Source organism: Quercus lobata, chromosome 6, assembly GCF_001633185.2.
Source record: "Quercus lobata isolate SW786 chromosome 6, ValleyOak3.0 Primary Assembly, whole genome shotgun sequence".
In the NCBI taxonomy this organism is placed as follows: Eukaryota; Viridiplantae; Streptophyta; class Magnoliopsida; order Fagales; family Fagaceae; genus Quercus; species Quercus lobata.
The window spans coordinates 50,539,817-50,610,389 of NC_044909.1; the positions used below are offsets into that span (position 1 = coordinate 50,539,817).

Below are 70,573 nucleotides of genomic sequence, written 5' to 3' on the forward strand. Positions count from 1 at the left end.
ACTAAGTTTAGGCCCAAAAAAAAAAAAAAAAAAAAAAGACCCTCAAAATGAAGCTTCCCCATGCCTAGGTAAATTACAGATGCACTGTTTACTAAAATGCTACAGATATGGCATATATATTTTTACAAACCCTTGAAAACACCTTTCCTTTTTACCCTTTTTTTTTCTTTTCTAGATGGAAGATGCACACTGTGTCTTGCAAGAGAAGGTAAGCAACAAAAGAGGAGAAAAGGAAAGGGGGTGGGGGGTATAAATTACACTGACCCACTTTTGACAGTAATTGCATTGTTTGGAAACTTTTGTTTTTTTTTTTTTTTTGATAGGTAATAAGACTTTTATTGAAAGAACTGAACATTGTGTTCACGATGGTGAACACTCTAAACTATAAATAAAATACAAATAGTTCAAGGACTAAAGCTAACAGATTGTAAGATATATAACAATTAGAATCAAAGTTAGTAATTGTTATCAAGATATATGTAGTACCTCTGGTCCATCCTGAGTAGATACAGGTGCAGTATGAATTTCATTCGGTGTCTTCCTAGTATCTTCCTCTGTGCTTTTTATGTCAGGACTCTCTTTTGATGAAATACCAGATTCTGTACTTTGATAACTTGATTCTGCACGAAGTTGAGCATGTTCCGACACTTCTTTTTCTTGAACAGGGCCAATACCTTCTACAGGTGTTATGTCGGGCTTATCTTGCACCTGAGACTGATCCACACCTTGTATTTCACTTAATGGTTCAAAATGAGGAATATCTGAAAGACCTTCAGACTTTTGATCAGCATCAGGACTCAGCTTGCTAGACTCTTGACTTTCAAGTGAACCTAATTGCTCTCCCGGATGTTGGTTACCGAACTTGTTAAGCTCTTCACTTCCATGAGTATCTGAATTCCCAGCCGAATTTTGTATATCCTTCACATCTCTATTCTCAAAACCAACCTTATCTTCCTTCAACGGAGCATGCGGCTGTTTACCAAGTATTTGGTCTAAATAGCCATTTTGATAAGCTGCAAAGAAAACAGCACCAACCGCAACGCTGCCAAAGATAACTTTTGGCAACGAACTCCCAGACTCAGGCGGCTTACCTGTAGAACCAGGCTTTGATGACACCTTTTGCTGAGACGCGCTTGAGAATTCCTTTCTCGAAGAAAGCAATGCAGGTATCTGTCGCCGCGATTTTGTCAACAATCGTCGGCATTGTCAAAAGGATTTACCAAATCAACATTATAACAAACAAATAGAGCTTATACACATAGTCACATTAACAAAACACGGTTAATTTAGAGAAATTCAGGTCACAAGTGCATTCGTAAACACAATTCATGTATTCAGAGAAATAGCATTCGTGTTATATTGCTATAGTCAGTGATATTGAAGCAGCAAAGTAACACAAAAAAAAAAAAAAAAAAAAAGTGTTGATTTATTTACATGCCTGAGTTGAAATCTGCCTAGGGATTCTTCTAAGAGCTCGGCGAGATGAAATTTGAAGAACCGACCTGCAAATCCACGAAAGAAATTGATCGTTCTCGAATTATTAAAAAAAGAAGAAGAGGTAATTCGGATATTATAAATTGCTAAGCGAATTAGATTTAAGTCGAAGATGTGGTTAAAACTGTGTACCTCTGCAACATGGTTTTTGGCTGCGTCTATGAGGAAAATGAATTTTTCAGTGAGGGTACTTGGTTGAGGAAATTAGTGAGTGAAGAAGTGAGAGGTAGGGTTAGAGATTTAAGTTTAGGTTCTTCGCATCAAAAAAACGATTCGTTTGGCGAAGAGGAGTTTCCGGTGGCTGCCGCGGCCAAACGACGCTGTCAGTGGCGTAGTCGAGGCAATATTTAGGGGGAAAAATACGCTTTGCTGTGGTATCATGCCATGGGTACTTCATTAGTATTACTTCATTTTACTTACCTCAACAAAAAAATAAATAAATAAATACTTTCCACTCCAAAAAAAAAAAAAAAGGGAAAAGAAAAGAAAAGTGAGGTAACTAGATTAATGTCAAAGCGGTCAATTTCATGTTACTGTCAATTTTTTTTTTATCTCAAACAACTTTATTTTTTTTAAATGAACATGTTACTTCTCTCTCTCTCTCTCTCTCTTTCTTTTTTTTCTTTTTCTTTAAGCATAGACGATAGTAGACTTTATTAATTGTAAATGTTAGAATTGATGAGATTTGACATGATTATTGAGTGACTTGTTGATATGAATTGCCACCCACTCTGCCTCTTCTTGGGCTTTTTTTTTTTTTTGGCTGAACTCTGCCCTTTCTTGCCTTGGACTAATATTCTAAAACCTCTCCATTATTATTTATGAAATCACACATAATAATTTAGGAAATCCTTAGACCCTAAACACTTGACCAGTTGTTTCATGACAAAACGCATACACGAAGTAGCAAAATGAACGAGTAGAAAATGGATTGAAAAAAAAAAGTGAATTTTTGTTGAATTGTATGTACTTTTTGTCATAAAGAGCAACTAATCAAGTTATGTTACAGGTGCTATGAACGTGTAATTTCGTGAATAATAACGGAAAAGAATAATGTTGATGGGTGCTTCTTATTATATATGCGGTACGCTATTGCCCTATATCTATTTTTCATTTTATTTTGATGAAAAACAATGATGTAATGTAATATGAGAAAAGTTATGAAGGCATGATTGGGTGTGGTTGTGCTTATTCTTAAATATGTAATAAAGTAATATGGTATGTTAGGATTAGATGGATAAAATATGAGTTTTACACTATATCTTTACAATTTAAAATTTTTTTTAGAAGCTCATCCTTACAAAATTTAATATCTTATAATATATGGATATGAAATACTTATAAGAACAGCTTATTTAGTTTTTTACTAAAAAAATTTTGTTTAAAATATATTAAAATATACTTGTATTATGAAAAAGTAAAAAATAGTGAGATTTTAAAAAATGGTGCACAAAAGTTTTAAAAAAAAAAAAACAAATAAATTTGAGAAGGTAAAATAAAAAATAAAAAAAGTTAAAAATTTCGATAAAAAACCTATTCTTTAACTTTCCTTTAAAAAAAAAAAATTGTGACTGAATTTACTAAAACACCATTGATTGATTCTCAAATAACTAAATTACCACTATATAATGCAATTCTTTTATTTTATCTCACTAAAACTAAATTATAACCGAGACCCAACACAATGCAAGCCCCGAATCAAAACCCTAACCTCGTTATCACTTATCACCCACAAACCCTCTCCAAATTCAAACTCAACCACGAATCACACAGTAGTCGGCTGCCCCAGCCAGCCATAGCCTCACTCCAGCTTTGCCTCTCCACTCTCTGCCTTTCAGTAAGCTCTATTTATTGTACTTTTTTTTTTTTTTGGTCACTTCTTTGCATTCTTTGCATGAAACCTTTCTGTCTCTTTTCGCTTTCGCTTCCCCTATTTCTCAACTTCTTTGGGTTTTAGTGTCAAGCTCACACACGCGCTTTTATTCTCTTTGTCGAGGCAAGCATATTTCACCCTATAATTTTAGCTACGCTTAATTAATTGTTGTTCAATCTCTTTGTGCTTAATCATATCTTCACTTTTGATAAAAAAAAAAAATAAATAAAAAAAAAATTTGGTTAGAGATTCTTAAAGTTTAGCCATTATGTTTATCCATAAGTCAAGAATTGGTTACTGAAGGAAAATTATAATACTTGAATTTTAAATTACAATCTTTATAGTAAAATTGACAGTAATTTTAGCATTTTTCCATAACTAAATGCAAAAAGTGGATTTTCATTGCACAAAATGATTTTAAACCATGTTATTTGAATTGTTATATAAGCGCATTTAAATGCAAAAAAATAGATTAATGTGTAAAATGCCGAAACAAACTAATATATGTATATATATTTTTTGATAAGTAAACTAATATATGTATTGCCTTGCATTGCGTCGCCTTGTCTCTAACTATGACCAGGGGCGGCCCTAGACATTTTGGGGCCTAAGGCGAGAACTAAAAATGTATGTGTATGTGTATGTGTGTTTATGTATGTGTATGTATATGTGTGTGTATGTGTATGTTTATGTTGTATGTGCATGTGTGTTTATGTTTATGTACGTGTGTATGTTTATGTATGTGTATGTTTATGTGTGTTTATGTTTGTTTATTTTTGTTTATGTTTATTTATGCCTGTTAATGTGTATGTGTGTTTATGTTTGTTTTTATGTATGTTTGTTTGTGTTTGTGTTTATGTATGTTTATGTGTATGTGTGTTTATGTTTATAAATATAAATATACATAAACATACACACATACATAAACATACACACATGCAATTGCCTAACTCTGACTATGACATTTGCAGGTGTGGACATTTGCTGTTGACAAACAGATTTTTAGTAAGGATGGGTGAGCTCATTGTTGATGATATTTTTAAGGTGCAGCGCATGAATCCAGACGGCAAAAAATATGATAAAGGTATGCTTCTGGTCCTTCTGGAATCTTGGTGCTCAACTGCTTGTTCACCAAACTATATGCAGTTAGTTCTTGGTTATCTTTGTTTCTTACTTTTGCTTTGTGCTTAATAAAACATGATTTCAATATATTTTATATTAAAATATTTAAAAAGTTGCAATACCCACTAAATATAGGGGAAGCAACTTTTTTCCCCTTTGTTACCAAGGTTGTCTTTCTCTCTTTATGATTGTATCAATTGTCAATTGGTTTTTTCAGCAGTGACTCAACTAATGTATATTGTTATACACACATGCGCGCTCACACACACATATATGAATTACGAGTGAAACGTGTCAAGGACAACTTTGAACGCAATGTTTGGTTCTATAATATTCTCTTGACTTGTTTCTTGGAACTTGTAATGCAATCGGTTGGTCTTTTCAATTCAAAGTCTGCACAGGAAATTGTCCTCTGTGTTCGGAGACGTTCCCGTCGATCGATACCCAACAAATTAAAAGTTATATAATAGCTACTAGTAGATGCATTTCTGATTCAGTTTTGGTTTGAAACGTTAGAAGTTAAAAGCTGTACGATTATAATCATTTCTTTCTTTTACTTATGCAGAGGTCAAGAGTCCCAGCCATCAATTTGCTGTATTTATATCTTTCAACTAACAACAAGACCCTTCATGCTTCTTCATTTGCAGCATCCCCTCCCCTTCCAAAGAGGCCTTGTCTCGGTACGTCATATCATCCGCCTTGTTCTTGAAATACTATGGGCCGATTTAATAGAGAAATTTGACTAATTTTGTTTGTATTTCTTTTAAATACGTGTAAATGAAAAATTGTGTGAAAATGTATGTAATATTGTTTAAAATCTGAAAATGAGTTATCAAATAACTTAATCAAATGGGCCTTATGTCTTTATATAAATATTACCCATGCTATGGTGTTTTTTTATTTATTTTTTATTTTTATATTAGTTACAACAATAAGAAGGGAAGATTTAAAGCTCGGTTCTCTTTAAAATGAGAACTCTTTGGTGCGGACACCACACGATGACACATCTGTGGAGATTATCTTTATCATTTATGTTATCTTTATTTGGGTTTATCTTTAGTATTGGATTAGTATTTGAGATTGTTAGGATTATCGTACTAGTATTTGAGATTGTTTAGGATTTGTTTAGGAGAGTTTATCTTTATCATTATGATTCCTGGAAGCTGTATATAAAGCTCCAGACGGTTCCTTTTGTATTTTACAGATTATTATTATTTATTGAGATTATTTTCGTTGATTTGTTTGGTGGTAATTCCAAACACCTTAGGTGGGAAGCCTAAGGTTTTACGGTGGGACTAATCTAGGTGGGAAGCCTAGGTTGTCCTGCATCAACTTGGTATCAGAGCCCAATCCGATCTCCCCTTTCAGTAACCAAAATCACGACTGACATCCCACACACACACTCACCATCAACAAACAAATCAACCTCCAGACATGCCATTACTCAAATACTTACCCCATGAGATTTGCAAACCAAAGCAACCCAAATCCTTACCTCACGAGATCTGCAAGCCAACCTTGGCAATCCGTATATACCCTGCAACCCCACATGAGTTTTTCATTCCCAAGCCAACAGAGAAACCAGCAACACCTCCCAAACCGTTGACCGCCATCCGTGCCCGCCTCTGATCACAGAACCCATAAACCAACAAAAAAAAAAAAAATTCAGATTCACAACTTCACTCCCACTAGATCAGACACAGAGACAAAAGAGAGTTGAAATCCCAACATCAAAGCCGCCGATCCCACCAACAGCATGACGCCATCGCACAACCCGCCGCTGACACGCCATCACCTTCGCTCCCACCATGCTGCTTCACGGGTTCCGAGATCTGACTCACCAGCTCCGATTTCCACCTTCGAGTGCTGCTAACAGTCATCGCCGACGAGCCCAGCCATCTCTTCACCGTCGACTCCAAAGCCGTTTCGTGTTTGCTCCGTCGTCTCTTTGAGTTTTACGTTGTTTCTATTTTCTTAGTTTCGGTGTTTAGTTTTGAACTTGGCATATAAGACTTTAGTTTTATATTGTAGTCTCTCTTTACTGTATTATTATATTTAAAAAAAAAAAAAAAATTCAAATCAGGTCAAGAAGAAGCTTCAAGAAGGGCCCAGTGCACCCCACGTGAAGACCAACAGCAACAAACCAAATTTTCACTCCCACTTCACTACACGTGAGGCCCAATTTCCCCATTGACTAGTAGCATGACCCACTGTCCAGTCAGGCCCAGATTGTTAAGTCAGTCCAACCAAGGTGTGGACTTTCCAAACTTAATGGATTGAAATGCACTTTCAGATTTAATATCAATATGTTTACTATGTGCCTCAAACTTTACCTTCAGTAACATGCTACTGCCTTTGTCCTTTGTTCTGCTTAAATTTTCACATGAATTTATTATTTTAGCTGCTGGTTTATTTTCTTTCAGTATTTTATTTTAGCAAAAAAAAAAAAAAAATCCTTTAAAGTAATTACTTCTCAGTATTAGTGGTTGAACTAGCCTAATCACATTGTCATAATTAGGTCCTTTTTAATTTAATTCTTGTTGAAGCTAGTACTGCTTGAATGCAACAACATTTGGAATTCATGACTTCTCTTCACATATAATTTAACTTGAGTATTATCCTTACTATTCACTTGCTAGAATTAGTTTGTTGATCTCTTTGCATGCATTTGCGTAGTGGTCGTCTAGTAACTAGTTCTGAAGAACGGTCTAATTCCAAATCAGAGTCTAGTTCTGAACCCCAGTCTAGTCCACAATCCCGCCTAAACATGGATCCCCCTCCCCAAGATGAATTAAGACAAGCCATTGCAGAGCTTACTGTCCGTCTAGGCCACTTAGAGGCTAGGTATGACGAGGAAAATGCACATAATGGAAGAAATAATAATAGGCATGGCCCTCACCCTAGGCAAGACCATAGAGACAATGAAGACAACTCCGTTAAGCATATCAAAGTAGAGGCCCCTACCTTCGATGGTGTTAGGAACCCTCAGGTCTACAATGATTGGGTGCGAGAGATGGATCATTTTTTTGAGTGGTATGAACTGTCTGAGGATAGAAAGGTTAGGTTTGCCAAAATGAAACTTGTAGGAAGAGCAAAACTCCATTAGGATAGTGTTGTCAACCACCTCCGTAAGACCCGCCAACCACCCATAACTCTTTGGGAAGAAATGAAGGCCAAGCTCAATGAAAAGTACTTCCCAGTCTCTCATCAAGGCAACTTGTTGGATCAATGGCATGATTTGAGACAAGACAATAGGTCTGCTACTGAGTATGTAGAACAATTTGAAGAGTACAGGATACGTAGCAATGCAACTGAGGATGAGCCAATTACCTTGAGTAGATTTAGGAAAGGTCTCAATTATGATCTTCAAAGAGAATTGGTGGCTCGACAAATCTCAACTCTTGATGATGCTTATACCTTAGTGCAAGATTTAGAGCTGATCCCTAGGCCCCAAAGTGGAAGGAGATTTGACAATCGCATGTTGCCTCGCAACAATTTTGATGGCCCCCAAGGTAGATACCTCCAAGGTACCCAAAATAGGCCTTATCTCAACAACAGACCCTTACACATAGAAGAAAATCCTCAGGGTAGATACCAACAAGGTCCTCAAACTAGACCCAATCCCAACAATAGGCCCTTACGCCCAGAAGACAAAGGGAAGAGTGTGGTTAGAGAGACATTTAGGCCAAATTCTAGAATCCAGTGCTTTAAGTGTCAAGGCTTTGGTCATATGGCTGCCCAATGTCCTAATAAGACTTTGTTGATTGAAGAATTGGATGGAGAGGAAGAGGTAGAAGAAGTAGTCTATGAGCCTAACATTGAAGACATTGTAGAAATAGGAGAGGATGATCCCACCCAATTAGCTTGCATTAGAGCCCTACCATCTTTTGATAACCTCAACAAAGGTAGTCTTGATACTCCTGTAATGAGTGTTGTTAGGTGTGCTCTAGCACAGTCCGAAGAAAGTGATGATTGGAAAAGAAATACTATCTTCCAAACCTTTGTCAAGTGTGGAACCACAAATTGCAAGGTTATCATTGACAGTGGAAGTTGCATTAATGCAGTTTCTTCTAAACTTGTCTCCCTCCTAGGTTTGAAGTTAGTTGCCCATCCTAAGCCCTATAAGATTTCTTGGGTAGATGATTCATCTATCACCATCAAGGATAGGTGTCTTGTTCCTATTAATATCCTCTCATACAAGGCTCAGATTTCATGTGATGTGATTCCAATGGATGTAGGACACATAATTTTGGGACGACCATGGCTCTATGATTTAGATGTCACTCTTTATGGTCGCTCGAACTCTTGTTCCTTCATGCACAATGGACAAAGGATTAAACTTAACCCAGTCAAAACTAAGTTTGTTAGCGCAAGTAAGGCTAGAGAAGAGCCCAAAAAGCAAAGTATGAACCTCATTAGTCCAAAAGAACTTGAAAGAGCTGTCAATCAAGACTCCATCATCTTTGCTTTGGTTGTTAAGGAAATTGCACTAGACAACTTTGAAGAACCAAGAAAAGAAGTACGGTCAGTGCTTCAAGAGTTCCAAGATGTTTTCCCTAAGGAGCTTCCAAATCAATTGCCTCCTATGCGTGATATTCAACACGCCATAGATCTTGTCCCGGGAGCAGCACTCCCAAATTTGCCCCACTATAGAATAAGCCCTCCTCAACATGATGAGATGGTTAGACAAGTGGATGAGCTCTTGCATAAAGGATTTGTGCGTGAAAGCTTAAGCCCATGTGCAGTCCCTGCACTCTTGACCCCAAAGAAAGATGGATCCTGGAGAAAGTGCGTGGATAGTCGCGCAATCAATAAGATAACTGTGAAGTATCGTTTTCCTATCCCTAGGTTAGATGATATGTTTGATATGATGTCAGGAGCCACAATCTTTTCAAAGATTGATTTGAAAAGTGGATACCACCAGATTAGGATTCGCCCAGGTGATGAATGGAAGACTGCTTTTAAGACAAAAGATGGTCTATATGAGTGGCTTGTGATGCCTTTTGGGTTATCAAATGCTCCTAGTACTTTTATGAGAATGATGACACAAGTACTAAGGCCTTTCATGGGCAAATTTGTGGTAGTGTACTTTGATGACATCCTCATTTATAGTAACTCAAAAAAGCAACATTTGGACCATCTTAAACAAGTTTGTTCCACTTTGAGGAGAGAAAACTTGTATGCCAACCTAAAGAAATGCTCTTTCTTCACTGATAGTGTCATTTTCTTAGGTTTTGTGGTTTCATCTAAAGGAGTTTCTGCTGACCCACAAAAGGTCAAAGCCATAGTGGATTGGCCCGAACCCAAGAACATTCATGAGGTTCACAATTTTCATGGGCTTGCAACTTTCTATCGCCGCTTCATACGTGGATTTAGTACAATCATGACACCAATCACTGATTGTATGAAGCAAGGCGAATTCCAATGGTCCAATGCTGTTGGTAAAGCATTTCAAGAAATCAAGAAGAAGATGACAGAAGCACCAGTGATGCGCCTACCAGACTTTGATAAGGTCTTTGAAGTGGAATGTGATGCGTCTGGTGTAGGCATAGGAGGAGTTCTTAGCCAAGATTGTCACCCTATAGCTTACTTTAGTGAGAAATTAAATGAGGCTAAGAAGAAGTATTCAACATATGACAAAGAACTCTATGCTGTGGTACAAGCTTTAAGATATTGGAGCCATTATTTGACACCCCATGAGTTTGTCATTTATTCAGATCATGATGCTCTCCGCCACATCAATTCCCAAAAGAAATTAAATGCTCGGCATGTCCCTTGGGTTGAGTTTTTGCAAAGATTCTCTTTTGTTTTGAGACATAAATCTGGTGTTGAGAATAAGGTAGCTGATGCTTTGAGTCGCCGAATCACCTTACTTTCTGTGATGAGCACAAAAGTCATAGGGTTTGAGAAGTTGCAAGAAGAGTATGAATCTTGCCCAGATTTTGGAGAAGTGTACACTACACTCAAGACTGAGCATCTTCAGGTTGTTGATGATTTTATCCTCCGAGATGGCTACTTGTTTAAAGCCAATAAGCTTTGTATCCCCCGCACATCAGTTAGAGACTTTTTGGTTTGGGAAGTACACGCGGGAGGACTTTCAGGACATTTTGGACGTGATAAGACAATTGAAGAGGTAGAGAGGCAGTTCTATTGGCCAAGCCTTAAGAGGGATGTTGCCAAAATAATTGGTCAATGTCGTCAATGTCAACTGGCTAAGCATTGCAAGCAAAATACTGGCCTTTACACTCCTTTACCAGTTCCATACCGTCCTTGGGAGGATATCAGCATGGACTTTATACTAGGTCTTCCCCGTACCCTTAGGAAGTTTGATTCCATCCTTGTAGTGGTAGACCGGTTCTCTAAGATGGCTCACTTTCTTCCATGCTCTAAGACTTCTGATGCATCCAAGGTTGCCAAGATTTTCTTTGATGAGATTGTTAAGTTGTATGGGTTGCCTAAATCAATTGTGTCAGATAGGGATGTTAAATTCATGAGCTATTTTTGGAAGACCCTTTGGCACATGATGGGAACAAAGTTGAAATTCTCCACAGCATACCATCCTCAAACTGATAGTCAAACTGAGGTTGTCAATAGGAGTCTAGGAAATCTTTTAAGGTGTCTCATAGGTGAGAATGGTAAGACTTGGGAATCTATACTTCCTATAGCCCAATTTGCTTACAATAACTCAATCAATAGGTCCACAGGTATGAGCCCATTTGAAGTTGTTCATGGTTATACACCTAGGAGACCTTTAGACCTTCTCCCAATGTCCTCACATGATAGGGTTTCTGTGTCTGCAGTAGAGTTTGCTAGTCACATGCATGAGCTGCATAAAGAGATCAACAAACGAATTCATGCTAGTAATCTTAAGTATAAGACTCAGGCTGATTTACATCGACGTCAGTTAGACTTTGATGTAGGAGATTATGTTATGATTCGTATCAGGCCTGAACGGTATCCTTCAGGAACCGTTAAGAAACTGCAGGCCCGCAGTGCTGGCCCATTCAAGGTATTAAAGAAACTTGGACCTAATGCTTATGTGATTGATATACCTTCAGATTATGGTATTAGTTCTACTTTTAATATTGCTGATTTACTTGCTTTTAAAGGTCCAGCAGTTATTCCCTATGACCCTTTTGATGATCCTCTCTCTTCTTCTTTGGCTAACCCTATCCCTAGCCCTACACCATCTTGTTTCCAAAAGGCACATAAAGATATTATTGATGTTATTTTGGATGAGCAGTCTCTTTTCACTAGGGATGGAACAGTTCAGCGCTTCTTGGTTCGTTGGCGAGGACGGCCTGATTCTGACTGTACATGGATCACCAGAGAGGAGTTGCAGCAGCTTGATCCTGCTCTTTTGGAGGCTTACTTGGATACACTTGCTACCACCTCATCTCTACCTCCTATCACTCGCACATATGAGCGTCGACGGAGGCGCCATGCTGATCCAGTGAGCTTGTGGCTTGATGGAGTTTGTTCTGATGTCACTTGATCCTTATGAGCTTTACTCGACGAGGTCGAGTTTCTCCCACCCCAGGGGAGTTGGTGCGGACACCACACGATGACACATCTGTGGAGATTATCTTTATCATTTATGTTATCTTTATTTGGGTTTATCTTTAGTATTGGATTAGTATTTGAGATTGTTAGGATTATCGTACTAGTATTTGAGATTGTTTAGGATTTGTTTAGGAGAGTTTATCTTTATCATTATGATTCCTGGAAGCTGTATATAAAGCTCCAGACGGTTCCTTTTGTATTTTACAGATTATTATTATTTATTGAGATTATTTTCATTGATTTGTTTGGTGGTAATTCCAAACACCTTAGGTGGGAAGCTTAAGGTTTTACGGTGGGACTAATCTAGGTGGGAAGCCTAGGTTGTCCTGCATCACTCTTGCTTAGTTAGAGTTTGGTCATAGTTTCAGCCTTCAAGGCTTAATATGAAAACTTTAACAATGTATAGAATATAAATAATAGAAGTAAATATTGATCTCATTATTGTTTATATGTTTGAAAGGAAATTAATGCAATAGATAGTAAGTTTGACTGCGTGTTGGATGGAAAGTAATGGAAATATCTTTTATAAAAACATTACTATTAACTCATTTCTATTTATATCTATATCTATATAAAAAGTGTGAATAATGAACAGTTTTGTTGAGTTACTTGGATAATGGTTTTGTCAAGTTACTAAAATCAAATTAGGGTTGTTTTTGTGAATGATTTTATCATTTTATGAGAAATACTATTTTGTATTTTGAGAAAATTAAGGTTATGTTTGGTAACAGTTTTTGTTTTCTATTTTCAAAATTTTGTTTTTGGGAATATAATGAAAAAATAATTTTCTTGTATTTTTAAAATATATATGTGTCAAGCCTTGACGGTTGCTTGTGATCAGTCTTTTCCTTGGAGGAGCATTTGGAAACCAAAGGTCCCTTCTAGAATTGTGTTCTTTGTTTGGACCGCAAATTTGGGGAACATTTTGATGATTGATAATCTATACAACAGGAGAGTGTGGATCCTAGATTGGTGCTATATGGGTAAAAGATGTGGGGAATCATTTTATTACATTGTCCTATAACCTACAGTCTTTGAGCTATGGTATATGGTGTTCACCTTGTTTGGAATTCATTGGGTAATACTGAAAATTGTGGTTGAACTTCTAGCATGCTGGCAATGAAAGTTTGGTTGTTATTCGGTTGGCAGCTTCTCATTGCTTAATGTGGTGCATTTGGTGGGAGAGAACTAATCGGAGTTTTGAGGATTTTGAAAGGACAATAGCACACCTGATAAGTTTCTTTTTTAAAACACCATTAGAATGGATGTCAATCATAGGAAGTCATTCTATTTATTCAATTTATGATTTGATGGGTGATTGTAATTTGTGTGCTTGGTTGGAGGTGATGAGCTTGAAAAGCTCCAGCCATGGAGGTTTAGAAGGAGAGCTTGGTGGTCAGCCATAGAGCATGGTGTGACGTGGGTTGAGGCAGAGAGAGGATGAGAGGGAAACAGAGGCGGCCTTAGACATTTTGGGGCCTAAGGCGAGAATTAAAAATGAGGCATTTTTTATACTTATATATTAATTAAATTAGTGTTTATTTAATATTTTTATATTATATTTTTCATCATTATTTTCATTTTCTTCTAAATTATTTTGAAGTTCATTATTAAGATTTGTTATATTGCAAAATTGAACATCATTTTCTTCTAAATTATTTTGGTGAGTTTCTTGCTCATTTGTGATATTTTCATCTAAATTTTGTGTTATATTTTGTTTATTACTAATAACAAATTTATCCATTGATCCTTTTTGAGACTCAATTAATTTTTCTTCTTTTTTTTTCTTTTTTTACGTTTTTCATATCCAGATGCATATTTTCTAGTAAACATTTAAACAATATATTTATAAAGACTAAAATAAAAAATAACTTTTAAGTGTAGAGCAAATGAGAAATAGAACATGATTTATATAAGAAGTATTGTTGTAGTTTCACTGAACAATAATAAATTTTTAGCAATCTCAACCTGCATAAATTAAAAAAAAATTAAGCACGCATAACAAAAATTTAAGCACAGCCATAACACTGACACAAGACTTATTAATAAGACCCGCCCACAAAAAAAAAAAACACAAAACAAATCCTATTTATAACCAAAAAAAAAAAAAAAAAATTGCAGGCTTTAAGAAAAACAAAAAAAAACTTGAAGGCCCAAACTTAACGCCCAGTCCAGGGAGGGTCCAGGCAGCCATAATGATAAACTGATAAGTGATAAACAAAGTTACAAAAGCAGCCAGGGACAGGGAGGGCCCAAATAAATAAAGTTATCTTAAGTTCTTAACAAATAAAAGCCCAAATATTTATAATTTTATACCTGATTCCTGAACCTCAGAACCTGATACGGTGAGGTGAGCAGTTGAGACTTGAGAGAGGCGGAGAGCAGAGAATCAGAGAGAGGCTGAGGACAGACTGAACAGTGGAGACTGGAGACTAGAGAGAGGCGGAGAGCAGAGACTAGAGAGAAAGGTAAAATTTTTAGGGTTTTGAGTTTTTTGATTTGTGATTGTTTTGTGGCAATTGGCTAACTCGCCTAAGGGAAGGGCCGGCCCTGACTATGACAAACAATTGTGCAGGTGTGTACATTTGCTGTTGACAAACAGATTTTTAGTAAGGATGGGTGAGCTCATTTTTGATGATATTTTTAAGGTGCAGCGCGTGAATCCAGACGGCAAAAAATATGATAAAGGTATGCTTCTGGAATCTTGGTGCTCGACTGCTTGTTCACCAAAGTATATATGCAGTTAGTTCTTGATCATCTTTGTTTCTTGCTTTTGCTGTGTGCTTAATAAAACATGATTTCAATATATTTTATATTAAAATATTTAAAAAGTTGCAATACCCACTAAATACAGGGGAAGCAACTTTATTTTTTCCCCTTTGTTACCAAGGTTGCCTTTCTCTCTTTATGATTGTATCAATTGTCAATTGTTTTTTTCAGCAGTGACTCGACTAATGTATATTGTTATATACATATATATATATATATATATATGTACATGTTTATTTATTTATGTATAAGTACATATATATACATGTTTGTGTATGTGCATGTGTGTCTCCTTGTCGAAGCCAGACAAGTCATCTTGCAAAACTGAATTTGCTTGGGCAGTAACCTTCAATTATGAAATGGACACCCCGTGTTAAGTCAGTTTCCATTGTCAGTGGGCTTGGTAGGTTCTAAAACTATCAGGCAAAAGTGAAACTTAAGTCTATCTTCATCAAATTCTATAGATACAGATGCTTTGAGCAATCATCATGTGTCCTAAGTCACTGCAAGGTAAATAAGCTATGACCTTAAATTATTGTGCAATACTCTAGTGGTTGCCACCAGGAACAAATCAGTAGTTTCCGCAGGAAACAATAACAGTCACAGTGGGCAGTTTGCAGTTAACATGAAATAGCACCTTGCTGTGAATGAATAAACTGCATGAATTGCAGCTGTTACTGACGGGGAAGAGTGTACATTAAGGAAGGTTTTGGAGTCCTTTAAGGCGTAAAGTAAAAAAGTCTAAGTGGCACAAAATGTGGGAAAGTGTTTATTTGATATGAAGGTTGTTTTGGCAGTGTGTTGATAATGAGTCTTTTTTAGAAGGTCCTGTCAAAAAGAAGTTCACTAAATCTGTACTGGAATTTTGCAACTTGCAAATTAGAATGCTGTAATTGCTAAAAGGACATGTGCACTAGTCAAGTTTTTTGGGTTGTGACATATTAGCCTTTTAAAATAAGTTGTTGTGTATATTTTATTATTTTGTGGTATCATTACTTTTGAAACCTATTTGTTACTTTTTTACAAGATTCTATGACTTGTTTATGCAGTCCTCCTTGTTAAGCTAGACAGAATCAAAATGATCACTTAAATTTTCTTAACTATACTTGATTGTTATTCTTTATCATTAAAAAAAGAAAAGAAAAAAACTTGATTGTTCTGTTGGCATTTTAAGTTTATAGTTTTGTATATATCTTTATGTAGTTACTCGAATTGAAGCACGGAGTGAGAAGTGTGACATGTTCATGCAACTAGATGTGAATACAGAGATTTATCCTATTGATAAAGAAGAGAGATTTTTGGTGGCATTATCTACCACACTAAGTTTGGAGGTAATCTTTTTCTCTTATGGTATATTAGGCCCTTTTCTTTGGGTTGCAGATGTTGAGTATAGTACGAACCACAACTCATTGAATCATTACTTATTTATTTGTATATTTTCTTGAGAATGAATTTTTTTCTTTCTTGTAAACCTCAATTGTTGAAGATTAATAATTTAAGTTGAAGCTCCTATATGCAGTGATGCTTTCTCTAATCTGCAATTGATGCTTTAACAAACTCTAGAGCCATTAATCTTTTAGTTACCTGTAATTAATTGATGCTTTAAAAGACAAAAAGCTTTTAGTTATCGGTTTGAGATTGGAGATGTGTCAAGAGTGAAATTTTGGCATGATGTCTAGTGTGGGGATAGTCCTCTGAGTTTTTGTTTTCTGGAATTATTCAGAATCAGTAATGATAAGGAGCATTATATGGTTTATCTCATGAAGCTCCCCAATGGGGTTCTTTATTGGGATATGAAATTCTTGCTTGCTGTTCAAGATTGGGAGATGGAATCTCTGTTTAATTTTATGGATATTACATATGGAGTCTCTTTGAGGGGTATTGGGGAGGTGAGATCTGTTGGATACCTTCTAAGAGAAGGGGCTTTGAGGTGTGTAGCTATTATCAGGCCTTGACGGGTGCTTGTGATCAATTTTTTCCTTGGAGGAGCATTTGGAAGCCAAAGGTCCCTTCTAGAGTTGTGTTCTTTGTTTGGACCGCGAATTTGGGGAACATTTTGATGATTGATAATCTATACAAGAGGAGAGTGTGGATCCTAGATTGGTGCTATATGTGTAAAAGATGTGGGGAATCAGCAAACCATCTTTTATTACATTGTCCTATAACCTATTGTCTTCGAGCTATGGTCTATGGTGTTCACCTTGTTTGGAATTCATTGGGTAATACTGAAAACTGTGGTTGAACTTCTAGCATGCTGGCAATGAAAGTTTGGTTGTTATCTGGTTGGCAGCTTCTCATTGCTTGATGTGGTGCATTTGGCAGGAGAGAAATTACCGGAGTTTTGAGGATTTTGAAAGGTCAATAGCACACCTGAAAAGTTTCTTTTTTAAAACACTGTTAGAATGGATGTCAATTGTAGGAAGTCATTCTGTTTCTTCAATTTATGATTGGATGGATGATTGTAATTTGTGTGCCTGATTGTTTTGGTTCCCAGTTGTGTACATCCTATATACTTGGGTGACTCTTTTATTACGATTTGAATAAAATTTCCATTACTTATTAAAAAGAGAGAGTTTCTGGTAAGTAATAGCTCCTAGAAGATCATTGATTCTTTTGCTATTTGAGTTTCTGGGAAGTAATAGGGTTTAGAATATCATCTGAAGTTGTTGCCTTTAAGTTCCGTAAGTGATCGAATGGTATAAGATGGTGGAGGAATTCATAAGAATTCATTTTGATCCACATTTTGTTCAGTCTTTGTAAATACCTGCTACCTTAATCGAAGATTTGAATGTCTCCTTCTAGCAGCCAAAATAAAGTACATTCCTTCTTAATAATTCACTGTATTGATGTTAAGGTTTGCAGCCTTTCTCTGACATTTTCTTCTGAATAAGCTTTTTTGAACTTGGAACTTTTGCCCTGACCAATGTAAACCTAACCGTTTTTAAAACGTTTTAACCTGGTTTACAAGCTAATTAGAGCCCAATTTTTTTGAGTCAAGCTGGTATGGGTTAAAGGTCAGATTGTGCTGGGTTAGGGCTTAAAGTTGAAAACCTTGGGTTGAGCCTGGGTTACCTCCAACCCAGACCAACCAGGGTTGCATCCCTAAGTAATTTATGTAATTATCTGAAAATATCAGGTTCAAGATTATTGGAAGAAGCGAACTCAGTTTCTTAGACTCTGTATTTGGTTCCCCCTCCAAAAGTTTTTTCTGTCTTTAATTCTTGGCATATGGATGGAAACTTGAAGCAATTATGCCATAAAAGGGATATATGGCCTAAATAGGAATTTTCATGATGAGTCTCTGATGAAGCAATTAGATTATTCAATCATCTTGACTTTGCAGATATTTAAGTCTTTTTGACTGAGCTCCAATTTTTTGTTTAAATCTCTCAGAACTCTTTAAATTTTATATGGTCATTGATTAAAAAAAAAAAAAAAAAACCCTAAGATGAAAATTCGCCACCTGCATAGATGCTCTGTCGCATGTCCTGGCATTGATAATTTGTATTTCTAGTAGTGTAGAACTTTCAAAATGTGCCAATTTTGTGATAAGTATTGCCTGAAAGCCATTTGTTTAGAAGCTTATTGTTATTTCTCAAAATTTGTTGAGGACTGCACCCATCAAAAAACTGTATGAACGTTGGTCTGTGGTCCTCCAGTAAATATAAATGCAGTTCTAGAGCACAACTTCTTACTTTAGTATCTATTTTTCCATCTGAGAAATATCTACATCTAGACCTGCCCATAACTGTAGCTTGTGTCAAATTTGAAAAAAATTGTATATCTCAGGACTTGCATTTGGCTTTTTGTTGAATGGCCAGGATTTGCTTGATCACCTACTGTAATAATAATGATATAATGATTGTGGATAGAAGCTAATGATAATCTGGTGTTTCCTGCTCTCTCGATGTTTGATTTTGACTGATGCTTTTTTTTTTTTATGGGAATTTTTTGCGTTCTTTAATCTTTCATATCATTCACCCCTAATCTTGGGTAGGTGTATGTTGAATACTTTCTGACTTTGTTTTTGACTGTTATGCTCTTTATATGATTAAAATCTTTAATGTTGCCTGTGTTTTGAACTCCTTTCCCAGGGTGGGCAGAAGTCACTTGCAGACAAGTTTGAATACATCATGCATGGGAAACTTTATAAGATTTCAGATGAACCTGAAGCTAAAACTTTAGATGGAAGTTCAGGTCCTGGGGTAACAGTGTATGTACACATGATTTTCAACCACTCTTTTTATGTATCCTTTTTTTATGTTTCTTTTGGAATTACTGTAGTAGTGTTTTTTATTTTATTTTTTATTTTTTTAAAGATTAAGCAAGATATTATTGAGCACAAACAAGTTTACACAAGCAGTCACATACAACTGAAAATACCACCGGCAACTCAACGACATCCTTTTTGCCCTTAAAAACCGAACAGGGAATCCCCACACTACACAGTGCTTTGTTTTGTTATGTAAATTTATAATTTTTACATCAGCAAACCTTTGTTTTTTCTTCCCATTTAAGGGGCATTTGGTTTGCGGTGATGTGCATCCCATCAAGGTCACCTTACCATAATGTGAACATTAAGAATTTTGGTTCATTTACTTACTCATGAGAATGACTAACCAAGAAACCACTAAAATACTCCCCCAAAACCTCTAAAGAAGACCAAGCCCTAAAACCTCCAAAATGACCACAATATCTCCAAAACCTCTAAAATCCCAAAAGCTCTAAAATGGCCCAGAATACCCAAAAACCTCTAAAACAACCAAAATACCCTTAAAACCTCTAAAATGACTGATATACCCCTAAATCTCAAAAATTACTAAAAAAAACCTCGAAATCACTAAAATGACTAAAATACCCTCGAAACCTCTTAATAGGTTGAAGCACACTTTCTTTAGTCCTCAAAGCACCATTGTAGAAGCATTTCTATGAAGCCATACATGGTAAATTGATGCAGCCCATGCCACCCTCTTGTTACTGTTAAAGAACTCACACCTGATTGCAGAATATCTTCCTAGGAATGCCTCTTCAATATGATCAAACATAGATCTTAAATATGATATCATAGTCTCTTTGAAAATTTACACTAAAGAACAAGTGATCCCTACTCTCAATACATCTTCTATAGAACACACAGAGTATCACCTTATAACCCCAACTTAATAACCTGTAACGTGTACTCAAACTGTCACGAATGGCCAGCCAACAAATGAATGCATGTTTTGAGATTCTGTTAGGGTGCCAAATCAACCTCCACCAGTACACATTTGGCAAGGACCTAATAGCTCCCATGTCTATGTTGTCTGACTCCATTTTCTTGTTTAAGTATAAAGGTATGCAGTATCTGGGGAGTACATCTTGTTTGACTCCACATGTCCACTGCAATTGTCATGGACTGGTTGTGAATACATCTTGTTTGACACCCACACGGGCTCATGTGGGTATCAAACAAGATGAATGGTCCAGATCTATGTATTCTCCTTGCTATATTTGCAATGAATATTTGTCCCCTACAGAGCTCTTTTTATCAGATAATCATCTAATCAAAACAACATTTCCATATGATTTTTTTTTTTTTGGGGGGGGGGGGTGTTCATTCTAATCATCTAATTTTGGATTTCATATTTGGTTTCAGGGATATATATGTTTCATTTGGTGGGCTCCAGTTGATGCTGAAAGGTGATCCGTCCCATTGTGGTGGGTTTGAGCTTGATCAGAAATTGTTTCTCCTTATGAGGAAGCTGACATGAGAAAACTGACATCCTATACTATCAACAAATGTCTATTTAACTTCTTTGATTGTAAAACCACCTCCAAACTAGGTCATGTTAACTGGTACTATATGACTCATAATAGTCGACACCAAATTTATGGTGGGAATTTTGTTTTACCTGTCTCCTGTGTGAATGGGTTCTCCATGCAAAGTTTGAAGACATGATTAGTGAAGTGTTGTCTAGATAGCGAGGGTTTGGAGCTAGAATTTTTGGTCTGTATTCTGCAGAGAACTGGTGGAAATGGGAATTAACCTGAGATTGGAAGGTCAATATATGTATGGAAAATTATTTCTCTCTCGATGTCAACACTACACACGCACCACTCACAAAGTGTAGACATCAAGTGTCAATATCTTCCACCTGATGTCTACATTTTGTGAATGGTGTGTACAGGATGTGAGATCATCATGGTCCTATAAGTATAGTGGTTAAAGCAATCATCACAAGTTCATCCTAGTAATTGCAAAGGAAAAAAAAATGTTCTTTGATTATATCATTCTTTGGTTAGTTTTTTCTATGGATGCATACTGAGAAACATGTGACATACTTTTGAGCAATGACCAAGCCATAGAAGTGATTGTAAAAAAAAAAAAAGGAATAGAAAGCTTTTCTTGATTAAAATGCGTTCAAAGAATAAATCATTGGATTCTATTCCTTGGAATAATTAGTTAAGGTTTGAATTAATTAAGCCATAAAAAAGAAGTTTATTAACTTGGTAAAAAAGACAAGATTTTTTTTAAAGAAATGCTATGTTTACAATATTTTCATAATACATTCACAAATCTCAAAGTGGCATGTTGTGAAAGTGATGAGGTTTTACTCAACTTGGTTTAGAAGACTTTCATATGGAGTCAAAAGCTAATGTAATTGCATTCAAATAAAAAATAAAATTATCATTGTGAAATTTGACCCTCTTTATTTCATTTTTGGAATTTGAGTTTTTAATATAGTACAACTTTCATGATGCAAAAATCTAATTTGTTCAAGTAGCCATGTAACTCTGAAAATGTTGGTCACAAAGATTACCAATATTTACATATTCTTAATGGATATCTAATAAAGAAATCACAATTGAAGCCTAGTTCTAATGTATGTGTCACCTAATAGTGAAATAGTACAACAATAGCAAGTTTTAAACAGAGGATGTGTAAACCATCATTTTGAGTTGACTATGAAATATTGGGTTGACCATCAAAATTTTTTTTTTTTAACAAACGAGGATGTGTAAACCCCTTTGATCATCTGACCATTCCTTTGCATATATGTAATTTTCCGTCCCACACGCATTAATTTATAGGAAAATTCCCCAAGCTTCAAACAGAGGGTAAACTCTGGTAATATTTTTTTTTGAGAGATGTTACATTTATAATATTTTTATAACATTTTTCACAACAAAACACAGGTAATTAGTTGTTATAGGTTTAAATTTGAATCTAACATTAAAATTACTTTTTTGGTCTAATAATAATAACCAGTAATAACTAGCCATTTATGATTTGTTGTGAAAATGTTGTGTAATTTTTATTTTATTTTATTTTTAATTCCACCGAAAAGTGGGTAACCTATATAAACCAAGCGAATGTAAGCCAAGAAAGCACACGCCACCGCCACAGCCACAGTCACCGTTGTCAACTCTGAAAGCAGGGTTATTCTCAGTGATCGAGCTTCGCTCATTTCCTCTTATTCTTCTTCACAAAACATAAACATGGGCCGCAACAACAAGACCAGCCGGAACAAAAACCTCCACTCCCACAGGGGCCAATCTAGCCGAACCCATCAACTTCAACGGTTATTCCTTTTCATTCCCACTCTCTCTCTCTCTCTCTTTTCTTTTCTTTTATTGGTTTTATTTCTAGCTTTGAGTTTCCTATTTCTCACTTTGCCCATTCTTTTTCAGGGAGGACGAGTCTCTGCCATCTAATCAAGGTTACAATTTAATAATTTGGTTTTTTTTTTTTTTGGTTTTATCTTAGGTTTTAAAAATTGAGTTTGAAAGGTGTTTGATATATTGCCGCTGTGACTGTCATTGATATTGGGACTCTGATAACTTTTCTGCTGTTGCAGTACCTGAAGAGGAGCCAGCAGGTCCGACAATCCAACTTGCTATGTGGGTATGCATAATTTCTTTTCACCACCTTAAATTTTCTTTTATTTTGATTTGTTCTGTGCTCTGTATACTATCCATTGTAAACTGAGCTGCATTTTGTGTTTGGCCTTTTTCTCTACTATGATAGCATTGTGTATTGGGTACGAATTTTACCACATGCAGCCAGTGAGTTTTGAACATGTGACCTCATCCTCCATTCATTCTTATGGGAGAACAAAGTTTTATTTGAGCTAAAACTCATTGGCTCATATAAAAAATATTGTTTTTGAGTAATTATATTTTGGCTATAACTGTTATTGGATCAATTTGTATTTGACTGAATGCTGGGGTGGGTGAAATCTTAGTACCATCTTGTGGGCTACACACAGTGGGGGATTGACATCATTTTGCCGGATGGCTCCTTTGTTTGTCTGTGTTGTTGCACTTGCCCTTCCTCTTGGTCCACTGCTATGCCTATGTATTTTGCTTGGATTTTTAGCGTTTTTAACGAAGTTTCAATGATAATATCCCCCCGCCTCCCTCTCTCGGTCTCTCAAAACCCCTTTACCTCTAATTCGTTTCTATGAAAAAAAATTTATTTGAAATTTATTATGGGGAAGATCAATGCTGTTTTTTAGGATCTGAAACTCTGTCACATTTGAATCGTATGGAGTTTTGCGACAATGAGATTAAGCCGTGTTATGTTGTTGGTTCAGGATTTTGGGCAGTGCGATGCAAAAAGGTGCACGGGACGGAAGCTTTCAAGATTCGGCTTGTTAAAAGAAAGTCTCTGGTTCACATTTTGTCTCTATTCATGTTTTGCTCATGCAAATTTACATCTGTCTTATGTTAACTGGAATGTAATTATTCCTTACTGTTGATTCTATCTAGGCATGAGGGTTGGCTTTTGGTCTCTAACATCATTTTAAAGTATTTTACCTTTTCATTTATTTTATTGTGTTTGGTAGAAAATGAGAATATCATGAGTTGAAATTTATTCTTGATTAAGTTCTATTGGCCAATTAAACTTAGACTCCTAACTCCTAAGAGGTATAGCAAAGTAAGTCTTGAGTCTTTTAAAATGAGATATGGAATTTTCATATATAGGGAAGAGGTTAGACATTGGTGCAATGGCAAGTGCCATCCGCTCAAGCAATGTGTCGAGGGTTCGAGTAAGAGAATCAACCTCTCCAAAGTTGTGGTAAGGTTGCCTAATCACCTCTTATAGACCTTGCAAAAGCAGGAGCCTTGTATGCATAACCTATAGAAGTTGAGTCCTTGGAGAGATGAATTATGAAAGGATTTTCTTGTGGTTAGAGAAGATTTGGGATTTCTCATATGAAATCAATTTGATGACATCTGGAAAACAAAAGGAAAAAAATTGTTCATAGATTTAAAGGACTAAAAACTGATTTACCAAAATATCTTAGGCAGTTGGAACATTCAATGGTAGTTCTGAATCTTAAACTAATTTCCAAAAAGCAATGTTTTTAAATACAATGGATTCGTGCTTACTTGAGATTTGGAAACCAAACTTTTGTTCAAGCTGAGATTCATTTGCTTCAGCTAATTATTTGCTTAATATAGTATTTTTATTAACATCACATTCTGTCATGATATAGAGACGCTATCACATGTCAGTAATCCTGACATTTAAAAAAATTCTTGCAGGAGTTGCGTGTGAATAATGGTTTTGGGGGAATTGTTTTAAGGTACTTACGGATTACTTTCCTTTTCCTTAATTTTTCTGTGGTGTTACTTATCAAAAAATTTGTCTGGTGTTAAATTATTTTATTGAATGAATCCAAATTTTATCCTTGTTATGTTAATATGGAGATCTGTGATGTTGTCAATGAGTTTTAGCTCAAATGCTACTTCTTAATACTGCCCCCCTTTTCCCAAGGAGCTCAAAAGAATGAATTTCCTCAATGATCAGAAGCGTCTATTTGGTTTGATTTTTGGGCCAGGAAAGGTGGGCAAGTTAATGGGGCTGTAAATGTTTGGTTGTGTGCCAACTGCCAAGCGTAAGGGAGAGACACTTACAATTCATTATTTGAATGTAAATCTGTAGGCAACCTATTACTTGTGTTAAGTAGATGATACCTCTTAAATTTCCAATCAAAAAAAGAAAAGAAAAAGATGATACTTCTTAAATGAAATTGGATGTTGCTGCATTCCTTATGGCTTACGTGGCAAAGGGATGGGTGGGTGAGGTAGTTTGTAGGTTGAAATCTAATCAATATACTATAAATTTATATTTTATATTTGTATATTGAACATTTAAATTCCTCTTCTTTTTTTTTTTTTTTTTTTGGGATATCCAGTCCAGTTGGTACAAAATGCGTCTCTAGAGAAGATCATAGCTTAATGAAGAGGAAAGGATTAGCGGTTGTGGATTGCTCATGGGCACGTTTGAGTGATGTACCTTTCGTGAAGCTGCGTTGTGCTGCTCCTCGACTCTGTATGGACTTCATTCTTTAAATAGTATACTACCTTGCTGATCATATTATTTAGACACTAATCAGGGATATTCATAGTATCTTATTTAAAATAGAGGTGTACATCCTTGCTGTTAAATATGTATATTTGTTAAATTCCTGTATTGACTTAATTTGTTAAGTAGTACATCCTTGAGGATGGAAGTTGTGGTTCAATATAGTCTACAAAATACATTGAGGTTTGGCCCAATACATCACTGACCCCTAGAAAGTAGCAGTCACCAAAAAACAGCCCTAGGTAATTCCTTCCCTCCATTGATCAAAGTCTTCCAACAATACAGAATTGTTCCAAGGAACATACTCTCTCCCTGCTATTGCTTCCTTGATGTGTCTGTCCTATGTCGTGTCTGTCCTATGTCAGGATCACCATGCTTTGGAATCCTCGCTAGCTTGGTAGATAGCCTCTCTAGCTTCTAACAGTGTTGTGTGTCTGGTGTTTGAGATTTGGCGAGATTGACATCATTTAAACACCTCATTTCCCTCTTTGTCCTTGGCTAGAAAGGAAATCCTTCCTCTGCTCGTATTGTGTGTACTATGACCTGCTATAGCAGTAACTGCCAATCATGTTGAATCTACCTGTTATCAAAGACGTTGTGGTGTATCAGACTTGGGTGGACTTCCTCCTTATTTATAAATGCTGCATTGTACCTGCCAATCAAAATATTACAAGACATAAGTGCCTTACCTTCAAAGATGAGTTGGTTCCTACATCTCCATGTTGTCCACAGAGTCATAGCAATAATGATGTCAAATAGTGGGTTGAGTTCCTTATAGTGTTCCAAATTTTGCAGCCATTACTAAGCCAGTAGTGGATATTGCAAGGCTTCAGGGACTGTTCTAAGGTTAAGATCAGTACCCAGCCACAATACCTTTGCAAAAGGAAACTGTGTGCTTTATCTCTCCCTATATTTCTCCCTTTCCAAGCATGATTGTATAGGCAGGGCTTTGTTCAACAGTTTCCAAAGGAAAACAATGATCCTACATGGAATTCTTAATTTCTATAGGTGTTTTCAAAACCCTCTCCTACTATTACCATTATTATTGAACTTAAGACTACCTTTCTCAACCTCATATAATCCACTGCTTGATAAAGGCCAGATAAGTTTATCTTCACCTTCTGTTAGGGAGATAGGGGTGGAGATAATATATCGTGCTTCCTCAAAAGCATAGATTTGATTCAAGAGTTGTGTATTCCAGGTTTTGGTGTCATGGTTAATGTGTTCAGAGACTTTATGAATTACTAGTTCTTGAAGGTGAGGTTCATTCACTTTGGGAGGGTACCCAGCTGAGTGGTTGATGTCTATCCCCCTACACTGATCCAGTCTCCACTAGGCCTGTGTCAAAGGTGAATTCTTGCCAGAGTATAGGCTTTTTTTAGTACCAGGAGTCTTGTGGTTTACAGTACCCTTAGGAATGTATTTGGCCTTCAAGGTTCTAGCTAGGATTGAGGAAGGTTGGTTTGAAAGTCTCCATAACTGTTTGTTCTATCTAAAGAATTGTGGACTGACTCAAGAACTTTGAAAAAAGAATGAATTTATTTTTTTACTGATAAAAAAAGGGAGATTAAAATTCCTTTGCCAATGAACCTTGGTTAAAATGGCACTTCCTCCTCTCATATTTATGGGTGGAGGATGAACTCATGGGTTCAAAATTCATTGATTGTGGAAATTGTCTTTATGTGATTTCAAATGATAAAGTACGGAGTTTGGAAGGAGTTCATTGGGATATTTTAAACTTTAATGGAGTGCACTAAAATTTTAACTTTAGGAAGGTTTGTACCTTACCAATAAAAAAAATTCCTTCTGATGAATCATTCCAAGCCTGTCAACGCTTGGAAAAAATATTGTCTGTATTTCGTTGATTAGAATTTTGCAATTTCCATACGTACAACTTGGATTTTTAACATTGACTAGAATCAGACTTATTAACATTCATTATTTTTCTTATACCGGACTGTTAACTAGAGAAGTTGGTCATTCACATCCTTAGTGCCAGTCACTTTTTATATTTAATGAAATTTTTACTTATAAAAAATTTGGTCATTAAATTGATAAATGGCCCCTTTCCTGCAAATGTCTGTGATTACTAATGCATTGATTGTTCTTCTAATATATTGATCCAATTGATTTACCTGAAGAGAAACATGTATATGTAAGGGCATAGGATAGAGATATGATGGCCGTAGGCTCATTCAAAACCGAGAAAGTGGGATCACTTACAGAATCTGTAATGTATGGACTGGTTCTTGTCTTTCCTGTTCCCCCATTCCTTAAAATTCAAATTGCCTTAAAGCAAAGAATTTTCTGTTGAAGAGAGTGAGGCTTACTTTTTATTTGGATTGACATTATGGTTCTTTCCTTCACCTGATGACTTCTTGATTTAAGCTTTTGTTTTGTTGAATTACGGATGGTATGCTGGTTGACTGGCTTGAATTTGATTAAATGGTTTAAGTGAATGGAAGTTGTTGATATTTTTTGTTGATGGCAAATGTCAATTTAAAAGCACCTTGGCATAGGATGATTATATTCTTGCCTATGGTTGTAGTTATCATGTCTGCAAGGAAATGCAATTTTTTTCTTGTATTCCATCAAAGGAGGATATATGGCACCTTTACATGAAAGTAGATTATTTTGCTTGCACCAGAATCTGAAAACAACTCTTGTTCTTCTTCTTCTTCTTTAAATTTTGTTTTTTTTTTTTTTTTAATGTGGCTTTGCACATATAATTTCTTACACTATTTTTTACTTTTGGTTAATTTTCTTATAGAGATGATGTATTAAATAATTTATTGCACTTGTGAAATGTCTCTGGTATCTGTTTTCTTGGAATTTTTTGCACTTGTGAAATGTCTGTGATTGGTCATGGAATTGTTGTGTTTGATTGTCCCTTAACATTGACAAATCACTTGAAATTGCAGTACCGTGGCTGGTTGCAGCAAATCCGGTAAATTATGGTAGACCATGTCAACTATCTTGTGTGGAGGCATTATCTGCAGCTCTAATCATTTGGTACCCAAACCTGTTCCTAAGTTATACAGTTTTCTTAAAGTGCTAAACGCGTGCTGAAGTTTGTAACTCTCTTTTTACATTGGTGCATGTTTTGTTGTATCAACCAGTGACAAGGAGTTCTTATCACATATTATATACATAGTCTAATGTGAGTAATTATTGTTTGTTTGAGAGATGAGGTTACTGGCTCATTTCAGTTTTGGTAAGAGGCAATATGAAGTTGCTATTATTTGTTTCCTGTAGCCAAAAGTTCAGAGATACTATAATGAGACTCCTATGGTAGAATAGCTTAACAAGACTTTAAAAGCCGAATAATGTTTAAGCCTATGAATGTTCAGGGACAACTGATCCCACCATAAGGCACACCCGCTATGGAATTAGCTATTAAATCTTGCATTTGATGGAACTTTTCTGAGATCTGAAGGAAAATGCTCCGATTGTCTGATACTTTCAAGACACCCAGTCCTTTTTAGTTTTACTTAATTTCTTTTTTTATTTTTTTCCTTTTCCAACTTTAATTAGGTTGAGTCATACATAATCTACTTCAGCAGCATCTCTAATTTTGATGGGTCACTGTTCTAGTATGCTTGATATCTCTACCTTCTATGTTATGAACATGTCTTATTCTGTTGCACCCAAGATCAAATATGTTCTCCAGTAGAGGAATTTAAACGTGTTCTCACAATTCTGTTTATATGGTTTAACAGTGGGGAAGAGGAAACTGCAAATCTGTTGCTTGGCAAGTTCAAATGGGGCCATGCTTTCCTATCTCTCAACAGGTGTGTCTCTGTTCATTTATCAACTTATCTTTTCCTTTTGAAATATGAAGATACTTATTAATTGGAAGTGTGGCCCATCTATACAAGTAATTTGAGATTAACTTGACCAGGCCTAAAATTTTTTAACCTCGTGCCCTAAAAGATGACCAAGATATCATTATTGAATCTCCCTATCCCCCTTAGAAGTTGTGGGCTTCAACTCCATAAATGAACATGTATTTCTTTTTTATAAATTGATCATAAGAGTGCAGAAAGTATAACCACACAGCTATCTGACATATCTTTCAAAAATCCTAATAATCTTGAACCTACATAAATCTTTGCAATTAATTTCTTCTTTTGGATAAATTATTTTGTAGTTTTTTGCATGATAAAATTTTAAATTGCATAAACTAATTGCCTGGGGTTCTTAATACCTCAGGTCACTTGACTGAGTGTGCCTGTCTGCACAAAGTTTTACTGTAAAACAGACAAAACCTCATATCTCAAACACCTAGTTGAGTTGGGATTAAGATGATATTTTCTTCCCTCTGGACCTGGCCTGTCTCTTAATATTTGAGTTTGACCTGGGTTCTTAATCTTAATAGGATCTGTTTGTTGGGTCTCAGGTCCCTGCTGGAGTGAATGAATTAATTATTATGTTCTAGAAGGTTAGTTACAGCATAGGAATTGCAATCACAACAACAATAACCAAGTCTTAGTCCCAAAGAATTGGGGTCGGCTATGGATCCTTAACATGCTAATTAATGTCAAGGTTGGCCACATGAAAAGAAAAACAAAGAAAGAAATAAGAAAGAAGATTTTTAAATCTCTATTGACACGGTAAGAGATCTTTTCAATAAGTTAAGATGGCACAAGTTAATCTTTCAAAATGTAACTAAATCATGAGTCACTGTAATACCACTGGAATAATTGATTGAAGGAGATCCTAGAAATTGCAGGGTGTTTTGATTCCAGAGGATTTGGGAAGAAAAATTGCATTTGTCTCAGCAGCTGTATTTATGATGCAATTTCATTTCATTGGAGAGTTGAATTTTTAACTCTTTTTCAAATTTTGACCCTTTTTTTTTTTTTTTTTTTTTTTTTTTTTTTTTAAATGCAGGGAACTTCTGAAGGCATACTCTGAATGTGAAAATAGTGCTGATATTATTTCGGTTCAAAATTCTTGGCTTTCACAAGAAAGTCAGGTCCCAAAGGTTCTCCCAGAAGTGGAAGGTATATGTTTGTGGCTGTCAAAAAAAAAAAAAAAAAAAAAAAATCAATTCTCTATGTACTCCATTTATGTTATCTCCATGAGACCTATCAATGCCTATTACTCTAGAGAGACCAGTTGGAGGCCATTGTACTCATAATCCTTTCCATAAGCCTTACATGAACTCTAAATCATGTATGTCATAATGAAATGGAGGAAAATTTTTATTTATGCAAAATTGTCGCTTAGCTTAGCACGGCAATGACTTATGCTGACCTCAGAATATGTTTTGCTCTCGGCTGCTACAGGAACAGACGTGGCATCTCATAGTGAGGATGAGAACTCTTGCGATTCTGAAGATGGGCTTCCACCACTTGAAAGGAATATGAATCATATGAACCTACAGGAAAGTGATGAAGAAAGTGAATAAATGGTGAAGTGGTATTGACAAAGGCACAGTAACAAAAATACGCCCTGAAAAGGTGCCTATGTGAGGATTTGTACCATGATTTTGGCTTTTATTGTATGTAGTTAAAGTCATAATACTGTTTAAAAAGAAAATTTTATGTATCTCTAGGTTTAAGTTATCTACTTTGTGCGTTTTAGTGTAGGTTGGTTTTCCTGTTTTTAGTTGTTATATTAACTTTCTTATTTCAAAAATGATACAAGTTACCTTTTCCTTTTTACTTTGAGGAGCCTTTATTGCCTGATCAAATGCAGTTGTTTACAGGGCAACACCTTTTACCCCCATTGATACCTGACAATTTTGGTTTTCTAAATCATAGATTTACTTCATTATTATTGTTTTCAATCCAGATAATAGTTGGCCTTGAATTCCATTTTTTTTTTTTTTTTTTAATTTTAATGTAAGAATAATGCTTACACCAAAATAAAATGTGTATTTTTTTAAGAATCAATATAAAAGATTGAGCAAATTCACACGTCCCTAAAATTTCATTAAATTTTTCTAAAATATGTGATGTTCATTTGAGAAAACAGCAAGGTTAAGGGGGGAGATAAATAAGGCCAAATAAAGAAAAATAAGATAAAATCAAATGACTACGTACATGGATCACATTATAAATAGTATCTTTCCTTTACAAGTAAGGGAAGTGTTAGATTCAGATAAACTACCCAAAGCTTAAAATAAAATTTCAACCCAACCTAACCCATTAATCCATGAAAACCATTCATGTTGGGTTGGGTTGATTTTTTTTGTTTTTTTGCTTTTTGTGTTGCATTAGTTGTGTCTCCCTAATAGTAATTGTATCCTCTCTGTTCTCTTTGGTATCACTAGGAATATTTTTAGGCATGGGCAAGTCCAGTTTAATGGGCTGTACTGTAAATAAATTCCAGCTTGGCCTTGTTTGGTAAATAGAACTACCAAATACCTCAACAGGAAGAAAAAAAAAATTTAAAAACATAATATCTTTTATAACTTTATTTATTCTGATTGGTAGTTTCTCAATATATATATATATATATATATTATTCTGATTGGTACAATATTATTTTCGCATGATTAATTTTTGATAACTTTATGCTACACTTCATATTTTTGAGGCTATCGTGAGGCTAATTTTTGTGCTGACTTTTTAGCTAGGGAAGGTGTGCTCCAAGATTGTTGTTTTTATGTGTATCAAGATCCTCTTGTGGACTTGCTAGATCTTATTAGTGTGGACAAGGAGGGTGTGTTTTGTAGTAGGGCTATTCCTGCTGTTGCTAGAAGCCTTTAGTTTGTTTTAATGAAATTTCCATTTTACCAAAAAAAACTTTATGCTACACTTCATATTAAATCCTAGGCTTTTAGTTTTATTAATTTGAATTGTCTATCTATCTCTCTTATTTAATTATGTGTTTCAAGGTAATAACAAAGTAAGAAAAAAAAAAGAAGCCATCGATTAAACCCTTCCAAGTTCTACGTATGACTTGCTCTTAAATCATTTTTTTTTACTCCATTATTGTCTAGAATAACAAAAATAAATAATGGAGATGGATAATTTCACAAAGTTTGAGAAGTTAATTTATAACATTAAATACTTGGTATTCAATACGAAATAGGCTATAAATTTTGGACTTTTTATTAGGGGAAAAAGATTTTCCCCTCTTGTTTAGGGTAGTTCACAATTCTCCCTTTATCTTTGAAACCAACCAATTTTCCTCTCTTTTATTTGAGAAATAAACAAATACCTCCAATTTATTACTTTTTGAATTAAATCCAATGCAAGTACAATAATTACAAATGCAATCTAAGAAAACAACAATGCAATATTCAATTTTTTTCCCTTCTTTATAGTGTATAATTAATAATTTCTTTACAAAATTTTGTTAGATTTAACTAGAAAGTAAAAATTGGGGTATTAGCTCATTCCCTAAACATAAAAGAGAAAATTTGTTGATTTCAAAGATAAATGGAAAAATTGTGAACCATCCCAAACACAAAGAGAGATACTTTTTTGTTCTCGAAAACAAAAAGCAAAAAGCAAAAAAAGAAAAAAGAGTAAAGTTTCTATTTCTTGCCACGTCAATATTTAAAGGTAAGATAAATAGAAAATTTGTGAATTATCTCAAACGAGAGAAATACTTTTTTGTTCTCGAAAGCACAAGGCAAAAAAAGAAAAAAAAGAGTAAGTTTCTATTTCTTGCCACGTCAATATTTGTAGGTACCCAAAAAAACTCACAGAGCCGAGCCGAAAATGTGAGAAGCATTCATTTCCACGTGTACCAAGAAAGGGGCAAAATCGTCAAATAGGTAACTAAAAATCAGTATTTTTAGTTGGAAAACCCAAACCCCTCCTTTAACTTCGTACTCTCTCGCCCATCCCTCCCTTCCTCTCAAAAAAACACAAACGCGCACACAACTTCGAAACATAAAAAAAAATAAACACAATAAAAACCCTAGAAACCAAACCATATCCCCTAAAACAAAAACAAAAACAATAAAAACCAATTTGGTTTTCTATTTTTTTTTTAACTGTCTGCTTCCAATTTGTTTTCCGTGTTTTCTTTATTACCTTCTTTCTTTTTTGGTTTTTAGGAAACAGAAAAAAAGAAACGCTTTGGAGGCAGAGTTTTTTTTTTTTTTCTTTTTTTGGTTTCTATGGGGGAGCCTTAATTTATAAAAAAAAAAAACGAAGATTAACGGAAATCTGAGAGTGTTTATAGTGTGGATTTTGCTAATTTGTGTGTGTGTGTGTGTGTGTTTTTGTTGTAAACTGCGAGTTGTTTCTTTTTGGCTCTAATGTGTGGGTTTTGTGTTGTGAAATTTTAGGGTTTCACATATCATCTCCTTTCCCTTGAGGAAGTTTTAGGCTTTTTCACTGTTTCCAGCGCCGCGATTCTCAGCTATATATTCCTGTGAGTATTTAATTTTGCCCTATATTTCGTCATTGCTTCAATTAATTAGGGTTTTTTTATTTTTCATTTATTTCTCTGGCATTGTGTTCTGTATAAGTCTTGTTTGGTTTCGTGGAATATGTCATGATTTTCTAAGAAATCGCGTTAGAGTTTGGTTTGAAAGTTTATCTTTTGATAATGATTTTGGGGTTTTTTTTTGGGAGGGCATTATTTGAATGATTAAGTAGTGGGATTGTGTTAATTTGTTGAGGCTTTTGGTCTAAAAAGCCTGGGGGAAAATTTATTAATTATCTACAAATAATCTATGATTTTTAGATCTTTTAGGATTTTTGATGGTTGTTATTTATTTTGAGAACTTCAAATAAATAAATAAATAATATATATTTATATATATATATATATATGTGTATATATAAATAACATATAGCTAAAGACATGTTGAGGTTTTGTGTCATGTCCCTACCGTGTTGTGTCTCTGTCTGTGTCCTTGCTTCTTAGCTTGTGCTTATTTTTACACCCAATAGCTTTCCTTCTTGGAGAGTTTACACATTTTTGTTGTAACAAAATGGAGTGTTTTTGTATCTGGGTTTGGTTCTGCCTTTTGTTTTATTATCCTGTATGCGGGTTTTTATACAATGTATTGTGTGGTATTTTTACAGTAAAATGGTTGATGGTTTTGTCCTTTTTTTTTTTTTTTTTTTTTTTTTTTTTTTTATTTTGTTTCTCCTACTTGTATGTGAGAAATACATTACCCTTGGGCTATATATAAGTTAAGTTGCTTAGGCAGTTGGTTGTTATCTCTGCACTTCCGATATGGTTTCCAGATTGTGACTATTTTATGAGATGATGCGGATTATTACTCTTATTTTTAAGTAATTGTTCTGTGTTAGTACTGGTTGGAGACTACCTCTTATTGTTTTTTCCGAGTTCTTTTTGGTTATGTTAATCTTTTTAAGTGGCTGATTGTGTATCATTTCTAATGCTTAATCAGGGTTGTGAAGGTGAGTTTTATTTGGAAAAGATGTCATCACAATATCCAATTCTTGACAATCGACCAATTGATCAATGGAAGGTTACAGAGCTAAAAGAGGAGCTTAAAAGAAGGAGATTAACAACTACTGGTTTAAAGGCTGATTTGATTAAACGTCTGGATGAAGCTATTCTCAGCGAAAGGGAAAATGCTGCAAAGCTTGCCGAAATGGAAAATGCGGCAAAGCTTGCCGAAATGGAAAATGCAGCAAAGCTTGCTGAAATGGAAAAGGCTGCAAAGGATGTGGATAATGGATTTGAATGTGGAGTTGAATCTGTAGTTGGATCAAAAGATGTGCAGTCAGTGCAAGTTGCTGCAGAAACTGATAAAGACCTTGCAGATGACAGTGATAAAAATAACAAGAACAAAAATGCAGATGATGTTACAGTTGAGGTTGATATTAATGAGAGTGAGGCAACCTTGGATCAAGAAAAAGTTGAGGAAAGTGACATGCTTGGTCATATTGATTCTTCTAGGGTGGAAGAGGAGATAGTTGTTCAGACAACCACTGTCGAAACCAGCATTGAAGTAACTGAGACTGTGGTATCTGAGGTAGTGTTGAGTGAGCAAGATTCAGAGAACGTTGAAACCCACGAGGAGAATGGAAACATAAAATCCCAGCTGGAAAATGATGATCTGAAGTCCCATCTGGAGATTGAGGAATCAAAGCCCCAGTTGGAGAGTGAGGAATCAAAGCCCCAGTTAGAGAGTGAGGAATCAAAGCCCCAGCTGGAAAATGAGAGTTTAAATCCTCCATCTGAGGGTGTCATGCTCGACCTTTCTACTCCAGACAACCAGGTATCTGAAGTCAGCCCTATTTTAGGGTCTCAAGTAAAATCTGATTCTATTTCTACTGATTCTGTGTCAATTAATGAAACGATTGAACTAAAGGATAATGTAATTGCTGATCATGTCAATTTAGAACTAGATGTTGTTAAGCCTGAGATGGTGGAACCATCATCCAGCCATGTTGTCCCAGTTGGTGGTGAATCACATCCAATGGATGTTGAGGAGCCACATGAGAACAAGGCATCTGATGGAGGGAAAGATAGCTGCAATGCTACAGATGCAGATATAAACAAGAAAATTGATAGTGCAGATGTAGGGTACTCTGAAAAGTTAAATTTGGACAGGAGTTCTGGTGATGATTCCATGGAAGAGGATGTGCTGGAGAGTAAGCAAATTGATTCTAAGTATAACTCTGAAGAAGTAGAAATTAAGATTGAGAAAAGTCATGTTGTGAAAGAGGAAAGTCATGTTGCTGTTCTTGGGGATGCTTTATCTGCTGAAAAAAAGGAAGTCAATGTTGAGGGTAAGAGTCATCCAGCTGCACCTGCTGAGAAAAGAAAATTCAATGGTAAGGCTTGGAGTCAGGGTCATTATTAACTGCTATTATCATTATTTTATTTAATCAATAAATTTATTGCATTTGTTAACTTCCTTATTTTTGCATTGTCTTGAAGTTTTAAGTTGTTTTGCTTTGAAAGTTACTCTTATCATTTCTTTTCCATATGTTACATTGATACTTCTCCCTATTTTCATGCCTGAAAAAGCCTAATGCCCTAACTTTGAACGTGGCTGCCAAGTGGATTAGTTAGTACTTAATAGATCGTTTGATGAAGGGAAATCAAGATTGGAGTAGTTTTCACCCTGCCATTGCCAAGGCTTCCAGATTTAAATATCTATACTTCTTCTCACCTTATATCTTGTGTTGTGAGAGGCTTGATATACTCTTGGTGGGGTTATCATGTAAAACAATAATTCTTTTCTTTGAACTTGATTGCTTATCATTAAGATATTTTTCTTCAGTGAATATGTTCAGACTTCAGACCATATTTGCCTTCAGTGATTGAGTGATATTTTTCTATTGAACATCTTTGGACCGTTTATTCTATGTAAGCTTAGCTCACTATGGTTTTTTCACTGTTTGTGGTTCATTGGATTATGCTGAGAGTTGTTGTGGAGCTTTTAGATAGTTGGCAGGGCAAGTTTAGCAGGTGCAGTAATGCTTCCATATGGAGTACGATTGCTTGTTGTCTCATGTGTTTGGCAGGAGAGGAATACTTGAACTTTTGAGGGTTGTAAAAGATCGGTTTGTGAGTCCAAAATGTGTTATTATTGTTAGTATGGTAGTAAAAAGCTTATTCAATAGGTGTAGCACTCTGGCCCTTATGAATTATATTTAAATCGGCTAGTCTTCTGCCTAAAATTTTCAATTGTTGGATGTACAATTTCCTGCTTTAAGCTTGATGCTATGATTGATTTGTCAGCGTCTTAGAATTGTATTTGAGTCGTTGGAGTCTGTTGTTGTTTGAAGTTCTGTTCAGCTTTTCCATTTCTTTTTTTGGCTTTTTATTATAATTTTGAAGAAATAAGTATGTGAAGTGATATCCTTTAAAAAGTCAAATGGCATATACCTATGAAAATGCCTGAACTCAATGGAAACTGTAATTTTCATGGAATTTAATACTTGGCAACTGTCACATCTCTAGAATCCTTCACTCATTCCCCAATTTTTTATTTTTTAAGTTGTCTGTATTTCTTTGAGAACTTTTATTTTTATTTTTATTTTTGATTGTATTTGATGATCTTTTGGCTGTTTTTACAGATCAACCAGCAGTTGGAAATAGTGAGCCAATCAAGAGGCAACGTAGGTGGAAATCTGAAGGCCTCAAAGTTCCAGAGCCCCAGAGCACTAATTCTACCCCTACAACTACGCCCAAGGACACTTTCCAGTCTGCTGCTACAAAACGTAACTTCTCTAGATCGGACTCTACAAATAGTGAGGATACTCCCAAGGAACGTGTTGGTGAGTTATTGCCATTTTCTTGTTGGGTTTGAAAATTTCCAGCAATAGTTGATATAATTTATTAATGGTCTTCCTTTTATCTATGGGCAGTTCCTCCATCACCAAAATCTCCAACTAATTCTCTTAGAATTGATCGATTTCTGCGTCCCTTTACATTGAAAGCAGTGCAAGAACTTCTTGGCAAAACTGGGAGTGTTACCAGTTTTTGGATGGACCACATCAAGACCCATTGCTATGTTACTGTAAGACTAATTCTTTTCTCTACTCACCATTCCTTAGCAGGTTTTCACATTAGTGCGCACAGGCATATCATGTGGCAATAGTAGGCAACCTATATTTTTGTGGGGATTGGGGGTGGGGGGAGAGCAATGGCCTTCCGTTCTCAGAAATCCATAAGTCCATAACTATATTTCTGTATTCCAAATTGGGGGATGTACTGCTGTGCTACTGCTACCAAGGCTGGTTTTTTTAGCAGTCATTTTAGGATCTATGTCATGTAAATATGAGAATTCCCTTCAAAAGAAGATCACCTTCACTTTCATCTAGTTATGTTTTATGAATAAACGAATCTCAATTTTTGATCATTTAAATATAATTCTAACCCTTCTATTCTGCAAACCGTTGTGATGCAGTACTCATCAGTGGAAGAAGCTGTAGAGACAAGGAACGCTGTTTTTAACTTGCAATGGCCTCCAAATGGTGGGCGCCTCCTAGTGGCTGACTTTGTTGATCCTCAGGAAGTGAAATCGCGGGTGGAGGCTCCTCAGACTCCAGTTACACCTACAAGTGCTGGTCCCATTGTTCCTCCTGCCCCTCCCACCTCGCAGCCCCAGCCCTCACCCCGTCAACATAGGCCGCAGCTTCCACCACCACCTCCTCTACCACCACCGCCACCTTTGTCTAACCCACCTCAGTCAAGAGAGCGGGTTCAACTTCCACCTCCACCTCCACTTCCGGAGAAACTTGACCCTCCTATTGTCACTTTGGATGATCTCTTCCGGAAAACCAAGGCAACCCCTCGGATCTACTATTTGCCTTTGACAGAAGAACAAGTAGCAGCAAAACTCACAGCGCAGGGCAAAAACACCAGGCAGTAGGGGATCAGGCTATAATCTATCCCTTGCCTGCTCAATGGATTTTCTTATGGGTTGTTCAGTATGTTAGATAATGGTAAGAAAGTATCATATGATTACATCTTTGCAGGTCTGCAGGTGTTGCTTGTAGGAAGAGATTGTTCCAGCCAAGCAGAAGGATCCAGTTCGTAGCTGGGTTTGGGTTTTTTGCCAGGAGTTTGCTTTGGGTTGAGGCTAAGTTTTACTTGATGTTAGAACCTGCAAACCTAGAGCTCTCTTTAAGTGGACTGATTACCATGGCATCTTGTTTACCCGTGGAACCAGAGTTTTTAGTTTTTACTCTGTAAACTTTGTTTGTTAGTGTCTAAATTTCTATTGGATAATGTCTTATTCAAACATTCAGATTTTGTCTGAGGTGTAGGATCTATATGTTGATGAGTGCGCACATGTTTTAGGCATTTAAACTGCTATTATTATTTTCTTCTGTATGCCAACTTTCTGCTTCTTCATAGAACCATGGAGTTGGGGTTATTATCAATCGAGATTCGGAGGGCTGGTCCCATTGGTTGCCTCTCATCTCTCTTCTCGAGAGGCACACCTTACAAGAAATTCGGAACAAAAAAATTTGATATATGCAAATGTGACAAGTTGTTAATAGTAAATAAAAATATGATTTCAGTGGTGCATCTAGATGAGAGCTAGGACTAGCCTGTCAACTTAACTGTTATAAAAAAATACTGCCAAGTAATTTGTGCATTGCTTGCAATCTAATGTATTGAGTTGTGTCTCGTTAGAATTTGTCTTGCCTTAATTGAAAAAAAAGAAAATCTATACTTTAAACATGGTTTATATCTCAAAATTATTTGAAATGGAGGGAGAGGGGATTGTTATATTTATTATTGAACCCTATATTAGAAAATGTAATTGGAACAAATATTATAACATGAATCTATTTTGCAGAATTTAATTAAATTAGATCGATTGTAATTGAAATTATTTAATTCCAAAGATTTTTGTATGATTCTCTAGAATCAAAGTAGGCTATATTGTTTCTCAAAAAAAGGAAAAAAAAGAAAAGAAAGAGTATTGGCTATATTAATTTGGTTCCTCAAATACTTTAAAAAAAATTATAATATAATAGACTAATAGTTGGGAGGGAAGATTTGAACGAACATGAAAAGGCCAATCAATTGCTACTGGACTTTAGACATTTGGTTTCTTGAGATATTAATTGTGATGATTTAATCATTTTAATTTTAAACAGTTTAAATTTAATCCCTTAATTTTTAAATTAAATCAATTTCATTATTAAATTTTCCTTTTTTTTAATCTTAACAAAATTATTTAAGATGATAAAGTGAAAATAAAGCATATGTTAACAGTTCATTATAAATTTTTTTTAAAGATAAAGTTAATTTTAAATTTTTTTTGGGGTTAAAATTAGGACAGATATTAACTTTAAACCAATTTAGAAGAATCTTCTTTAACTCATTATATGATGATTTGTAAAATGATCTATGTTTATTATTTAAATAAATCACATTACAAATATTAACCATTGAGAAAGTCTATTAACCATTGAGATAGTCTATCAACCATTGAGTAGTTGCGATTCTAACTAAGCTTTTTTTTTAAAAAAAAGGTCATATAATGAATTGAAAGAAGATAACTTACAAACCAATTTGAAGCTAAATTTTTTCTTAAAAGTTAAGAAGAGATAAAGAATCTAATATATAATTTTAAAACTAAATCGATAGAATTAATAATAATTGAAAATTCAACTTCACTCAATAAATAAATAGCTAAATTAATATTTGAATGTTTATATAAATAATGCCCAAATGGATAATTTTAAATAATGAATAAAAGCTTAAAAAGTAAAATTATGAGTTTATTTTAGAATTTCACTAATATAATTTTTCTCTCTCTCGTTACTTAAACAAAAAAACAGAACACGTGACTCGCACGTGAGTTCATTTGCAATATAATATTTGCTGAGAGACATCTCCCCCAACCTCAAGCCTAACTGCGGCCACTCTCTAGGGTTTTAAGGGACAGGGAACAGCAACAATGGTGGCTGGCAAGAAAACTGTACGATCTCTTTTTTTCAATTCAAAGCCTTCGCATTTTATTAAATATAATTAGCTCTGATTCTCTTTATTTATTTATTTATATTTGTGGTATGTGAATTTGGTTGCAGAAGAAGACCCATGAGAGCATCAACAACAGGCTCGCCCTCGTCATGAAGAGCGGCAAATACACGCTCGGCTACAAAACCGTTCTTCGCTCTCTCAGAAACTCCAGAGGTTTTTTTTTTTTTTTTTTTTTTTTTTTTTTTTTTTTTTTTTTTTTTTTCTATATTGCTATCGTTTTCTATTTATTTTGTAACAGAATATTTGACTTGAAATTTTGGTGCGATTTGATTAATGATAGGAAAACTTATTATAATTTCGAGTAATTGTCCACCGCTGAGGAAATCCGAGATTGAGTACTACGCAATGCTCGCCAAAGTTGGGGTTCACCATTTTGTTGGAAGTAAGTCTCAATTTCTATTTATTGAGAATTGATTTGTTTAGCATAGGCATTTGGTTAGTTAGCATTGTTATGGAAGTACTTTCGTTTGCTTTTTGAAAGTGAAATTTGCCCGTGTAAGCTAATTTGACACGGTATTAACATAGTCGACAAATGTTAAAATGTAATGATCTCGTGCTTGCTTTTAGTAGAAATGGTATAAAATTTTTAGTAGTCTGATATTTTGGTGACATTGACAATTGTTCTTTTCCCTTATATGTCCATTGTGTGCGACATGAAAGATTGTGCATTTAGTAGAATCCCAATGTGAGGCTGGTTGCTCAATCCTAGCCAAGTTGCATTATATACGTTAACCGTGCATTTGGATTGGGCGTTTTGCCCAATCCGCGAGTTCTGCGTTTTATAGTGGGTCCCATGGATACTGTTTACTTTTCCACCAAACTCAGCAAAACACAGATTTTTAGATAAATTTGGGTCCCACAACTATGCCCCCTTGAATCCGAAATTCTCTATGAGTTTAAGTTTTAACTATGCCATAAATATCAATTGGTCTATTCTAGGTTCTTTCCCACAATAAACTACAAAAACCACTTGCTAATTAATATTACCACTGTTCACTGCAAAAACAATTTAATATTTTTCCTGCTTCTCAATTAGCACCTGTAGATAATCTGTTTCTTTGAAGAATAAATTAAGATGTATAGAACTCATAAAGAAAAACGGTTTGATCTTTGGAGGAGATGGAAAAAAAAGGGTGAAGATATGCGGTCATGGTGTTTTCGTTCAACTTTGCAAGGATTGATTGAAAGAGAAAGAAATTTAGAGTCATTGTAACAAGAATGAATGGGTGGGAAATGTATGAATTTAATATAGTATGTGTTTGGATTTTGCGTTTCTGCGTTTTGTGTTTTTTTTTTTCCAGCTGAGCGCCTCTTGCACTGTTCATGAACAGTGCATTTAGGCATGTGAACAGTGCTTGCATCTGCGTTTCCTCTTTTTTTTAGCCATGTTTTTTGACTTTTGTGCATACCAGTGGGTCCCGTGCACTGTTCACGGGACCCACAAATCTCAACAAATTTTTCATTAAAAATGGGTCTCACGGTACTATTCACACATTTAAAAATTATTTTGCTACAATGTTTTCAGTTTTCAGTTATCCAAATGGACCCATAGTGCCTCCATTAAGTTTTATAAGGGTTATTTTTGTTCAAGCACAAGTGGGAGAGGATGCTGACTTCTAATACTTTTGCCAGGTAGTTGGGGGGGACTGGATTATGTTGCTAATATCATTATTACGGTGGTTTTCCTAGTTTGTTCTAAGTCTGTGCTTGTTTTGACGGAAAATGTTTACATCTGAAAACATTTTTGGGGTGAGCATTGTTCAATCTCTCAAATCTAACATAATGAACACAAAATCAACAATACCAAAATCTAATCTCACAAATTGTTCCAATAAAAATTATTATACCACAAACAAAATAGATTTAGAGTTGCTTGCAGTATTGGAAGATTAGATAATTGGATAAAAGATAATTGATCTTATAGAATTGTTGTCCAATTGGGCAGTAGAGCTTGTGTCTGTTATCTCCATATCTGTTAATTCACTAACCGATGCTAACCATATTTGAGTGATGTTCATAATGTTTACCCAAAACAATGATCAATCATAAGTTCCCTCATCTTTTGAAATAGCTTTGCTATAAAGTCTATTATTTTTTGGGTACATATGATGTGAAACTAATCTCTCTTTCTTCTCCCCTCCATTTTCTATTTCCCTTAATTTTTAGACAATAATGACTTGGGAACAGCTTGTGGCAAGTATTATCGGGTGTCTTGCCTTAGCATTATTGATCCAGGTAACACCATATACAAGTGTCTTAGAACTGTCCTTTTAGCCAATGGCCTGAGAAATTTATTGACCTGTTCTTTTTCTTGCAGGTGATTCTGATATCATTAAGACCCTGCCAGGTGACCATTAATCAGATTGAGTTAGAAGCCTTCCTCCAAGGTTCTTGTCATTGGAGAATAGAATTATATCAGTTTTCTAAATTTTCTCTTTTATTTTTTATTTTTAAATTTTTTCAAGATATTTGATCCTACATATTTGTTCAATTTGTGATGTTCACGGCAAATGGTTGTAATTTAATGGCAAATTTTGCTTTGATGGATGAGATGCAGGTTTACATGTTTGCTTCCGGAAATAACCAACACAGCTTTTATTTTTGTATTATAAAGTGGTTAGTTCACATAGGCTTGTCTCTGGCTTATCGATCTTATAAATGAATATCATAAGAAAATCTTACAATTTCCTATGACTCCTACCATCATCCAGATTTAGTGTTGGCGTAAGTGTAACAACAAAGGGATTCCTATGATGTGGGTTTGTCGTTTTGGCTTTGAGCAAATTAGATATGGTGCAAGTATTTTACTTAAAATAAAAAAAATAAAAATTCATCTTCTCAGGGCATCAAACAAAAATAGGTGAAATGCATTAAGACAAGACCGTATAAACTTTTAGATTGTTGCAGTAAGACTCCGCTTCTTCTATTGCAATTGCGATTTAGTACATAAACTTTGGTATTATAGCTAATGGATTCATTCTATCCTTTCTACCCATCTTTCTGCCTATTATAACATTATTATTTTTGGTACAAAATCATTAAAAGAATGTACTAAAACCTTTGTGCTCTTATAGTGAGATCTCTTTCGTTTCACTTTTACATAATGGGTTTATTGCTATAGAACAAGGTTTTATGTATTAAATTGGTGGAAAAAGAAAAAAGAAAAAGAAAAAAGAAAAAGAAAAACTTAAGGGTTTTATTGTATTCTACCCGGGTTTTGAACATGGTTACTTGTTAGGGGGTAACGTAAGCATGGATATTGTTTAGAAATAGATGTTTGGAAAATGGACTAAATTCTGTTTGGCACATATTATCAATTAGGTTGCTTTTACATTTATAGTTTTTGGAAGTTTATTTTTTTAGAAAGTATAATTGTATTTTTATTAAACCTATTTTTTAACCAAATAACTCAATGAAAGTTAAGTTATCTCTTGAGTACACATTTTGAAGAATTAATTTATGAATGTTAGATTATGCTGTTAAGCGAAGAAAAAAAAAGTTAACAATTATGAATTTTATGATCACCAGAGACTTTTGTAATGTGCTTGCTCCATTTTTCCCTCTCTTTTTTTCTTCACTCAAAGGAAATGTGGGGTGGCACAATGGTCACTTCCATATGGATTGGCTTGGTATATTGTTTATAATAACTGATTTGATAAACTTTTCAGGAGGTCAGATCATTTAGTATCACATTTATTACACTCAAAAACTTATTCAGCATTTAATGCAATGTGGCATGTCTCTTAAGAGGGAATCATAACCACTTTAGAAGCACGCCCATGTCGCCAAGATGGGCAAGGGCTTGTCACATCAACTAGAAGTAACATAAGAGGGCAAGGATGAATTCCTTATGCCAAGTGCACGCCAATCAAGGGTATAAATACCCCCTTGTTATTTTCTTGAAGGTACGTAGTTCTAAACCCAAACAAATTTCGATTCATTAGATCTTTTGAAACACTAACTTAAACTTCTAAGTGCTTATTACCACCCTTACCAAGGTTGCTGAGCTCATTGTGAACCGACCTTCTTTTTGTGTGAGCATTCATTAAATATCCATTAGAATATTCACACTACTATTAAAAAATGGAAAAAGTCATGTTTGAAGCCACCTTTTTCAACCTACTATGTGACGATTGAAGAGACAATTCATGTGTCATTTTAGTCACATGATTTTGTTAATAAATTATATGACTTGTTTAAATAATGTATATGAATAGTTTTATAAATTGTCATGTAATGAATTATAAAATATAGCTCTAAATATATTTGGAGCCAAACTTTGTTTATATGAAATATGAACTAAAATGAGAATGACAAATAATATTTCCAATTATTTTGAAGAATTTACAAATTTCCTAATGAGCTCTTCTTCTTTTTTTAATTTTGTTTTAAAATTTTTTATGAACTCAACTTGAATATATAAGTGTTATGTCATGCTTCAAATTCTTAATTCAAAATTAGAATTATATTATAGAGACTATTTTTTTTCTTTTGTTTATTTTGTTAAATAATTGATTGAGAGATGAGGACTGGGTAAGTCTTTATCTTTAAAACTAACCTTTGTAGTTTAATTGTATTTTATTTATTAAGCAAATAAGGCATTTTTTATTTTCAAAAAAGAAAGAAAGAAGAGGTCTCAACCCTTTGTTTTTGCTGTGTCGTTAAATATGACATTGCATGGGATTCACTAATCACAATTCTACTTAAGGAAAAATAAAGTTATGAAATTGAAAGAGGAAATAGAATTTGGGAAATTAAAATAAAAGAAAATATAAGTTCACTCTCCTCTTTATTTTTGGATTAAATAAAATTTGAGCATCGTCGTTTAGACAAAAAAAACATCCCTCTCTAATGGTTTGCGCCAAATAGCCCGAAATTACACCCCATGCTAAAACCTCTCTCACTCTCTCTCTCGCATTATCTCTGCAACTCTATTCTTTTCAACCCTCTTCTCTGAACTCCTCTCAGTTCATTTTGAAACGTTTCTTCTCTACACAAAGAAAAACACACAAACCCGTTTCTAGGGTTTCTCTTTCACAAACACCTCTCCTATAATCCGCACCACCAAACCTTCTCTCTCTGTCTCACTGTGATTCCCGCAAACGCCGTCGTTTCAATCAAATCGTTCTCCGGCATTAATTTCTGCTCCTCCGGTTCTTCCTGCATTTGCTCAAATTTCAAGAAACGCCACCGTTTTTTTTTTTTTCTTCTTCTTCTTCTTCTTTTGCCAATTGAAGCTTGCTCTTAGCTACTCTCTTTTGGAAAAAAAGAAAAAATAAATTATTTCTAGGGTTTTCAAACAGCTCAGAACTTCGACCAGCGTGCCTTGAACTTGGAGTTTCTATTCAATTTTGCTCTTTGAAGACTAATTTAACTAATTTTCAGATTGAAGTGGTTTTTCTCTAAGTACTGGATTGGTGGGAGGTGTGATGAATAGTGTTTTCAATGAGCAGATTCTTGCTGATAAACTCTCCAAGGTCAACAGCACCCAGCAGTGCATTGAAAGTAAATACAGTCCTTTTTTATTTGCTCATTTCAATTTTATTTATTTTATTTTATTTTATAAATTTGAATGAAGATGTTAAATTCTTTGTCTGTAATAAAAATGGTTGCTTTATAGATTTGTGTGTTTGTTTTTTTTATGTGGTTGGGCTTTTATTGGGGTTTTGCTAAATTTGGAAATGTATTTGACTCATAAAGATTTCCAATTTTTGTGGTCAACTGAACAGTTTTATCTGTAACATTAGTCATTGGAGGGTAAACTGTTGGTATTGAGGTTAGATAATTGAAAGCTCAGTTCTTGAAGACTCATTGATTTGCTTTTTGTGGATTGGATTGGATAGGTGTGTGTTGTGTGGACGTGTGCTAAGTCCCACTTCGGATGTTTACTAGGTCAAACTGGACTATATAAGTGATTAAGAGACGCTCCAATTATAATTTTATTAGTCCTTTTAGGGTATAGAGCAGATATGGCTTGTGCTTTCTCGGGTTGTGTAACTTTCATAATGTATTTGTTGAATTTTATATTGATTTGTTATATCAATGATTTGCTAAAGTGGATGTATCAACATATCTTAAGCATTATGAAGTGTCATATCTAGTTTTTATTTCATGTAATGTAATGTTTTGTCTTGACTTTTGCTTTTGTATAGCTTTGTCACATTGGTGTATATTTCACCGGAGCAAAGCAGAACTGGTTGTTTCGACATGGGATAAACAGTTCCACTGTTCGCAGATGGTTCAGAAAGTTCCCCTGTTGTATCTAGCAAATGACATCCTACAAAATAGTAAACGAAAAGGAAATGAGTTTGTTACTGAGTTTTGGAAGGTTCTTCCTGCTGCACTCAAAAGCGTTACTGGAACAGGAGATGATCAAGGAAAAAATGTGGTCTCTAGATTGGTAATGCCTTCTTTGCTTTATTTGGTTTGAAGAACTGATGACATAGGCCATACATTGTTTCACCAATTAAACTAGTGCTTGTATTATTTTTAGGTTGCTATATGGGAAGAAAGGAGAGTTTTTGGATCCCGTGCACGGAGCCTCAAAGATATAATGCTTGGAGAGGAATTGCCTCCACCCTTGGAGTTCAGCAAAAAACGTTCGCGTTCAGTCAGAATTGTAAAAAGGGATTCACGCTCTATTAGAACGGTTAGAATGAGGGCCTTGTTCTCTTTCTGCTTCATTCTGTTGAGTTTTTTAGAAGTTACATATTCTTCTTCCATTTTACTCTGCATGTCTGAGATGTGGCTCACTAGTGTATTATGTATTTGGAAACCAGAAATTGTCCATTGGAGGTACAGCTGAAAAAATAGTTTCAGCATTTCACTTGGTGCTCAGTGAACATCCTAATGAAGATGCGGAAATGAGTAAATGCAAGTCTGCAGTTCACCGTGTGAGGAGGATGGAGAAAGATTTTGATTTCACCTGTTCTAACGGTAAGCTACCTACAATGTGTATTGAAGTGGTGGCTCAGACTTAATTTCTTTTGACTGGTTTGTTATTACATGTTTCTCTGTAAAGATATCCGGATTGTATTTATAGCTTGCTTTCTTTGTTCCTCAGCAAAGGATCCAAAGCGAAAAACTCTGTCAAAAGAACTTGAGGAGGAGGAAAATATTTTGAAACAGTGTATTGAAAAACTTAAATCAGTTGAAGCAAGTAGAGTAGCGCTTGTATCTCAGTTAAAAGAAGCTCTACATGAACAGGTACCTGATCATACCACCACTTTTCTAATGTCTAATGAGTTTTTAATTATCTAACATATGCAATGAGTGATGATCTGTTTGTCTGCTACAAATGAAAAATCTATGCAATTATGTGCTCACTGTCTGAATTTTTTCAGGAATCTGAACTGGAGAATGTCCGAACTCAGATGCAGGTATGTTCTCCATTGATTATATCCATAAAAATTAGTCCAATATTCATTCATTCCCCAGTGTAAGATGGTTGTATATTTACTTACCAAGAAAGATGGGTATATATTTACTTATTTAGCATGTGTACTATTATGCAATTATATCTTTTAGCCTGCTTTTACATGCTCTAACAACTTAGAAAAAGCTTGAAAATATTGTTTCTTTGTGACACTACATATTCTGTTTTGGGCTGATCTCTTCAGTAAAAGATCCACTTGGCTACTGAAAACATTTGACAATGTTGGAATAGTTGAGAACTTTTATTTTTGGGTTGGCTCCCTGTTGAGCTAGAAGATTGTGTGTCGTTTTTTTAGCCTGATGGTGGGGCGCTGTTCTGGAGTTAAGTTCAAGTTTCTCTAGCATACTATGTTAAGGAAAGAACCCAGAAAGTTAAAAAAGAAAATGAAGTGATGAGAGTTCATCAAAATATCAGAAAGTTCATTGTTTAGATAATGACTAAGAACCAGTGTAGTGTTTGTGGTTGGCAAAAAGATCAACACTATGTTTTTGTTGCCACAAAATTGGTCCTTAGAGAAACTGTACCACTTAGGAATCAAGATTTCCTGGAATACCACAAATCACTGCAAGGCCAATGTCAAACCTGCTTCTTAGAAGTCAAATAGATACGAACAGATGAAAAATCTAGCTAGCCTCTGACGTTCAAAATTTTGTGAATTTTATAATTTAGCAGTGACTTGTGTGATTTGCTCTCTACACAACTCGTTACTCTGGTTATTACTACAAGAAAAAAATTTATTGTGGTGTTCTTACTACTCGAATCTCTTCTACACGTAATCTTTTGTCAATGGGCCAATACCAAAGCTTCACAGGTCCAATTCATCCTCTTTCCTTACTAGGTGAATATTATGGGCTAATAGATGCAATCAGTTCAAGCATATGCTGAAGTGTTGACTTCTTTCAGTTTAAGTGTCTAGCTGATGAAAAATCTGCTCTTGGATTGGATGTTTTATTTCTTGGGTTTATACTTATCTCAAGCTGACTCTCCAAGTTTCCTTCTATAAGTTTCTTGAAGCTGATTATGGCTCCTCATGCACATTAAATTAACTCAGCACACGTAAATCTTTCACATATGTTGATAAGAAGACTGTGAAAGCCGATAAGTAGACCGTGAAAGCTTTATTTGTGAAGAGCGGAATAATTAGTTTTAAAAAATTGTTTCTGTTAGTCAAGCATCTCAAGATGCTCAATAGGAAATGCGCTTGAGCCTATCTTTTACTTCTGCTGCCATTTTCCGGTCCTCCTTGTAGGGGTTTGTTTTGTAGTGTCAAAATGGACATATTTCATCAGTATAGGTCTTTAAATCATGTAGTACTCTAATATTTGCCTTTCTAATAAACTAAGTCAGCAGCCATATGGCTCCAATATAGTGTTTCAAACTTATGGTGAACTTGTTTTGAGTTTAGATCCTCCAGGACAATCAAGGGTAAAGAGTTTCCTCTAAGGCTATTCAGATATTTCTTGGATGCAATCTGAAGTGTCCAAACAATTGTTTAGGGTTAATAAAATTGTTAAGACACTGACTTAACTCCATACTTGAAGTTATGAGATTTTATGTCATTTTTGCAATTTAGTTATGCTGTTTATGTATTGAAGCTAGGACAATGGTCTTTGGACCCAATGGCTTCTCTATCTCTCATAAACAAGGGGTAGAGGGTTTTTATATCTGGTTGGGCTCTGCAGTTGTATGTATTTGCATAAAAATACTATACTGTTTAGGACCTTTTGGTGTCAATGGATTGAATTATCTAAACACTATGTTTCTGAACCAATCACAGGTAGCTCAGGCACAGGCAGAGGAAGCCAGCAACATGCGGAAGCGGCTTGATGATGAAGATTATGTATCAAAACCATCCACTGCAACCACTCCAATTGATGCAAACTCAAAAGCAGGGCAAACAACTAAGAAGTCAGCTGCAGCCATTGCAGCTGAGGTTGCAGACAGGCTTGCAGCTTCTAGCTCCTCTCAACTGATAATGACTTCTGTTCTCTCTACATTTGCAGCGGAAGAGGCAAAGAATGCTGGATTAGCAAAAGTGTCCACGCCTTCAAATTCCGATTCAACGGTAAAACCTGAGAAGTCGTTGCCAGTTTCAGAGCCTATTGCTTTCTTGTCCACACAGCCGTTTACTACACCGCCAAACCATTCGTATCAATCAGTTTTGGTTCCACAATCAACAGTGCAGAACCAAGTCCCAACCTCTCAAGCTCAATATCATATAATTCCAAACCCATCTTCCCAACAGTATTTGCAGCCATCAGGAGGGATCATGACCCCGTATGGTTATAATAGTATTCCACCCTTACCACCAGGACCGCCACCTCCCCCACCCCATATGGTCAGTCCAATGGTGCCTTTGACTTTGCAAGTAACTCAGCAACCCCCAGCGCCCCCTAGTTTCCGGCCACTTCAGCCTCCTGGGATGGTATTCTATGCTAATCCTCACCTTTCTCAGTGAAAAAAGTAAACTGAGCTAGGTAAATAGTTAATCATGTTTTCATACATGCATTTTCTTGAGAACTTGGAAATTTTGTCTGCTCAAATTGGCTTTTTTGAGATACACAGGTGATTTCGCTATTAACAACCCTTTCATGGATGGATTTATTGAGAACCTCGAATTGATGGCCGATTCGTGCAATTCACCACATCTAGGGTGGCTAGATCAACTAGCCTAGATGTACCAAAAATGACTAGGTTATTTAAATATATCATTAAAATGTAATGAACATAAGAGAGAGAGAGAGAAATTGTTGGGGTCACTCTAGATTGCAGAATCATTGTACATGTCATCTTTAATTTGAGGACCATTCTTTCTTGCTTGTAAAAGGAAAAATTATCTGTAACAAAGTAACAAATTTGGTCAAGCCCCTAGAATGAAACTGTGATAAATCAGCTATGATTTGGGATTCTCTTGGAAAATTATTAGGTTGGGCTGGAGGGTTTCTTTAATTGGAGAAATTTCCAATCCATGACGTGTAGGAATTAACTCAACTCATGTTTTTTTGTTAGATTGGGTTGACTGATTGGATTTAGATGTTTTGTGCTTTGTAACAAATTGGTTGTTTACTAACTATTAAATTCATTTATCTTTTCAATAAATTATTACATTTCCATAATATGCTTGAATTGTATTCTTAATTTTCAAATTCATTAAAACTAATTCTTAAAATACCAAAAATAAATCGAACTAAAAAAAAAATGGTGATAAAAATCACATTTGTTGGGTTGGGTTGAGTTGGGTTTGATGGATTGTAAGAGCTATAATCCAAACATGGCTCAACTCACAAAAAAATTGATTGGTGGGTTGAATTATCCCTAAAATTTAGTCAAAAAATTGACACTACACTAATTGAGAAATATTAATTGGAATTGTGAATACATATGCCAGTGTGGGTTTCAACAAGTGTACTTGGTATTCCTCATATTGTCTCACATGTATATGGAATTTGCATGTGGACTAGCCCGTAACCCATGCAATATCCATCACCCATGCAATACACAGACAAGTTTAACGTAATATAAATTTTTTTTTCTTCTTTTATTATGACTAATCTTAGACTCACCGGATATGTGGGAATAAATAATTATTTTGTAATTGTAATATAATTTATAATTTTTTCTCTAAAATTTGTTGAAGATAATTTGTTTTTTCTAAAAATTAAACACTAATTGGTCCTTAAATTGATTCTTTTTGTAGGTTGCATTTTTCAAGTTTAATTCAAAAATTATTATTATTTTCTTAATTTTTGGGTTGAAAAGTATGAAATTTTATTATATTTGGAATAAACTATTTAGTTTTTGAGTTAAAAATACAAAAAAAAAAAAAGAAAAGAAATTAGAAATATGAGCCTTAAAAATGCAATAAAAATGATACATATATTAAAAAAATCCTATTCTATCCACTTTGGTCATATTTGGTCCATTCTGTCCTCTTCGATCCACTTTGGTTTTATTTGGTCTACTTTGGTCCGTTGAGTCCTCATTGGTCCTATTCTGTCCACTGCAGTTTTATTTGGTCCACATTGGTCCTATTCGGTCTATTTTGTCCATTTCAGTCCTATTCAGTTGAAAGTGGTCCTATTCGGTCCATTACGTTAACTTTAGTCCTAATCCGTCCAATCGTTCTTATTCAGTCTACCTTGTTCCCATTCGGTCCACTTATTTCCATTTGGTCTAATTCGGTCCATTTATGTCCACTCGATCTATTTTAGTCCACTTTGTTACATTTTATTTTCTTATCCTTAAATAGGTAAATTGAATTGGACTGAAATGATCTAAAATAGATCAAATGGATTGAATAGACTGAAGTGGATTGAATGGACCAAAGTGGACCGAATAGACTTAAGTAGACTCAATGGACCAAATAGACCAAAGTTGAATATTTGGACCGAATTAGACCGAATAGACCAAATTGGATCTAAATGAACTGAATAGACCAAAGTAGATTGAATGGGACCGAATTGATCTAAGTAGACCGAAATAGACTAAAGTGAACCAAATTGGTCAAGTTGGACCGAGTAGACCTAATTGGACTGAAGTAGACCAAATGAACCTAATTGAACTGAAGTGGACCGAAGCAGACCGAATTAGACCATAATGGACCAAAGTGGACTGAGGAACTAAAGAATTAATAAGGAAAAAAATAATTAAAAAAATAGAGATAATGTTGGAAATGAGTGGATAATGTGGCCGTTGTTGTGACACAATATGATCGTAGTAATAATAAATGTTACGCTTTAACTTTTAGATAAATAAATATATATATATATATATATGTATGTATGTATATATTTATAGATTATGATTGTATATATAAGTATATACTCTAGCATTAGAAATTTATGATGATTGTGTTGTATAGAGAATTATACTATTTAAATTTAAATAAAATATGTTGTACTAAGATTAATGAAGGGTTCAAATATAGAATATAATTTCTGTGGGGTCCAATAATTTGTGGCCCTGGCCCATTTTTTTACATTGGGGCCCAAGGCCTGAGCCGAGGAAGGTTATAGCCGATGATAGATAATAAAAGTCCAAATAGTCTTGAGACACAGTCGAGGATGATTCTGTCATCGGCATATTCGAGGTCTTCCTGGAAGGAAGGGCAAAAACGGTATAGAAACAGCTTGGGAAAAAAATCTAAAATATCTAGGTCAATAGAGAAGGGTACGCTGGAAAGTATAACGACCAGGGAAAGCTGCCCTTACTGCCATTCAATACTCTGAACCTGACAGAACCATACTCTTCAGCTTTTACAACCACCCCCAACCACTCTGGGTATGGGCTGATGGGACAAGTATCAGTCCTGGAAAATCGAACCCACACGTGGACGTTGGATAAGGGATACAGGCTAGTATAAAAGGAAAAGTAAGCAATCCGAAAAGGTTGGCTGGGAAAAATGGCCAAAAACCAAAGCCTCCCAGCCCGCCTCCAAGAGAAAGACTCCTAGGGCGAACACGATTTAATTATGTATGAACACCACGAAAAAACCCACCGTGGTGATTAAGGCCTAGCCTTTCAAACCCACGCTCTATAAATGATATTGTTTGGGCCTTTTTACGTGCGAATCCAACATTATTATGGGTCGTCACAAATTGTGTCCTTACAATTGGCGCCGTCTGTGGGAAGGCTTGCGTTTTGGCACAAGTAGTGGGTTGAGACAATCCCTCACATCATTTCCAACAGCCGGATGTAGTGTTCCAGCATAAAGTTCCACTAGGGGCTACATTTCTTCACTAGGGGCTGCGCTTTGTAGTGTTAGCAGCACGGATGGTTCTAGGGGCTTGGCCGAGTTGCTAATCCCCCTAAACCAAGGTCCCACACCATAGTTGTACTTAAATCAAGTTTTGGACAGAATCAAGGTATTGCATGGTCCTCGGACTCAAACCTATAGGGAAACCAACTACTTAAATCAAGTTTTGGACAGAATCAAGGTATTGCATGGTCTTCGGACTCAAACCTATGGGGAAACCAACTACTTAATTAAAGTTTTGGACAGAACCAAGGTATTGCATGGTCCTCGGACTCAAACCTATGGGGAAACCAACTACTTAAATAAAGTTTTGGACAAAACCAAGGTATTGCATGGTCCTTGGACTCAAACCTATGGGGAAACCAACTACTTATAAAAATAAAGTTTTGGACAGAACCAAGATATTGCATGGTCCTCGGACTCAAACCTATGGGGAAACTAACTACTTAAATCAAGTTTTGGACAGAACCAAGGTATTGCATGGTCCTCAGACTCAAACCTATGGGAAAACCAACTACTTATAAAAATAAAGTTTTGGACAGAACCAAGGTATTGCATGGTCTTCGGACTCAAACCTATGGGGAAACCAACTACTTAAATCAAGTTTTGGACAGAACCAAGGTATTGCATGGTTCTCGGACTCAAACCTATGGGGAAACCAACTACTTAATTAAAGTTTTGGACAGAACCAAAGTATTGCATGGTCCTCGGACTCAAACCTATGGGGAAACCAACTACTTATAAATATCAAGTTTTGGACAGAACCAAGGTATTGCATGGTCCTCAGACTCAAACTTATGGGGAAACCAACTACTCAGAAATCAAGTTTTGGACAGAACCAAGGTATTGCATGGTTCTCGGACTCAAACCTATGGAGAAACCAACTACTTATAAAAATAAAGTTTTGGACAGAATCAAGGTATTGCATGGTCCTCGGACTCAAACCTATGGGGAAACCAACTACTTAAAAATCAAGTTTTGGATAGAACCAAGGTATTGCGTGGTCCTCGGACTCAAACCTATGGAGAAGTCAGCTACTTAAGAAGAATTCTAAGTCGCTCAGTTCTCGGACCAAATACCAGAAAAGGTTAAGGCTATGAAAGTTATTAGCAAGATGGCGAAACGCCTTATTACTCAGCAACCTACAGGGGCTATACATTTTTGGGTTATGTATCCTCGGATGATTACTTCCTACATGGCATCGAGCATTCAGTCATCACCTCATTCAAGTTTGGGGTATACAAACCATTTTTAGGTCGGCGTTATTATGCTAGACAGCCCTAATAAGCTCATCATAATATCTTTTCCTTTTCTTCTTAGTAAAGATTCCAGCACTAAGTATTATTTGTTCAATTCGGCATTGTTATGTCGGATCGTTTCAATAAGTACAGAGCAAGGTCTTTTTATTAACTGGGGTTTTGGCCCTAAACATCATTCAGAGTATAGAAATAACAAGAAGTCACAGAGTAGTACGTCTATTCACGGCATAACCATTCCAAAAAAAAAAAGAAAAAAAAAAGATAGAATATACGAAATGAAGCAATGATGACTTTTATTAATATAAAGAGGTGTTACAGCGTACAATGAAGGGCTTAAACAAGCCTATATAGAAAACGAGTTACAAAAACAATAAAAAAGCAAAACAAGCAAACAACCAGAAATCTTTTTAAGCTCTGCTCCCAAGTCTTTCCAAATTCTGCCCCAGTAGCACCCATATTGAGAGGAGGACCTTCCTTGGGAGGAGAGGAGAAGAAGAGGAAGAAGGAAAAGCACCAGGATGGATCTGGTGATGGGAAAGAAGAAGAAGGAGAGGCAAAAGGAGGCACCAGTGAAGGAAGAGAGGAAGAAGCAGGGGTACTTTGTCCCTGCGTCAATCCTGACTCCTAACACGCTGGTGCCATATTAGTTATGCTCATAAGAGAGCGGCTGGTACTGATAATGGGTGAACTCAGCTTAGTCACGCCAAAAGTTTGACGCGACGAGCCCCTGCTTCGGATTTTGGCTGAAAGGAGGGTAAGAAGTATCTTGAGTCTCTGCCATCCCTACCCTGACCGAGCCATTTTTAGCTTCACAAGAACGTAGCATTTCTGGGAAGGGTATGGTCTCTTCATTCCCGCTCCTATCGTGGACAAATCGCAATTCAAAGTGTAAGCGAGCGGATAAGGGAAACTCTGGGGGAGGCTAAGAGTTTTCAGACTTTAAAAGGATTGAAAAGTCTCTGTGTAAAAGAGGTAACCTCATGCTTTCCTTCTTATATGAAGGGAAAAACGGGAGGCATTTAATCTGTCCAAATTTCCAAGAAAATCGATAAACAAGAATATACCCATTCCACTTCCCCACGCTGTCAATAACCGTCGACTTTAAATGGTCTCGTAAAGGGAAATCATTAAAGGCGCGTTTCGGATAATGAAGCGGCAGGAATGCATCATGAATGAATTCAAAGGAATGTCTCTAGTCCGGTATGTTTCCTGGATAGGTGAAGAGACACTTACATTGATGAAGGGCAGATCTAAGCAGATCGCAATAAAGGCGTAGCATTACCAAAACCCTCCTCTCCGACCAAGAGGTCGGACAGCAGGATTTTGAGGGGTTATTGTGGGGTCTAATAATTTGTGGCCCTGACCCATTTTTACATTGGGGCCCAATGCCCGAGCCGAGGAAGGTTATAGCCGAGGATAGGTAATAAAAGTCCAAATAGTCTTGAGACACAACCGAGGATGATTCTGTCCTTGGCATATCCGAGGTCTTCCTGGAAGGAAGGGCAAAAATGGTATAGAAACAGCTTGGGAAAAAAATCTAAAATATCTAGGTCAATAGAGAAGGGTATGCTAGAAAGTATAACGACCAGGGAAAGCTGCCCTTATTGCCATTCAATACTCTGCACCTGACAGAGCTATACTCTTCAGCTTTTACAACCACCCCCAACTACTCTGGGTATGGGCTGATGGGACAAGTATCAGTCCTGGAAAATCGAACCCACACGTGGACGTTGGATAAGGGATACAGGCTAGTATAAAAGGAAAAGTAAGCAATCTGAAAAGGCTGGCTGGGAAAAATGGCAAAAAACCAGAGCCTCCTAGCCCGCCTCCAGGAGAAAGACTCCTAGGGCGAACACGATTTAATTATGTATGAACACCACGAAAAACCCACCGTCTGGTGATTAAGGCCTAGCCTTTCAAACCCACGCTCTATAAATGATATTGTTTGGGCCTTTTTACGTGCGAATCCAACATTATTATGGGTCGTCACAAATTGTGTCCTTACAATTTCAATTCAATTACAAAAAAATATATAAGGATAATGAAGTACAATATTATAAGGTCAATCAAAAGTCAAACAACTTTGACTTTTTTGTATTTTACTAATATAACATTAGAGTAATATTTTAGCCAAAAAACAATATTTGTCCATAAATTATGCCAAGTGAGCGCTTTTGGTTTCTTAAGTTTCAAGTGAACGCTATTAGTTCCTTAAGTTCAAAAAATGAGCATTATTAGTCATTTGTTAACTACAATTTGTCTCAATGACTATATGCCTAATGAAACAATAATGTTACATTTTTATAAGTGACATGTCAAAATTTTTAATATTTTTTTTAAAAAATTAAAACTTACTTTTACATATAAGCAAACTCATGACCCATTTTAACACTCAATAGTTGACTCGTAATGAAATGAATCTCCCCAAATTAAATTCCAAAATCCCTAATTATTATGTAATATGAGAGAGAACAATCAACACTCATTCACCGACACTGTGAGTTCCAATTAATTCAACTGGTAAAATCTTTTATTTTCAAATAAGAGATATGAGGCTTGAATCCCGCTCAGTCAAAAATCATTTATGTCTTGATGATAAAGAGTAATCATCATGGAGTGGATGACATATATAAGCTCTCAGGAAGTTTCTCTAACAACCTTCAAAATAGTTAATTTTGAAATGAGTTCTTTTAGGATCACAACTAGTGTGCATAAATTTTGCCACAACTTTGCCTATCACTTTCTCATGAACCCATAATTTATTCTCTAGCATTCAAAATACACCACATCGAAGTTGTAGCAAAAATTGTGACATAAAAATTGTATTACATATTTTCTCTTTTGGAACCCCTGACAAAGCAGAGTCGGTCATTTGGTTTTTCAAGAACATTGTTTCTCCCAATCCCAAATATCAAACATCATAAGAAAACTCTCTTCACTGCTATTATCAGATCCTTAGAACACACTTTTGCCAAAATTAGAATTTTTGCAGTCCAAAAACTTTACAAGCTTTGACATTGCTACTAGGGGTGTGTGCGGGTCGGATTGGGTGGGTAAAGACCAATATTTGTATCCAATCCGCCACTAGCGGGTAGGAAAAATTCTAATCCGCCACTAACCCATCAAAGTCTAAATCCGGCGGATTAGTTACAAATATTGACGGTTTCAATTTGACGGGTTAGGTGGGTTGTGCGGGTTGGCATTAACAACATTTTTTAAAAAAAATTATCACAAACAACAATTTGTTATTCAATAACAAATTGCAATGAGGCTTGAAAGACCACATAATCCATTCTTTTGTTTTCTTTAAAAATTTGCTTGGAATAGATCAGAACACTATTAATACTATTAAACGTTTTTCCGGCTATTCTCACAGTTAAACTTGACACTTGTGTGGTTCCTAATGTCAATCTTCTGCGAGAAAATGAAGATACCGAATAATAAATCCCTCTCTAGAACGAGAGAGATTCTTGTTTCAGATTAATTAGGGATTTTTGGCATGTGATTTGGGGAATACCCGTTTCATAACGGGTCAATTGGGTATTAAAAAGGGATCATGGGCTTGCTGGACTGGCTTAGGTGTAAAAATGAGTTTTAATTTCCTAATGTTAAAAATATTGTCGTGTCACTTAAAAGAATGTCCATTTCATCATCATTTCATTTTTCTCAAAAAAAAAAAAAAAAATCATCATTTCATTAGTTATATTATTATTGTAACTAACTATTGTTAACAGAAGGATTAATAGTACTTATTTTTTAAACTTCAGACATGGTTATTAAACTTGGATTGAAAGTTAACTTAGTCTAAAAGTCGAATCATTGATTCAACGAGTGAGTCACCGGTCGGACAAAATGGGCTTCTGCCCTTTTCAGCCAAATTAATTAGCCTTTTGCCCTTCTTCCCAAATTAAATAGGGAAATGCCCCTCTTTTAAAACTCGACTTTTTCAAAATCGAGTTATGCCCTATAGTGACGTTTTCAAGGACCTAGTACGTTTTTTTTAGTGGCGTTTTGTAACTTGATATCATGAAATCGAGTTATAGGTTATTAAACTCTTGGATTGAAAGTTAACGTCACAGGTCGTCAATAGGGCTCCAGTCGAAAGTCGAGTTTCAAAATGATTCTAATTAACTGAGGGTAGAAGCCCATTTTGTCCGTCACCGGTCAAATTACAAGATTAAATACAAATAAGAAGTTAAATAAATATAGAAATAAGAATGATACATCGTACAATAAATATGTAAATTAGAAGAAAAAAAAATGCATGCTTAAATTACTAATTAAAGTGAGCAGGGGAGAAGTATCTCTCTCTCTCTCTCAATTTATTTTTTTGATACAAGATAGAAATTTTATTCTAGCATAATCTAAGTGTATATGTGTGTAAAGCTTCCTCTTAGAGACTTGAATCTCGGCCCTGTTGTTGGGAAATAAACACCTTGGGGAGCTTTCTTAAGTAATTAATATAACATATACAAACATACTTTAACCTAAAAGGCCTAAGCCCAATGGGTATGTGCTCAATTTTGTTATATTAACCACTCATTCTTTTCATCTTTTATTCAATGTGGGACTTCACTCACACGTGTAACCCAACAATCTCCCCCTCATGTGTGAGTCTACCTTTCTATGGGCTTTAAGACCTCTCTATGGGCCTTAAGACCTCTCTATGGGCCATGAACAAGTCCTACTCACTCCCCCTTGCCTAATGGGCTTTTCACTTCATTAATGCGTCATCCATGGGTCTCTCGTACGCCGTCCATGGGAACCACGTGTTAACCCCGCACGCACATCTATAGGAACCCCGTATCACACCATTATTGAGCACCATTAGCAATATTCATTTGTTGGGATTTTTTTTTTTTTTTTTTTTTTTTTTTTTTTTTTTTTTTTTCAGGATCTTTGTGTGTGGGTCATTTAGGCTTTTCTCTGTCCCCGTTGGGTAGGTACCATGAACACCTCATTACCTTCGCCACGCACCACCATGGGCTCTGATACCACTTGTTGTTGAGAAATAAACACCTTGGGGAGCTTCCTTAAGTAATTAATATAACATATACAAACACACTTTAACCCAAAAGGTCTAAACCTAATGGGTATATGTTCAATTATGCTATATTAACGACTCATTCTTTTCATCTTTTATTCAATGTGGGACTTCACTCACATGTATAACCCAATAGACCCTTGCCCTCCACACCCCACAAACACTTATACTTCTGAAGTGACTATCGCACCAAGAGTGTGCGATGGTTCTCTCTCCATTTCTGAGAATGAAACTGATTTAAGCATCAAAGTCCTTGCTGTCAGCCAATGCGGTATTGCTCCTCCACGCAGGATATAGGGAATTGATTTAAGCATTGGAGTGTTTATCGTTGGCCAATGCCCTATTGCTCCTTTCTCCATGCAGGACTTAGGTTGTGCCAGGCTTTAGCAGAGCTTCATCACCCACCAAACAGAGCTACAACTCTGATACCTGACTCCATGCGTGTGAGGTGCCAGACTCATTTACATTCTAGTGGACTAGCTCCAATACTTTATAAGCTCCCTAAAATTTTCACCACTTACAGAAGGCTTTCTTGTGTTTCTTCTTGACGATTCCAAGAAACCAAGATTTCCTCATCTTAAATAACTGTTCATTTGGTAAGACTCATTCCTGTCAAATTATCCATGTGATATAAAAATTTTCTTTTGGGTTTCTTTTTTGGAGTTGTGTAAGAAATGAATAAACCTCTCAGACAATCATTATGATTATGCAGCTACAACCCAGCATTAAGATGGATGGAAGTAGCATCCAGGCCTCAATGTATCAGTCAGTGCATGAAGAGCAGCTTTGGATGCAATATAAACACCAACCCATGTTCCAGGAGCCAAAGTAGAAATACTTCTGACATTGCAATTGATGTACAATAGCTTGAACCAACCGTATGGGGCCTGCTATAGTGTGACATTATAAACGAAAAATAAATCTAATTATTCATTGTTTTATCTACAACAAATCCGATTTTTTTCAAGGGTCAAAACCCTTGAAAAAAGTATTAAAAAACCTTGAGAAAAATTATTTTAAGAGTCCAATTGACCCTTAATAACCTTCGAAACTTATACCGTCGAAAAGAAAATTTTGAAAGCCTTCGTGGCCCTCAAAACAAGTGCTCTAATCTTATTTTGAGGGTCAAGAGACCTTTAAATAACCTTTTATCAAGGTTTAAAAGATTTATATTTACAATCTTTGATAAATAAGGTTATTTAAGGGGTCTCTTGACCCTCAAAATAAGATTTTATTTTATTTTTTTTAAAAAACCCACAATCATGCACATATATATATATATATATATATTACACAAAAAAAAAAAAAATTCACAATTGTTGAGATGATATGCTATGATATTGATGTATAACAAAAGTGATATCAATGGCCTCATATATCTGAAACAGAGAGATATTTAAACACCACTAATCCCTTTATCAAGATATATTGCTACTGTTGGGTTCTAAGACTTTAGGTTTAAATGTATTAGAACTTCATTTTGTAATGTTGGTAAATCATGATCAAAATATTTAGTCTTGTTTTAGACTTGCTCAAAGTATGTTTTTGTGTAAAGTTGGAATCGAGTGTATCACAGGATTTACTGTGTAAATCTGCCTGGCTTGATTGATCGAAAATTAGATTCGATCAATCGAAACTCATGCAGATTTTTTTTCTGCAGAATTTTCCAACTCAGTCCAAGCCCGTTTGATGGGTAGGGTTTTATGTTTTGCCTTAAATATAAAAGGAAAAACTCTAGCCACGTTTTGGAGTTGCTCTTTATGCTGTGTGTGTGAATCTTCAGTGAGATCCAGAGGTGTTTGCCTTCACATACACTTAGGGTTTCCAATCTCAAGATTGATGTCAAGAGTTTGGTGATCAATTCAGTTGCTGATTCAAGAGCTTAAAGATACACAAGCGAGAGTGCTTGTACTTGTTGTGAATCTAAGAAAGAAGTAGTCCGTGGACTTGGAGCTGTCACATGGTCGTGGTAGTAAGTTTCCTACTTGAGGTAGCAATAAGATGTTAGTGGTCTAAATTGCTATTGTGTAAACTTTAATTCTTTTATAGTGGATTCGTTTTACTTTGAGGATAGTTAGGTTAAATCCTCCTCAGGTTTTTTACCGGTTTGGTTTTCCTGGGTTATCATATTGTTGTGTTCTTTATTTTCTGCACTTTACAATAATGTGATATATTTGTGTTAACTTAGATCTATTTAATTTGACTAAGTAATCACTTGGCTAATTAACTAAGTTAATCTGATTGTGTTTTAAGGGGTCTAAAAACAAACAACTACAATTACATTTTCTTTGATCTCTAAACTCAAACCTACAAATTAACACTTATGATGTGTATCAATTTCAATATTGAGATTACTTAATAGATTAAGGGCTACATACAAATAGCCGATATGTCAATTATTGTTTAAGAGAAAAGATATCAACAACCACACTTTGTACAAAGACCAAATCTGTCCGAGAGTTAAAAGTTTTGATACATTTTATTCTTCATCATCATCTCCAAAGTAGGAAGTCATCAGCTAGTGCAATTGAACATTTCAGACATTATTGGTGCCCTCAAGTTTTTGAAAAAGAGAGAATGATACCAAAAGTTTGTTAATTTCCCAGTAAATATATCTACACACCTTTCCACAATATCAAATTCAAGATGGCCACAATTTCAAAAAGAAAAAAAAAAAAAGGCACAACAGAGTTCATATATCTAGTTTTGATTGCAATCATTGCAGTCAAACCAAGAAGACTATAATAATAAACTGAAATTACAAAGCTAAAATATGAAAAGAGAAATAGAGAGGGAGATATACAAATATACAATACCATACAAATCACAAAGTCATCATCAGCTCTCTCTCTCTCTCTAGTTGCCATTTCCCAGCATGGATAAGACTATATCAAAAGAGCGGGTGTAACGACCTAAGAAAAAGCGCTAGCCACATCTGCACTATACCTCAAAAGGATTAGTCACAATTGAGGCTCCTTGCAGTTGTTAATAAAGTCCAGTTCAACTTAGTAAATACCCGATGTGGGACTCATCACACACCTACACACATCACACAATCAATTAAATTAGGGCATCACAATTGTAGTAACCCAAAAGGGGGTCTTGCATTCCATGGAATCCCACATCGCTTAGGAAAGCACATGAGAATGTGTTTATAAGGAATGACCTCCTTTCAATGTGTAAAGGCCTTTTCCCCCATTGCTGTGTGCTTTGGGGGAGAACAAAACCGTGAGGGGTATGAAGCCTCAAAACGGACAATATCTACACAGGTGGGGTAGGGTTGTTACAGATGGTATCAGAACCATGCCCTAACTGGAAGTGTGGGCCCCACACACAAGGACGCGTGTGCCCGTAAGGGGGGTGGATTGTAGTGACCCAAAAAGAGGGGTCTTGCATTCTATGGAATCCCACATCGCCTAGAAAAGCATATGAGAATATGTTTATAAGGAATGATCTCCTTTCAATGTGTAGAGACATTTTCTCCCATTGCTGTGTGTTTTGGGGGAGAACAAAACCGTGAGGAGTATGAGACCCTAAAGTGGACAATATCTACATAGGTGGGGTGGGGTTGTTATAGCGGGAGGGGAACCAATGCCAAATCCATCTCATTATCTCATCCCACCCTTCAAAAAAAAAAAAAAAAAAAATACTGACTAATAATGGCAACTACTTCTACAGTTCCACGCTTTCCTAGTCCCATATCCTCAACTTCAACCTCAACCAGTATTCCATCAATATGTTTGCTTATTTGTTCTAATGTCACTGTTCACTACTTTCATTAGCTACCAAAAAAAAGAACATCCACAATAAAGTTTTCAAAATAAGGATTGCAAAAGCAAAGTAGTGCTTATCTATTCTATCCACATAAACAGCTCAAAAAGTCATTCCAAATTTATCCAATAGTACTAAAACATTATATTGGGATTTAATATCAAATTCCAAAAACTCAAATTAAAACCTTCAAAAATTAACAATGGCTGTTCAAACTTACCCAGTAAAAACCCAACAACTAGAAGCAATGACTAGTTTGAGTTGATCTTCATACCTTAGTGATCACTACTAGATTGGGTTGATTGCGAGGTGATATAACTCAACATTTGCATCATCATATTGTCATAATGTGCTCTTTGTTCTACCATTTGACTAGCTTGTTGTTCCTCAAAATGTCTTCTTTGTTCTGTCATTTGAATAGCTTGTTGTTCGAGCATGCTTTTGAGGTGCTTTACTTCTTCTTTCTCTACATCAACCTCTATTCGTTTGTGTTCAAATTCTCAACGTTTTTGTTCAGATTCTAGATGAGGAGGAACCCTATAACTTGATGGGAGTGACTCCAGCCCCATAGCCACAAACTTGTCCATGATGCTCAGGTCCAAAAACCTCCACAAACATTTGATTTTGAGATATTTGCAATGCCCTCTCATTCACTTGAGTAGTAAGATTCCTCAATGCCATCTAAAAAGAAAAGTAACTTGCAACAAAACCACATAAGAAAAGTAACTTACATATTAATTCACACAATTAACTAGAGAAGGTGAAACTTGAAATCGAAAACAATGGTAGACAACAACTGTTTTTCACAATGAAAGGGAGTTTTGTGTAACTCCAACCATGATTGTTGCAACAATGGTAGAAGAGCCATTTCCTCTCAACAATGGTAGACAACAACTTTTTTTTACAATGCAAATAACAACCTAGCTCTCTAGTTATATAGAAAACTTTTCTAGTTTCACCTTCTCTAGTTAATTGTGTGAATTAATATGTAAAATAATAACAAGTGGATTAAGAAATTAATTTGTTTTATTCGCTTATTTGCTTAAAGTTAATTTTTTTAACCTTATTTTTAAACAAATAAGCTTTTCATTGTCAACTTCTATTTAAGACAATAAACTTAAATTAGATTATTTGGCGGGTGACGTGCAATTCTCTACTTAGTAAATGATTCCTAAAAATGTTTTTCTATTTTTGAGACAATTTTGAAAACTATAGTAGTGCAGTACTATTACGTTTTTTTCTTTGATTCAAAGTATTACGTTTTCCTATACTTTCCGAATCTTGCTTTAATTTTCTTCTTCTTTTTGTTTTTTTGTTTTTTTGTTTTTTTGTTTTTTTTTTTTGTGTGGATGAAGCTTATCTATTAGACTGCACGCTACTGCTATGCTATATATGTAGTCAGCAAAGTTCTTTATTTTTTAAAACAAACGTAGAGAGAGAGAGACCCCTAAAAAAAATGTAGAGAGAGAGAGTTAGATGTCAAATTTTATTGGGTTTAGAGATAGGTTTAGAAGGTAATAAATGGATGTAATTAAAGAGATTCTAATAAAAATATTTGTAATAATGAGAGTCTTTTTTAATTTAACCGTTGGATCTATTTAAATTCAATGGTTTAAGAAATGTAAGAGTTACATCAGGTGTAACTTAAACCTATCTCCATGTAAAAATAAAAATAAAAAATAAAAAATTAAAGCATTTCATAGATTAGGTAATCAGTGCCTATTGGTAACTGGTAAGCTTATTTTTCAGGCATTTGAAAAAAAAAATGATGTTTAAAACTGTGTTACAATTTTTATTTTTTATATTTTTTTTATGTTTATGCAGTTTGGCACACTATAAGCAAATCTAAACTATATTTTTTTTTTAAAAAAATTACGGTTTAAAACTGTCTCCATTTTTTCTCCTTATGTTATGTCACACGCTATAGTACAATTTAAACAAGTAACATAGTTCCTCTTACTATATTTGAGAGTTTTTAAAGGAGAGGAATTGAAAGGAATGAATAAAATAGAATAGAATGAAAATGAATAGAAATGATTTTAATATTTATATTTCTCTTGTTTAGTTACTTAAAAGGGGGCGAATAGATTGAAATGCAACATTATTTAAAATAAGTTGAATGAAAAATAGTATTTTTATAACACAATGCAATTATGCCTGTGGGGCCCGAAATTTGAGGTCCCAGTCCACTTTATGTTAAGGGCCCAAAGCCCTGTCCGATAGAGCCCAACCGCCGAGGATGCGCAATGCAACTCCCTGAAAGCCCAAGAACGTGGCCGAGGACGATCTCACGCTCAACACCTCACAAACCACCTGAAGAAAAGGACAAACTCAGTACAAGAGCAGTACAAACGAGAAAGCTGCCAACACCATAATGTGGAGCCTAGCGCCTGACAAACCCATGCTCACACCATGCTATCCAGCTTTTCCCAACCACTCTGACGTATGGATTGATAAGACGAGTAACTACTCCAAACAAGGAAAAACGGACACGTAGGTGAAGAACGGGAAGAAAATACTAGTATAAAAGGAAACGAGAGCTGAGAAAAGTGGTGATCCTGGAAAAAAGGGAGGAAGAATGGTGAGAATGTAATGCTCCTCGGACTAATTCCGAGGAGCCAAACCTTTTGAACCACATCAATGTAAAGCTCAGCTATATAGTCCAAGCCTACCTTTGTATGAGTTCTTATGAAACCAGGACCAGACCCCTGCCCAGCGCCCAAGGGCATGCCTTTCCAAACCCACTCTCTACAAATCGTATTGTTCGGACCCTTTATATACGAGCCCAACGTCATCCTTGGGTCGTTAAAAATCGTGTCCCTACAATAGGCGCCGTCTGTGGGAAAGGCTTGCACGTTGGCGCAGGTGGCGGTGGAGTCAACTCTCTAGCAAGCAGAGGTTCGCGGAGTTTCATCCATCTCCGGCGACATGCAGTTGTTGCTCCGACATAAACTTCTGCTAGGGGCTACGCCTTGCAGTGCCAATGGCGCGGGCAGCTCTAGGGGCTTCTGACCTCAAGCCAGCTCTCCCCGCCCTGGTCTAAGGGCTTACGTTCGAAAAATAAATAAATACAAAAGAAAACTTACAAGTTTTGGATAGAACCAAGACCTTGCATGGTCCTCGGACTCAAGCCTCTGGGGAAACCAAGTACTTAAAAGAAAAACTGCAAGTTTTGGACAGAACCAAGGCCTTGCATGGTCCTCGGACTCATGCCTATGGGGAAACCAAGTACTTAAAAGAAAAACTGCAAGTTTTGGACAGAACCAAGGCCTTGCATGGTCCTCGGACTCTGCCTATGCCTCAAGGACTCAAGCCTCTGGGGAAACCAAGTACTTAAAAGAAAAACTGCAAGTTTTGGACAGAACCAAGGCCTTGCATGGTCCTCGGACTCATGCCTATGGGGAAACCAAGTACTTAAAAGAAAAACTGCAAGTTTTGGACAGAACCAAGGCCTTGCATGGTCCTCGGACTCATGCCTATGGGGAAACCAACTACTTAAAAGAAAAACTATGTTACATGGACCTTAGAATCTATCCGAGGAGAACTCCCCACTGACAGTTGGGTTAATCCCTAAACTGCATGGATTCCCCAGTCTACTCTAGGGTCCTCAGTACCAAAGGGATTGATGCAATATAGAGCAATATATTGCCAAAAACACAATCGAAGTCCCTCACTGCTCGGCTACCCTCTCGGGTGAATTATTTAGAGTTTATCGTTCTCGGACATTTGTCTTGTATGCATCGCACAGCGCTCGGCCGTTATCTCGGTTAGTTCCAAGAGTTTAATTTATTGAGGATTACCATTGTTATACTTGATAATGTCAGTAAGTTTAAACTAGTAGGAATTTGTTTTAAGGTTTTTTTCCTGCTCTAAGTATCATTAAAGGAAAGTGTATATTTAATATTCATGCACAAAGTAGTTATTGCAGAAAAGAAAAGTATTTGAGATTAAGCAAATTCATTTCTTATTAAGACAAAAGAACAGTACAGTGTACAATGAAGGAGCTTAAATAAGCTCATATTAAAACTAACTACACAAGCGAAAAGTAAAGATATAAAGGAATGAAGGAAAAGCCAAAGAAGAGGTGCAGAGAAGAGCCGCGCCGCCGCTTCAAAATTTCGTCTAAGGAAGTCATTCCTCAATACTTTTACATGCCTATAACTCAGGCAGCAAAAGAGCCCGACTTCGGGTCGGCACCGTTGAAAAAAAGGTGCCGGGAGTCCAACTCGAGGCTAGCCCTGCTGAAGAAAAGGTGCAGGGAACCAGAAGTTGATGAGCCTCCACGGAACCACGCCTGCAGTATCGCAGACGGCGCTGATGGCGGAAAACTTTTCTTCTGACACACCAAAAGTCTGGTATGACCAGAACCTGCTTCAGATTTTGACTAAAAGAGGTGGGGGTACCGTTCCCACCATATCCAAGCGGGAGGATACCTTAAATCTGTGCCTCCCCTGCCCAGACCACATCACCTTAAGTTTTGGAAGGGCCCGGTGCCTCTGTGGCGAGTGAAGTTCCTCCACCCCCACCCAAGCCTCAGACATATTGTGCTAAGGGAAGACGACACTGGAGGTGGGAACTGGTCATGGACAAAGGGTTATGATTTTGAAGAGAGTAAAAGGGTTTGTATGCCAGGAGAATAACCACCTATCCTATTTATATAAAGGGTAAGGAGGTGTCATTTAATTTAATTCGAGCAGATTCCCAAGAAACGCTGCAGACAAGGTAGCTCTGGCACAATTTCCGACACCATATACAACTGCAAAGATTTGAATAACCTCGTGAAGGAGGCGCATTAATGGCGGGCCTTGAACACTGAAACGTCCAAGACGCCGCCTGGGAAAATCTAGAAGGATGTCTCATGCCTTAGCGCGCTCCCCAGGCCAGTACAACAACCTTGATGTTGATGAAATGCGGAGCTGGGCAAGTCATGATTTGGGCCTGATGTTACCAAAACCCTACTCCCCAACAATAAAGTCGGGCAGTAGGATTTTGAGGGGCTATTTTGGGGCCCGAAATCTGAGGTCCCAGCTCACTTTATGTTAAGGGCCTAAAGCCTTGTCCGATAGAGCCCAACCGCCGAGGACGCGCAATGCAACTCCCTGAAGGCCTAAGAACGTGGCCGAGGACGATCTCACGCTCAACACCTCACAAAGCGCCTGAAGAAAAGGACAAACTCAGTACAAGAGCAGTACAAACGAGAAAGCTGCCAACACCATAATGTGGAGCTTAGTGCCTGACAAACCCATGCTCACACCATGCTATCCAGCTTTTCCCAACCACTTTGATGTATGGATTGATAAGACGAGTAACTACTCCAAACAAGGAAAAACGGACACGTAGGTGAAGAACGGGAAGAAAATACTAGTATAAAAGGAAATGCGAGCTGAGAAAAGGGGGGATCCTGGAAAAAAGGGAGGAAGAATGGTGAGAATATAATGCTCCTCGGACTAATTTCGAGGAGCCAAACCTTTTGAACCACATCAATGTAAGGCTCAACTATACAGTTCAAGCTTACCTTTGTATGAGTTCTTATGAAACCAGGACTAGACCCCTGCCCAGCGCCCAAGGGCATGCCTTTCCAAACCCACTACAAATCGTATTGTTCGGGCCCTTTATATACGAGCCCAACGTCATCCTTGGGTCGTTAAAAATCGTGTCCCTACAATGCCCATTTCTCCAATTTAAAATAAGGGTACATATTTTCTCAACCAAAAAAAAAAAAAAAGGTACATGCATTTAATAAAAAAATAGGGGTATTGTGAGGAATTCAGTAAAATTCATTGAAACATATTTTGTTCCTTTTAATTCTTGCCAATTTCAGAAGGATTAAAAAATAGGCTTATAAGTTATAACAAATGGAGCAAGGGATTTTATTTTCCTTCTGTATATAAAACTTTCAAAACAAGGGAATGAAAAGAATATTCTTTAAAAATTATTTTATTTCCATTCCATTCTCTCTTATTCATCTCTTCCAAACAAGTTGTTAGTGAAGCTTGATTGCCAAAGTTTAAAAGCTTTTTAAAAAACTATTCCGATCAAAGTTCTACTACCAAGGTTTTCGGGAAATTTAAAAGGAAATTTATTATTTATTTTATAAAATTATCAGTCTATCAGAATGTTTTATTTTAATAATAGAAGTTGTGCCTTACAGGTGGTTATACTATGTGATTCAAAATAAGTATTACAAGTTGTAGACTTGTATAGTTGTATGATATAACTTCACAATGCATGTGACTCATTATAAGTATATTAAAATTACTAATATAGTTTGCTCCAAGTAAATTAAACTTCATTACTAAAATCTCAAAACATTTAGAACTGCACTTAGTGTATTCGAAACTAAATACTAAAATCATAAAAAAGAAAAGATAAAAAGAGTTTCATTATTTATTTTAACTAGTTAGTAGCCCTTGCTGTACAGAAGAATGTTTGAAAAAAAAAATGATACCAATTTAGGAGTAATTAATAAGTACTAATAAATAAAAAGTCAATTGGAAATTTTTTAGAAAAGATCACACTTGACTTGTTAGGGTGCAACCTAATGGTTGGAGGCTAGAGATGATCAGTTGTAGATCCAGATATCCTATGTTCAATCCTCATTACGAGTTCCCCTAGATTACCATATATACGGTTTTGGCAAGTGAAGTTGTGTATTCAAAACTAAATACTAAAATCTTAAAAAAGAAAGAGAAAAAGAAATATAATCGTAAAAAGGGCACTTACATGTGT

General features: G+C 35.8%; 6 protein-coding genes across 8 annotated transcripts in view; 5 read left to right on the top strand and 1 right to left on the bottom strand.

Moving 5' to 3' along the window:
- LOC115993645 (MICOS complex subunit MIC60) overlaps nucleotides 1-1,889 on the bottom strand; it is an 11,341-nt gene extending 9,452 nt beyond the window's left edge. Inside the window, exons 1-3 of the mRNA XM_031117593.1 lie at nucleotides 1,627-1,889; nucleotides 1,439-1,502; nucleotides 487-1,170 (exon numbers count right to left, since the gene is read on the bottom strand). Coding sequence (XP_030973453.1) covers nucleotides 487-1,170; nucleotides 1,439-1,502; nucleotides 1,627-1,637 — 759 coding nt within the window. The 5' untranslated portion in view covers nucleotides 1,638-1,889. The remainder of the gene's footprint in view (nucleotides 1-486; nucleotides 1,171-1,438; nucleotides 1,503-1,626) is intronic.
- Nucleotides 1,890-14,316: 12,427 nt separating this feature from the next.
- LOC115993648 (DNA-directed RNA polymerases II, IV and V subunit 8B-like) lies at nucleotides 14,317-20,889 on the top strand. Of its 2 annotated transcripts, none has more exons than XM_031117594.1 (5): nucleotides 14,317-14,520; nucleotides 14,628-14,740; nucleotides 16,025-16,152; nucleotides 18,916-19,034; nucleotides 20,457-20,889. In XM_031117594.1, the coding sequence occupies exons 2-5, from the start codon at nucleotides 14,668-14,670 to the stop codon at nucleotides 20,569-20,571; spliced, it is 435 nt and encodes a 144-aa protein (XP_030973454.1). In that variant the 5' UTR covers nucleotides 14,317-14,520; nucleotides 14,628-14,667; the 3' UTR covers nucleotides 20,572-20,889. The 2 variants fall into 2 exon arrangements, with proteins under 2 accessions (XP_030973454.1, XP_030973455.1); XM_031117595.1 differs by having other exon boundaries at nucleotides 14,317-14,493; nucleotides 14,625-14,740.
- A 1,288-nt stretch (nucleotides 20,890-22,177) lies between these two features.
- Nucleotides 22,178-30,873, top strand: LOC115950525 (ribosome biogenesis protein TSR3 homolog). Of its 2 annotated transcripts, XM_031067713.1 has the most exons (10): nucleotides 22,178-22,383; nucleotides 22,493-22,521; nucleotides 22,660-22,706; nucleotides 23,398-23,463; nucleotides 24,353-24,393; nucleotides 25,006-25,142; nucleotides 28,097-28,187; nucleotides 28,895-28,966; nucleotides 30,069-30,181; nucleotides 30,467-30,873. In XM_031067713.1, exons 1-10 carry the CDS (start codon nucleotides 22,301-22,303, stop codon nucleotides 30,586-30,588), a joined length of 801 nt encoding a protein of 266 aa, XP_030923573.1. In that variant the 5' UTR covers nucleotides 22,178-22,300; the 3' UTR covers nucleotides 30,589-30,873. The 2 variants fall into 2 exon arrangements, with proteins under 2 accessions (XP_030923573.1, XP_030923574.1); XM_031067714.1 differs by lacking the exons at nucleotides 22,178-22,383; nucleotides 22,493-22,521; nucleotides 22,660-22,706; nucleotides 23,398-23,463 and adding an exon at nucleotides 23,475-23,882.
- Nucleotides 30,874-33,204: 2,331 nt separating this feature from the next.
- LOC115994357 (apoptotic chromatin condensation inducer in the nucleus) lies at nucleotides 33,205-38,916 on the top strand. The gene is made up of 5 exons (XM_031118475.1): nucleotides 33,205-33,515; nucleotides 34,507-35,902; nucleotides 37,154-37,354; nucleotides 37,445-37,596; nucleotides 37,987-38,916. The coding sequence occupies exons 2-5, from the start codon at nucleotides 34,537-34,539 to the stop codon at nucleotides 38,449-38,451; spliced, it is 2,184 nt and encodes a 727-aa protein (XP_030974335.1). The 5' UTR covers nucleotides 33,205-33,515; nucleotides 34,507-34,536; the 3' UTR covers nucleotides 38,452-38,916.
- A 1,492-nt stretch (nucleotides 38,917-40,408) lies between these two features.
- LOC115995266 (60S ribosomal protein L30-like) lies at nucleotides 40,409-43,205 on the top strand. The gene is made up of 5 exons (XM_031119769.1): nucleotides 40,409-40,518; nucleotides 40,628-40,733; nucleotides 40,861-40,962; nucleotides 42,747-42,815; nucleotides 42,898-43,205. The coding sequence occupies exons 1-5, from the start codon at nucleotides 40,498-40,500 to the stop codon at nucleotides 42,936-42,938; spliced, it is 339 nt and encodes a 112-aa protein (XP_030975629.1). The 5' UTR covers nucleotides 40,409-40,497; the 3' UTR covers nucleotides 42,939-43,205.
- Nucleotides 43,206-45,394: 2,189 nt separating this feature from the next.
- On the top strand, nucleotides 45,395-50,879 carry LOC115995446 (regulation of nuclear pre-mRNA domain-containing protein 1B). The gene is made up of 7 exons (XM_031120017.1): nucleotides 45,395-46,085; nucleotides 46,733-46,980; nucleotides 47,074-47,229; nucleotides 47,360-47,516; nucleotides 47,644-47,786; nucleotides 47,924-47,959; nucleotides 49,793-50,879. Exons 1-7 carry the CDS (start codon nucleotides 46,010-46,012, stop codon nucleotides 50,471-50,473), a joined length of 1,497 nt encoding a protein of 498 aa, XP_030975877.1. The 5' UTR covers nucleotides 45,395-46,009; the 3' UTR covers nucleotides 50,474-50,879.
- Nucleotides 50,880-70,573: the final 19,694 nt, after the last annotated feature.

Coding starts and splice junctions, on each gene's coding strand:
- LOC115995266 (XM_031119769.1), top strand. CDS start 40,498: ATGGTGGCTGGCAAGAAAACT. Junction 40,519..40,627: donor TGGTGGCTGGCAAGAAAACT/GTACGATCTCTT, acceptor ATTTGGTTGCAG/AAGAAGACCCATGAGAGCAT. Junction 40,734..40,860: donor CTCTCTCAGAAACTCCAGAG/GTTTTTTTTTTT, acceptor GATTAATGATAG/GAAAACTTATTATAATTTCG.
- LOC115994357 (XM_031118475.1), top strand. CDS start 34,537: ATGTCATCACAATATCCAATTCTTGACAATCGACCAATTGATCAATGG. Junction 37,355..37,444: donor TACTCCCAAGGAACGTGTTG/GTGAGTTATTGC, acceptor ATCTATGGGCAG/TTCCTCCATCACCAAAATCT. Junction 37,597..37,986: donor AGACCCATTGCTATGTTACT/GTAAGACTAATT, acceptor GTTGTGATGCAG/TACTCATCAGTGGAAGAAGC.
- LOC115993648 (XM_031117594.1), top strand. CDS start 14,668: ATGGGTGAGCTCATTTTTGATGATATTTTTAAGGTGCAGCGCGTGAAT. Junction 16,153..18,915: donor CTACCACACTAAGTTTGGAG/GTAATCTTTTTC, acceptor CTCCTTTCCCAG/GGTGGGCAGAAGTCACTTGC. Junction 19,035..20,456: donor TCAGGTCCTGGGGTAACAGT/GTATGTACACAT, acceptor ATTTGGTTTCAG/GGATATATATGTTTCATTTG.
- LOC115950525 (XM_031067713.1), top strand. CDS start 22,301: ATGGGCCGCAACAACAAGACCAGCCGGAACAAAAACCTCCACTCCCAC. Junction 25,143..28,096: donor TTGTGCTGCTCCTCGACTCT/GTATGGACTTCA, acceptor TTGAAATTGCAG/TACCGTGGCTGGTTGCAGCA. Junction 30,182..30,466: donor GGTTCTCCCAGAAGTGGAAG/GTATATGTTTGT, acceptor CGGCTGCTACAG/GAACAGACGTGGCATCTCAT.
- LOC115995446 (XM_031120017.1), top strand. CDS start 46,010: ATGAATAGTGTTTTCAATGAGCAGATTCTTGCTGATAAACTCTCCAAG. Junction 46,981..47,073: donor AAAATGTGGTCTCTAGATTG/GTAATGCCTTCT, acceptor TATTATTTTTAG/GTTGCTATATGGGAAGAAAG. Junction 47,960..49,792: donor ATGTCCGAACTCAGATGCAG/GTATGTTCTCCA, acceptor AACCAATCACAG/GTAGCTCAGGCACAGGCAGA.